Source organism: Onychomys torridus, chromosome X (assembly GCF_903995425.1).
Source record: "Onychomys torridus chromosome X, mOncTor1.1, whole genome shotgun sequence".
In the NCBI taxonomy this organism is placed as follows: domain Eukaryota; kingdom Metazoa; phylum Chordata; class Mammalia; order Rodentia; family Cricetidae; genus Onychomys; species Onychomys torridus.
Window position 1 is genome coordinate 41,459,509 of NC_050466.1, and position 72,089 is coordinate 41,531,597.

Genomic DNA, 72,089 nt, shown 5'->3' on the forward strand with positions numbered 1-72,089 from the left:
TTCATCATCTTCTATTCTATTAGTTATTAAACCATCCAAAAGTTCTATTAATTTTTACAATTTTATAAAGATGCAACTGAGCAATGCACATTATTACTTTTTAATAATTTTAAAGTTGCACATCTCTATCTCCCAGCAGTTTGTGAAAATTCAACAAATTGTTTATAGTAACATCTCTTTTAATGTATTTCTAAGCCCAGTTTCTTCCAATAACTTTATGCTTCCCAAGTCCAAATCTCTTCTTTGAGTTCCAGCATGATGCACACTGACTGGTGCCTTTGGGGTAGGTATGTGAATAAATATGACAGTATATAAGCAGGTTATACAAGAACATGGTTCACTGAATGTTTTCTCAATACTGACCACTGAAATACCACATTTGTTCCCATATCCATTGTCTATCTTGTCTCTTATTCAAGTGGGAAGGTATTTTGTACCTTGAACACATGAGGAAATTGTCATCAGCACTGAATAATACCGAGCTTTGTCCTTATGAGATTATTGGCTTCTTATGAACAAGAGTTTCATAAACTGCCTAACTGAGAAACAATTTTCCATTTTGCTTCAAGCTCTGGCAAGGTTGAAGATGATTCGTTACTTGGAATTATATTAACTCAAGAAAGAATTCTGTGAATAAAAATGTATTTATGGAGATGAAATTGGTTTATTTGGGCAAGTGTGACATCATTTCCTTAGATGATGCTAGGGTTACTTGGAAGCAGTAAGAGCAATAGTCTTCATAATTCACCTGAATCCAGGTCTTTCTGTGGAGACATATTTTCTCACTTGAGAAGTTCTAACCCAGTTTCTTGGAGGCACATTTGCTAGTCAAACTCCTTATGAAAGCCCATGCACTTCATTGTAATACAGTGGAACCACTCATCAGATGATCTAATTGCCTGTCCCTCTGAAGCTGTCAGCCATAGGAACTGAATTGCTGATTTTAAAGGGGAAAAGTAAGTGTTTGAAAGTGTTCCATTCTTAATGGATGGAGTGGAAATGTCATTAGTGACATTACTAAAAGTCATCACTGTGTGGAGAGCACAGAGTGCCCTACTTATAAATATAGAATTTCATTAGGGCATTCACCCACTGCTATCACACTTTCCTTTTCAAAAAGCTTTCTGCCGTTTATCATAATCAGACCTATAGGTATGATTTTAGCAAGCCCAAGCATTCTGCAGAGTAGATGAAGTTTAAGAAACAAAAAGTCAATCAAGACAACATCATAGTTTTATTAAAAGGCACATGTAAGATTACCTATTATAGCTCCTACATTTTGAATATTTGAATAATGACAGCCTACAATAACAATGATGTTCCCCACTGTTCCATGACAATGTCATGTCGATCTGATGACAAGAAACAGACAGTGAAGATGTATCCAAGAACAGGTTTGAACTAGACAAAATCAGATGAGGAAAACAAGTTATGAAATGTGTCATATGTAGAATTAGTAGATCTTGAAGTAGATTTTGGAGCATAGCCAAAACAGAGTCATTCTAGAATGACAGAGTAAGGACCACCAAAGTATATTTTTATCCTAAATTAACAAAAATACATTCAAAAGGAAGAAAAGAAGAAATATAACACATTAATAAAAGGTTTTCTAAAACCCAGGAAGAGATTACTGGCTTGAAAATCTCTACATGTCAATATAACAAGTGAACTTCAAAGTGGTTTCATTGTCACAGTGCCCTGAACAGTATTTCAACCACAATAGCTGTCCAAGCAAACTAGCAGGCTCTATAGGCTGAAGAACAATGTTTTGAATCCTCCAGAATGCTCCACCTCCAAACAATTGTCACTCTTTGATGAGCTAGCAAATCAGAAAAGAACTTTCTGTAAAAGAAATGAAATTTTTCCGATTCGATCTGATTCAGAGTTTTCTTAACCAAAATTCCTCAGATGGTTTGTCACAACATCCAACAGCAACATCATAAAGAACTAATTTCATTGGCAATAAATGACAGATTGGTCAAAAATAACACAAAAATCACTGAAAAATGACATGTCAAGAGTGAATTTTGAAAACTTCCATGATTTTATGTGTAGTAAGTAAGCAAGTCCTATATAATAGGGTGTGATATTGCCCCAAAATGTACCTGAATAGAATCAAAGCTTTAACTTCTAATTAACCTTGTAGTTTTACACTAGCAGAACATGAAAGCTAGGATACTGAAACCTGAAAGTCATGAGAATTAATAATATTTTGACATAATCACTCAAGGTGGCTTATGTTGCAATGGGATGGAGTTCTAATTTCTATGAATGTTATGTGTCTTTATGTATAGCACAATCTACAGAATAATCAGCACTGAAGGAACACTAGTTGCTCTTGTCATTTGCCAGATTCAGCTAGAGCTCCAATCATCTCAGGAGAGGTCATGGCAGTAAAAGCCATGGCCTCACATTAACAACTTAGTCTTATTTAAGGCCATATAGTTTATGAGTAATTTATTGTCTGTATTGAATCTTCATTCTATGCAAACATAGAAGTAATATATTAGAGCATCCTGTGAAGCATTTTCATGGGAATCCTGATTCTGTGAATGAGTTTGTCTCTGATTCTCGTGCCTGTTCTTGGAGCACTTTTCCTTCTGTGTGGTTGATTTATCCAGCCTCAATGTTGGTTTTTCTTTCATCTTATTATGTTTTATTTTGCCAATGAAAAAGAAATTGAAGAAATGATACTAACCACCCCTTAAACCCCCAGAAATAAAAGGGAAAAAATAAAATCATTTAGTATTCTAGACAGCATGGTCATTGATACCTAGGGATCCACCTGTCTCCAATTTTTCTACTTTGGTATTACAAGTGTACATCACTGCACTACCTTGTTCACATGGCTTCTGTGGATCAAACTCAAGTCCCGTTGCTTTTGTGGCATTAACTGTGTCACCAAGATATCTTCAAAGGTCATTTTTTCTCTTAATTCCAATTTAATAACCTAGAGAAGATTGAGAAGTATAAAATGAAGGACCCAATACATTCAGCTTTATAAAATAAGTGGAGAAAATTAATTTACTAGAAATTTCATGAAAGAATTCTTTTAATATGTAAGAAAAGGAAGAAAAATGTATTACTTGTATAAATTCCATTAAATTAAATCACTTACATTTACATTTTGCTTCTCTCTCTCTCTCTCTCTCTCTCTCTCTCTCTCTATATATATATATATATATATATATATATATATATATATATATATCTCACATATTAACTAAAAATTTAACACTATATAAGATTGGTAGAAAGTTATTTTATATAACAACAGTCTCCCTCTGGCTTATAAAATATTTTCACTAAATTCTATCCATTACCATTTTAATCAGGAGTTTCTAGTAGAGTCGTCTAAGTGTTTATATCACTTTCTCTAAAGTCATGGTATATCAGGATTTTCACAGATGACTGAATGGAGGTAAATGTCAGTACCCTGACTCAACAAGTACATGTGTTTGATCATGGGCCCAAAGGTAATTGAATTCTAGGTAAATAGAATCCTAAATTGAGCAATCTTTTTTTTTTCCCAAGTGGGTAATAGGAAAGCATGTATTTTCATTTCAAATAAGACACAGCAATATGAAGCATAAGAACTTCTGGTAGATGTGACTTAAATATTGTTCAGGAAATCAGAGTTGATTTATTAAACCATGGAAGAAAGAAAGTAAGTGAAATACAGATGTTTCAAGTGATCCTGGATTTCATTTCCACAATTATCCTGGATACTCTATGCACCACTGAAATTTCTGTATTTACACAAACCTTAGAGTCTATCCTCATTGTTTCAGGTACTTAGAATTAGATTAGATTTCTGTTACATGTATCTTAAAAATACTTGACTACCATGGAAGAATTTTAACCATAGACAAACTGAACAGAATAAAAAGAAAGCATTAAGGAAATTGGTCTTTAGAAAAAATGAAAATATGTGATGTGGATTTTAAGGGTATATAGACTATTACTTATCAGAGAAGTACAATATATTGAAGTCAGAAGGACATTAAGGTCCAGAACAGAAGTTAACTACCTGACAAAGGAAAGATGATTTGATGTCATGAATTTAAAAGATAATGAATAGGTTCTGCAGAGACAGCTCAACAATTATGATTACTTGCTGCTTGGGCAGAGGACCTGGATTTAGTTTTTATCACCCATATGGCACCTCACAACCACCAATAACTACACTTCCAGAGGGCCTGACTCCAACTTCTGTTATCAATGAGCACTAGGCATACATGCAAGTGGTATACATACATACATGCAGTGAAAAAAAAACAAAACAGTGTATACCTTGTTTTAAAAGTAAATAAATGCAAGTTAATAAATAAAATAAAATATGTATAGTCATTTAAACTATCAAAAGAGTACTGGAAAGACAACACAGTTAAAGGACAGGTTCTTCAACAAATGCTCTTGAGAAAGCTGCCAGAAAAGAAATTGGATCTCTACTTTATACCATGAACAAGACATAACCTAAGATGAATTGTAGGTGTATAGTACATTGAGGAGCAGCACATATAATGGATGAGGGAACTAAGGAGCTAAGAAGAAAAAAATTAAGTAGTGAGAAAAACAGAGTAAAATAATTTCAGAAGCCAAAAGGCAGGAAAGTATTAAATCTGTTTTGGTTTAGAAGATTAATATGACAAGTAAATGATTGACAGGCATCAAAAGGTTATTGTGTCACTCTAGGAAAAAGATAATAAGAATGTTGGCTGCATGTATAGGTTATACAAGAGACAAATAGGTAAATATTGAGATGGTAAAGTTGGAAGAACAGTCATACAGCTCATAACAGCATTTTAGTAAAGAATAGACTATATAATCAGTAGTAGCTCCATGAAAACATAACAGAGTTGAAAATTTACCACATAATGACATCATAGACCAACACATCACTCACATGTTTTTGATGATGCTGATGTAGACAAACCTAATTGTTTGGGAGACAGTGCACTGCTATGGGATGTTCTGTATATTAAATGTGTTGCTCTGATTGGTTAATAAATAAAACACTGATTGGCCAGTAGCCAGGCAGGTATAGGCAGGACAAGGAGAGAGGAGAATTCTGGGAAGTGGAAGGCTGAGTGAGAGAGATGCTGCCAGCCACAGCCATGACAAGCGAGATATAAGGTACCGGTAAGCCACAAGCCATGTGGCAACTTATATACTAATAGAAATGGGTTAATTTAAGATATTAGAACATCTAGCAAGAAGCCTGAGCCATTAGGCCAAACAGCTTAAATAATATAAGTGTCTGCGTGTTTATTGTGTAAGTGGGCTGTTCAGACTGCCAGGGCTTGGGAGGACCCAGAGAAAACCTCTAGCTACAGTGCACTGTATACATACTTGCTATGCTTACATGAAGACTTCAGTTCATATCCCTAGCACCCCCACAAAAATCAGGGTATAAGTGAGAGACAAAGATAAAGAAACAGCTGGAGCTCTCTGGCTACCAACCTAGCTACATGTTCAATGAGGGACCCTTTCTGAAAAGAATAAGTTGGTGGGTAATAGAACAGAACACTCAGTGCTGGCCAGTAGCCTCTGCAAGCAAATGTACATGTGAACAGGTACACAGACATGCACATGGACACACACACAAGCACACATTCACACACACACTCCACTGTACTAACAGTATATGCAGGCATAACACATATAATTATATAGTATTTAATGTGCGTTAACTATACAATGGCATATTTTTACAATTTATGCAGTGACTGAACTATATTGTGATAATTTTAGCATAGGTCTCATTATTAATATGTTTTTCATAAACCATAAATGCCATGTTATTAACAGTAGTATATATCTCTTACTTGCAAATACAGATTGCATTGTTTATCATTAAACTTTGTGTAACAGCATGTCGTTTTATTTACAATGACCTAAGGTAAAATAGGCCACATTATATATGGACATACCCTATAACCTAAGAGTGTAGTTGGATATAGTATCAAAGTCTGTACAAATATAATCTCTCATGTTTGTACAATAATGAGATCAGCCAGAAAAAAAAAAAAACATTTCTCAGGAAACAGTCTCATTATTAAGAAGCAGGTATATAGCCAAGCAGTGGTGGCACACACCTTTAATCTCAGCATTCAGGAGGCATAGCTGGGCGGATCTCTGTGAGTTTGAAGCCAACCTTGGCTACAGAGTAAGTTCCAGGAAAAGAACAAAGCTAACCATAGAAACCCAGTCTCAAAAAAACCAAAAAAAAAGAAAAGAAAAAAGAAAGAAAGAAAGAAACAGGTTTATATTTAGCAATTAATTGCATTGAAATTGTGTGCATACACACACACACACACACACACACATATATATATAAAGTATATGATGCAATACATATATGCATGTAACAACAATAATGTGTAAGACATTAACACACACACATTGCACTTATATAATTCAGTGTCTAAAATTTAACTAAAAAGACTAAATTATCCATTTAAAATGTGGTGAAAATACCATAACATCCATTTGTCAAAAGAATGCATAAGAAAGTTGAATAGTATATTAAAAAATGCTTACCATCACTAACCATCCCAGGAATAAACTATAGTATCAAGGAACTAAAAATAGAAATTATTCTGAATTAAAAGTGAGATGCTTTTTTTTATTAACTGTGGCTTGTTTTGCTTCTATGATCTTCCAGCATTCACCTCAATACCTCTCCTCAGGATAGATTTTATTAATAAGAACTTTATTATTATTATTATTATTATTATTATTATTATTATTATTATATTTGTGTTTTAATTTTACACATCAGCCATGGGTTCCCCTGTCCTCCCCCCCCCAGCACCCACCCCCACCTTCCCTCCAGCCCATCCTCTCCATTCCCATCTCCTCCAGGGACAAGACTCACCTGAGGATTCAGTTAAACCTGGTGGATTCAGTACAGGCAGGTCCATTCCCCTCCTTCCAGGCTTAGCAAAGTGTCCCTGTGTAAGCACAAGGTTCCAAACAGCCAGCTCATGCACTAAGGACAGGTACTGGTCCCACAGCCTGGATGCCTCCCAAAGAGTTCAAGCTATTCAATTGTCTCACTTAACCAGAGGAGCTGTTTCAGATGGGGGCTCCACTGCCTTTGGTTCATAATTCATGTGCTTCCATTCTTTTGACTATTTGTCCCTGTGCTTTTTGCAGTCTTGGTCTCAACAATTCATGCTCTTACAATCCCTCCTCTTTCTCGACAATTGGACACCTGGAGCTCCATCTGGGGGCTTGCTGAAGATCTCTGCATCCACTTCCATCAGTTATTGGATGAGAATTCCAGCTCAACTGGTAGGGTGTTTGGCCATCTGATCACCAGACTAGGTCAGATCAGGCTTTTTCTTGACCATTGCTAGCAGTCTACAGAGGATGTATCACTGTGGATTTCAGGAGACCTCTCCAGCACTCTGCCTATTAGTGTTCTCATGTAGTCTTCATTTATCATGGTCTGTTATTCCTTGTTCTCCCTTTCTGTTCTTGATCCAGCTGGGATCTCCTGCCCTCCTAAGCTTTCTTTCCCTCAAACCTTGCCCTTCATTACTCCCACTTTCGTCCAGGTTGTTCATGTAGATCTCATCCATTTCTCTGTCATTGGGTGATCGCTGTGTCTTTCCCAGGGTCCTGTTTTCTAGGTAGCCTCCCAGGAGTTGTGTGGCAGTATAGTCATCTTTGTTTTGCATCTAGTATCCTCCTATGAGTGAGTACATACCATGTTTGTCCTTCTGAGTCTGCGTTACCTCACTCAGGATGATTTTTTTCCAGATCCATCCATTTGCCTGCAAACCTCATGATGTCATTGTTTTTCTCTGCTGAGTATTGCTCCATTGTGTATATGTACCATATTTTCTTTATCCATTCTTCAGTTGAAGGGCATATAGGTTGTTTCCAGGTTCTGGTTATTATAAACAATGCTGATATGAACATAGCTGAGCAAATGCCCTTGTGGTATGATTGAACATTCCTTGGGAATGGAAAAAAGAAAGCATCTTCAACAAATGGTGCTGGCATAACTGGATGTCAATTTGTAGAAGGCTGCAAATAGATCCATATCTGTCACCATGCACAAAACTTAAGTCTAAGTGGATCAAAGACCTCAACAAAAATCCAGTTACTCTGAACCTGATAGAAGAGAAAGTAGGAAGTACTCTCAAACCCATTGGCACCAAAGATCACTTTCTAAATATAACACCAGTATCACAGACATTGAGAGAAACAATCAATCAATGGGACCTGTTGAAACTCAGACGATTTTGTAGAGCAAAGGACACGGTCAACAAGACAATGCAACAGCCTACAGAATGGGTAAAGGTCTTCCCCAACCCCACATCTGACAGAGGGCTGATATTCAGAATATATAAAGAACTCAAGAAATTAGACATCAAAATGCCCAACAGTACAATTAAGAAATAGGCTATAGAACCAAACAGAGAATTCTCCACAGAGGAAGTTCAAATGGCTGAAAGACATTTAAGGAATTGTTCAACATCCCTAATTATCCGGAAAATTCAAAACAAATGACTCTGAGATACCACCTTACACCTGTCAGAGTGGCTAAGATCAAAAACTCAGAAGACAGCTTATGCTGGAGAGAATGTGGAGCAAGGGGAATTCTCCTTCACTGCTGGTGGGAATACAAGCTTGTACAGCCACTTTGGAAATCAATATGGCACTTCCTTAGAAAATTGGGAATCCAACTCTCCCAAGACCTAGCTGTAGCACTCTTGGGCATATACCCAAGTGAGATGCTTTTAAGGACATGGGAAAAGAGTATCTTTATTTGTTGGTGAAGGTGTACATTAATTCAGCCATACAGTACAACAATATGGATTTTCCTCAAAAAGTCAATAAAAATCTACTTAGTTCACTTTCGTTACTGCATTATTTTGAAACATACATTGGCTTATACAGTGTCCTATTCATTCTCTCATCAACTATATGCACAAAATGATTGAGAATTATAGGAAATTCTCAGAAAATCATTACTTTACTGAACTTAGGTGTTTACTACTTTTCTGCCTATTCTAAGACATTATATATAATTAGTCACCAGGCTTGCATTTGAAGCTGCAAAGAGCTGCCATTCTGAATCCATTTTAAACATCTAATATTCTTAAAGCTCAGAATTTTTGAGCCTCCTTATTTGTTACATTACCAAAACTGTTGTGTTTGTTAATCATCCTGGATGATCATTACAGCTAAAGCCATATTGTCTATAATAAGTTGTCTTTCTAGTATAATATCTATGAAAGATGTAATGATTTACAAGTAGGATAAACAGTCTACAGTTTCAAAACCAACAGAAACTCATTCACCTAATCTTAGAATAGTCAAGTTTGTGGTGAAAGATATTGTACAAATGAGTGTAATTATATTTTCTAAGGGCAAAGAAAAGGTAAGAAAATTTATGAAGGACAGCATTCCACATGGTGTTTTGCTGACCATAGTTCAATACTATAACTATTTGAAATGAGGAAGTGAATAATTATTTAAATTATTTTTATGTAAAATATTTATTATCATTATATTATGGATTTCATGACAGAGAGCTTAGTACTCTGTGGGTAATATGAAGTTCTATAACACAGACATTTCCCCAAGTTCCACATACCTCATTAGTTCACTTTCAAAGGAGTAAACTATGGCTAACAACACCTAGAATCTGTGTATGATGTAATTTTCAAGAAGGAATAACCTTGTGTATAATTTTCTATTTGAAAAAATTGGGAAATTTTATAGGCATGCATACAAAACTTTGTGACCTTTATAAAAATGTATTTCTCTCAGTTATGCTAAAACATATAAAATACATTAAAATGAAACATAAAGTTGATGGAAATTATGAACATTTCCTTACAACAGATCACTTCAAAAGCCTGTAAAATGCTAGTAAAAATATTCCTTACTGATTTTTATAACATTTCATTTATTACTTCTTAAAACATTATCAGAGTGCCTACTGTGTTCACTATATTGCAGCTATAAATGAGTTTTTGCTATAGCTCTGAAGGAATTAGAAGTTCTAGTTGGATGGATAAGACTATCTTTTCTTCATTTAGCCAAAATTCTTTTTGCACAGAAGATACTGCTATGTATTGTTAGTGCACAAGGAAATATTGAAAAAAGAAATCAGTCCTAAATTGGGAAACTATGTATTGATAAGTTACTAGGTAAAGAGCAGAAGTGGTAGAAGAAAAAATTCAAACAAAAAAAAAAAAGAAACCAATTTTGGAATAAGAAATAGGCTCCAAAGAGCTTGAAGCTCTTTTTCTATTATGAACAGTTATCTCTCACAAGGAGGTTGATTTCATTTTCCTATTTTGAAATAATTATGGAGTCATAAGAACATGTAAAAACAGTACAGAAAGATCTATTCTCCTCTTCATCCAGTTTCTCTAAATCATATACATTATATAAATAAAATATCAGAACTAAAATTCAACAATGGTGCATTGTGTTAGTACAGTTCCCTCTTTTGAAAAACATGTGTATATCAGTATAACTGCTGCAATGGCAGAGATAGAGAACAATTCCATCATGATGTTATGTATTGTCTCCTGTTATGTATTGTCACAATCACTGTCCCCACTACCAAGACCATCTCTAAGCCTAGACAATTACTAATAAACATTCTGTTTCAGTGTCCTCCAATAAGGGCTTTATAATCCTACATTTGAGGATGGTATCCTTCTAATTATGCAGTGTATCTATGTCTTGACAAAACTTTTACAAACATGAAAGTCTCAACTATTTTCTGACTCTGAAGGAAGAAGCATGAGCTTTTGAGAAACAGTTACAATTCAGTAACAGCAGTGAAAGAAAACAGGCTTAGAGGTGACATACTAAGATGGTGGTGGTTCAGCTAACATGAGAAAATGAGTGATCTCATTTTCTTATATCCTCTTAGCTCTCCCTATTTCCTACAGCTACTTATTATAGTCTATATTGTACAGGAAGGATGAACATGGTCTCCTACTGTTCATTATTTTGCTTTCTCTCTCTCTCCCTTTCTTCCTTTCTCTTCTTTTCCCATATGAATTCCACTATTGTTATATCTTCCAATATCATCCAAGTCAAGAGATTGACCTGTTTACAGTGTCTGGGTACTTACCTCTAATTTCTTAACCTGGCATAAATCTACCCCATGTTTCCTTTGCCATGATTTTTCTCACTCTTAGGTGTGTCGTTCTCCTCTATTTCTATGCAAAACCTAGCACTTACCACTAGTCTCACTATGATTGCCTATCTCTTCTTTTTTCATGTCCTCTCCACTTAACCAATATATTAATATACACAGTACCATTGGGGTCTCTTTACTCCTGAATGTAATTGGTACTTACTGGGAGGCCTATTTGGGTGTGACTTGCTGTGCTATTATTAGAGTGGGCTAACTACTGGATATTGACAGTTGCTGCAAACAGTACTCAACTCACAGGGGCAGAGTGGAGGCAGAACCTAGTACCTGGAATATTGTACTATCAATATATCAGATGAAGCTCTCACCACATTTATACTACAGCATAGTTTCTCCCAGAATCTGTAGTATATTCACTGAAAGAAGAAAAACAACCTGAATTCTGAACTGAAATAACAACAACAGAACCTTAACCAAGGATTTAACCATATGTGGACAAATTTCGGTATAAGAACATAAATAATATGAAAAACTAAGACAACTAGCTTCCTCCAAAACTTATCATGCCACATGAATGATCTCCATCCAAACGACTTGAATGGAATTCCAGATGCAAAATTCAAAAACAAATATTATAAACATGATTAAAATGACTCAAAAAGAACACTAACATTTTCCAATAAAACATGGACATTTGAATTAAATAAGGAAGATAATTCATGATATAATAATATGCTTTAATTAAGATAGGAATACTGAATAAATCCCAAACCAAAATTATAACAGAAGGAAAAACACAATGCTTCAAATAAAAAGTCCAGTGGAAAGTCTTGCCAGTAGAATGGCTAGTGTAGGAGATAGATTATCAGAGTATGAAGATAAATTAGAAGAATTGGCCAATGATAAATTTATAAATGTATGAATGAAACATAAAAGAACTCAAGAACTCCATAAAAAGCTAAAACTTACAGGCATACAATATGAAGAAAAAATGTATGCAAAAGGTATAGATATTTTTTAAATGGTACAAGAAAATATTCCAACTCCGATGAAAAGAAAGCTTATCCATGCATAGGAGATACATAGCAACCCCAAAAGACAGGTGCACAAGAGTAGCTTTCCACATGATATTATCACTGAAACACTAAATATACAGGACAAAAAAAGTTAGGTCGAAAGCTACAAAAAGATGAGTCATATTATATACTAAATACAATCCAAATCATGAAAGCAAGTGTTTGTACTGATTTTTTTTTAATTCTAGAAGACTTCAATTGTCAATGTTTTCTAATATACCTAGGAAAAAACTATACATCATAACTGACACTAAAAGGAAAAAAAAAAAAGCTTTCCATGGTAAAAGCAAGCTAAAGGGTTTTCTGAGCACAAAAGTCATCCTAAAGAAGATACTTTGTGGTACATTTCTTAATCACAAAGATAACGTTCCAAGCAATTATAAAATAATAAAATCAATAAAATGACATGGATCAACAAACATCTTTCAGTAAAAATTTTGACTACCAATTTTTCATTACATGAAAAGTCACAGACTAGCAGATTGGATTAGAAATGATAATCTTTTATTTCTGCCACCAAGAAACATACCTTGACATGAAAAATAAACACTATCCTAAGAAGAAATTATGAAATATCCATTCCAATGGGATCAGTTATCTCAGTGTCAGAAATGAAAATCTGAAATATCTAGAAAAAAAAGGTAGGGACTACCCTTTAGGATATAAATATAGGTGAGAACTTTCTGAATAGGATTCCAGCTGCCCAAGAAATATACCAAAAATCACCAATAAAGACTTCAGGAATATAAAAGACTTCTGTACAACAAAGGAAACTGTTAATTGACTAACGAAGAAGCCTACAGAATGGGAAAAATCTTTGCCAATTATATATAACAGAGGGTTATTATCTACAATAATTAACTCAAAATAATAAATATCAAGAAAATAATTTTATGAAATTGAACAGAGTCCTTGGGATAAGAAACGCAAATGACTAAAATTATTATTGTTTTATGTGTATGTATGTTATGCACTACTACACAAATACCCATTGAGTACGTTTTTCTTTGTACATATTTTGTTTCAATGATGACCACTCTCTATTGGATAACCAATAAGGGGTCTCATCTTCATCACAGGTTAATTCTCCTTGCAGGAGTTCTTTGTGTAGGGGTGAGACCCTGCGAAAATTTTTTCCCTCCCACACTAACATGTTTATTGATGCTACCATTGTTCAGGGCTTGTTTATGCAGCCATTTCTAGGAGAGACTGTTTTCCAGCAGGCTTCCTGGTGTTCTGGCTCTTACAGTCTTCTTCTTATGCATGTTCCTTGAGTCATAAATGAAGGAACTGTACTATAGATGTATCTAACAGGGCTAAGCTTCCTGTGATCTGTTGATCTCTGCATTTTCCAGTTGTGGTTTTCTGTGATAGTCTCCATTTGCTATAAAGAGAAGCTTCTTTGATGAGGGGTGGTAGCTACACTTATCTGTAGGTATATAGTGATATTTTGTTTGTACTGAAATGTGATTTTATTTGTATGTTAATAAATAAAGTTGCCTGGGGGTCACAGCTAATAGCAAGCCATAGCAGAAGCTGGGCAGTGGTGGTGGTGCATGCCTTTAATCCCAGCACATGGAGGCAGAGCTAGGCAGATCTCTGTGTATTCAAGGATACAGCCAGCATGGAGACACACGCCTTTAATCTCAATACCAACCATAGAAGACCTGGAGGTCTGTACAGACAGGCAGTGATGAGTAAGTTATGTGGTTGGGTTTACAACCAATGAGAAGGCAGAACAGAAAGTCAATAAAAGGACAGACACACAGGAAGTAGGTCTCTTTCTGAGAAGAAGGATGACAGCAGCAGCTAAGGGTAAGAAAAGATGGTTTTAATTTTCACCTCTCAGCTACTGATCCGACCTCTTGGACTTTTAACTCTGCAATTAGCTCTGTGTTTCTTGTTTAATGAGACTTTTCATCTACGTAGTTATAAGGATAAGGTTTGGAATTTAACAAGGAATTATTCTAGTCTATCAAAGTGGTGCTAGTCGATTCTTTCCTAAGGTCCAAAACTTCACCATCCCTGGGAAGCTGGCTAGGTTTCTAGTGCCAGGCATGATTTCCCTCATGCTGAATGAACCCTAGGTCCATTTAGACAGTTTTTAGCTGTCATCAGCATGTGAGTGCTAATTATTGCACCTTCACTGGTATCTTCTCATGCTGGTTGTTGTGGTTCATAAGTAAACCCAGAATTGAAGAGAATACAGGCCATAGGGTTGTACCTACTAGTATTATTTTGTTAAATGGGAGTAGTATCAAACTGCCCTCTAAATTGGTATCTCTCTGCTCATTGATAATGTAGCTCTCACAGCTCATCAGAGAAGTTCCTTTGTGCAGTAGACAGTGGCTAGTGGAAAAAATTACAATAAGTGTTTGTGTGGTGTTCAGCTGCAAATTTATATTGTTTCTTCCCCAAAAGTTACAGAGATGCTTATGCAAATAGAGTAGAAAGATTATAAGAGCCTTGGGTTGAGAAGGACCATAGTGAAAGGGTATATTTTGGACATTATAGGACCACTGCACTGATGAACTCACAATGGCTAAGACTACATACAAAACATTTGAAAAAGATGAAGTCAGACAGTGTTATAGCATGAAAGGAGAATGAGGTCTTGGGGTCATATCACTACCTCAGGACCTATTGACTATTGACAATTGATGGCTTGTAGAGGAGGAAGACTAAATTTTATTTGATAATGTGACCCCTGGTAGGTTGACCATGTGCTATTGGTGAAATCATATGCATGATTATGTGGGTAACAAAAATTGGACTTAGTGGTTTGTTTTTAGAAATTGACACAAAGTTAGGAGGGACTGAGGAGGTATGGGGATCTATAAGGAGTTAGGGGAAGATGGGAGTGAATATGATCAAAATGTATTGTATGTATGTTGAATTATCAAAGAATTAATAAAATATTACATTAAAATGAATAAATTAAGTGGCCTTCATTAGTGTTTATTTTAGATATTCAAGATAACTTAATGTTATTAGTAAGACATTCAAATACTGAACTTATTTTTTAAAATAGTTGTGGAATGATTGAAATAGTATACATTATTGATGTTTTGGGAAAGGATTATTTAATCCTGACCATCCACAGTAATATTATATTACATTCTGTAAACCACTTTACTACTGTTTCCCACATCCATATTTCAATGTATGCTTACTTTGGACACAATATTCTCTATGGTCAGTGATCTATATTAAACTGAGTATACTATACATGCAACTTCCTCACAGAATTTCAGGAAGATAGAATGAAGTTCTGGCTATCTCTTAAAATAATATTGTTTAACTTTGAGGATACAGTTATCCTGGGAGAAACTATAGTCTTGCACATATGCTGAATAATTAATATAAGATTTTAGTACATGAAAAGTTGGTCTACAAAGGAAACCTATTTTCATACCAGAAAGAACACATGTTAAACAAAAAAATTATTATAAACCAAATTAAATAGATTTGTAGAGAATCTGTTACGGATGAGATTTGGTAACAGTTGCAAAATATTCAAACTCTAGTTTCTCAAGAATGATAAATGAACACCTGCTCATAATAGCAATAGCATATAATACTCATATCACTACTAAATATACTTATAACAACAGAAACCATGGGAACATAAGAAAGTATCCACTTGTGTACCAGCTAATATTGCACTAACTCTGCAATGATTATTTCTTCTATAACAAAAGTTTAAATACTAGCTGTATAATTTAATCACTATTAGGGCTTACTTAAAATACCAATACTTGTTTCACAACCCATGAAAAATGCACCAGAAAGTCTAGCAGGGATGTTATTCAATTAGTCATCAAGCTATTCTACCTTCCTATGTATGCCTGAAATAAACTTTCTCTAGGGCTTTACTACTACTGCCTTAGAAAGTCCCAGGCATATGAATTTGGGTGGTAATAATCAGTGTTCAGTCCTGTACTACGTTAAACTCTTCACTACTACTCTAAAATATATCAACACAATGTATATGTAGTAACTGTAGAATACAGATTCTTCTTTCCCACTTATATACAATACCACTTTAGAAACCCAAGTAAGAGAAATAACAGATGTGAAAATGTAGATAAGTTGTGGTAAAAGAATAAATGTGTCATATTAAGTACTTGAGTACTCCAGGAAATATTTCTCTACAGTATATGAGTGTATTTGTGCCATATTTTGATTAGTTCTTGACATCACTTTACTTAAAATACTTTACTTACACTGGTTACTAACACTTACTTTGTTTTAGATTCTATGCCCTTTATATAATTTCAGTATGACAACTTTGGGCAGGATGATTTGCCTGCATTCTACCCACGCTTACTCTCTTTCATCTATTTCATGTGCTTATATGCGTTGAGATTATAAGTTGCGCATCCATATGGCGTGATTCCCATGTCCAATGCTCTGACACATCTTGTTTCTTCTACAACTTCTCCAATTTCTATTCTTCATGTTTTCATTTCAGAAGCCCTTCTAAACTTCTGAGAAGTTACTTCCAGATGCTAGCCATTAGATATTTTAACCAATTCCTCCTTTGTGTTTCTCCTGTACTTTTTACACTTCTAGTATTAAACTTAAATGTTAATCTTAATTATTTATGCAACTATATACAGTTCTACTTTGTAGCTAGGTTGTTGTGTTGTTGGCTATATCCTTAAATATTTGTGGAAAATAGTACTTTCATATACACACAAATAAGCTGGGCAGTGTTGGCACACTTTAATCTCAGCACTCAGGAGGCAGAAGCAGGCAGATATCTGTGAGTTCCAGGCCAGCCTGGGCTACAGAGTGAGTTCCAGGAAAGGCACCAAAGAAGCCCTGTCTTGAAAAACCAAAAAAAAAATAAAAAAATAAAAAAATAAAATAAAATAAAATAAAACATATACACACAAAATATATTTATGTTCTGTCAGGTAGGTAGGTTATGTATTATTTGACTATTTTCTGACTTCTTAGTTATTGGGATAATTCTCCAATAATGTCTTAAACAAATTACAGCATGAAAAAGGACTTTGTGTCTAAGTATGTAAGCAACTGAATCTGGAAATTTTTAAGTAATCTTCCCATTTGATTCAAAATGAAAACAAACACTATTATGGGAAATTTAATAGTAGACCACTTAAAAGCACTATTGAAGGTTAAGAGCACTAGCCATTCTTCCAGAGGACCTGTGTTCAATCCCTAGTAAACACTTTACATAAAATTCAAGTTTTCAAAAATTTATTTCAATGCCTCTGTCATCTGATCATGCCTATTTATTGAACCTCATTATTTTGTCTTTGTCTGAAGCCACACATACTGTACTTTTGACCCCTTAATAATTTGAATAATTTTTTACTTTAAAATGTTGACTTATTCAGCTCTCCAACAACAGCTCTTCAGAAGCTTCCCTTAACTACTTACTGTAAGCAGTGACACAGGTACAGATATTATAACACTTTCTAGAGCATTTATCTCTATACGACAATTTTAACATTTTCATATTTTATTCATCTTAGTTTTCCCCACTGAAAATAGTTTCCATAAATATAGATTTTAAATGTCACGATGAATATATAGTGCTGAATTTTCAAAATGTATATGGTACATAATTCTTTTGCGGGGGTTCTTAAGTGTTTTATTTTCATTTTTCTTTATTGTTTTCTACTCACTCCACATACTAGCCACAGATCCCCCCTCCTCCCTCCTCCCATCCCCAGCCCTCTATCTCAAGCCACCCACATCCCCAAATCCCCCAAATTGAGGTCTCCCATGGGGAGTCAGCAGGGCCCAGCACACTGAGCCTAGGCTGTGTAAGGTGTCACACCACAGGCACAGGATTCCAGAAGCCTGCCCATAGACCAGGGACAGATCCTGATCCACCTGCCTGGGTGCCCCCACCCAAATAGTTCGAGCAAAACAACCTTATACAACATATAATTTGATACAAATATCTTTAAAAATATTGATACATAAGATAAAAGTTATTTTCTTGTTTCACTTTTATGACTTGATTTCCACCAAATCTAAGCATTTGTTTCCTCCATATTCTTAATAGCCACTTATAATAATGTATCCTCATGGAAAACTATCTATTTAATATCCTTCACATTTGCTTTTTTATGCCTACCAGTGTTTTGGTTTATAAAAGTCCTTAAATATTAAATACAATGTTTTTATTTCACTAGGTTTTTTTCAATTCATTTTGTCATTGACATTGATGAATGAAGTATTTAATATGCAAAATACTTCATCTTTGCTTGGTCATATACACTAGATATTTTCTTTTATTAGTTAATCTATTAACTTAGCTCCAAATTCCATAATATAGATAAAAATGCCAAAGACTTAGTCAATATTAACTAATACATTAATTTTTCTTAAAATATTTTGACTTTCTACATTGTTTTACTTAATGTTACTAAAATTTTTAGAAATCTATATTTGTATCTTAAATATTTTATTATTTATGAAATAGTAATTTTACCATATATTAATTGATAATATCCTAATCTTATAAACTTCATGCCCACACATGTATAGACATGTAGTGGTAGCAGTGGGGGTTATAGTACCGGTAATAATGATGTCATGAATTGATTCTACAGTAATTAAAATAATCTGATTTATAGGTCAACCATTTAACATCTGTGAGTGTTTGACCATGTTCTCTAAACACTTTGTACCTTATTTTCCTGTGAACAAAAATAGAAATAACAATAGCACTAGCCCATAATTTTATATTTTGTTGAAAAGATATACAGATATATCAAAACTTATTTTCTTGTTTTACCTATTAGACATGTATCTCTTTCTCTGGAATGAAAAAGTGGCTTCTGAATCATAGACATGAGCCATGTAGTTAACTACAGTTGTTTACTCTTCTGAGAATAACTGTAGGTTCTCGGACCTGATTTTGTGTGTGTGTGTGTGTGTGTGTGTGTGTGTGTGTGTGTGTGTGCTTTGCTATTGAAAACACATAGCTAATCCCTTCCTCAAAATGTCATCCAGTGTAAAGCAGCACCCACCTTGCCGCCCTTATTTCAAGCACCACTATATTATATATATTCTAGGATAAACTGTGAAGATACATCAGATTTTGTCCTTAGAATGCTATAAAGTTAATTAGAATAAGACAGTAAAAAAATTAACTTCAAGGCCCTACTGAATCCTAAGCAGAGTTCTTTATCATTATTCCAATGACACATTTGTATTGTTTAATATGACTGACTCATCAGGTATTACACAATTAGCTCAAAATTTCACAACATTAAAGGTGGCCCAAATTTGAACAACATGAATGAAACTTCCTCATATTTATACTCAAGGAGAAATAGGACAAAAATGCCAATGTCTCAAACTCAAAGTCAAAAATGGCAAAAGTAATGATGCTTCCTGTCTCTATTTCTTATTTCTAAAGGTCATTATTAGAAGAATATATTATGCAAGTAGAAAACTGGGTCTTCCATTTGTGAGATTGTTTTCTCTTGGAAATATATGAGTCCACTAGCACTTCATCTACATCTAAAATAATTAGACATATTATCTCTCATATGTCTTGCTTTTCCAAAGTATCATAGAACTACCCTCATACTCAGAAAACAAATAAAAATACAAAATAAACCTAAGTTATAAATCCAGCCACTTAAAAGTTATCTCAAGAACAGCCCAGATATCCTTTCATTTTTCCAAAGTACACTCTTGGCCATTTTAAGTAAGCTGAGAGGTAATTGTTCTTGGTCTCACCTGGATAAGCTGGCTCTTATCTCCTAAATGTCAACCTCATTCTCTTTGGGTTACCTAAACTGTGTACTTGTTCCTTGATGCTTGAATTAGAGTCCCCATGTAACTGTCAGCAATATCTTACAATATTTCCATGGCTGTACCTTACTAAAAATTCTGAAGTTCCTTCAGTAAAACCACCTTCAATGAATCAAGGAGACTATATCCTTTTAACTACTTCAAGAAGAAAGATTCTACAACCATGTTCCAGATCTATTGATTGATAACATTGTAGAAAGTATCTGACATTTTGTAGCAAAACACACAAGCCTCCTTTTGAATACTGAAATACTATTACTTTGTAAATTGTGGTAAAAAGAGGAACTTGAGAGAGGTAGTACAATTAGTCTTATTTATAGTATCTTCACAAATTTATATTGATCTCATCACATGTATACTAATAATTTACTTGTCCACAGTCTGGGTAAATGGCATTTAAATTGCTTTATCTTTTAAATACTGGATAAATGTCCTGTTACTTACACTCTTACATAAAATTTTGATAAACTAGTTGAAGAGTTAAGATAAAGTTATTGGATGGATATATATTATTTTCCACTAATATTCTGCTAATGTTTGGTTTTTCTAATATATATCCATTTAATGGTTATAAAATGACAATTACAACACTAGTTTAGACTAAAAATGTACATATAAATTTGGCCATTCCTTCAATCATTGGGCCATTTGGATTTTTTTTTTTTGGTAAAGTGTTATTGTTTGTCAGGCCATTCTACCCTCAAATGTCAAATATTTTGCTTATCAGGCTGTAGGAATTCTTTGTAATACAAAGTATTACAAACATTTGTTTTCACTCCTTTCATTGGCCTGTGAATTATGTGAGGGACTTACAATCACAATATTTAATTCTTACAAATATATTTCTCTTTTGTTGGATGGCCATTGGAATATTACGTGGATTAATTACATAAGCAATTATGGCAATGGAGCTCCATAACAAACACTTTCACCAAGAGTTTCCAGTTGTACTATTGAACTATTTATTAAACAATTATTTTCTGAGAAATAGTGAACTCTCTACCACTTAACTAAAACGTCAGATGCACTGATATAACTCTTAGTATCTAATACTTATCTATCTGGTCCTGACCCAAACCATAATTCTCCCAAAACCAGAGCTCTATATTGTGGACTGGTATCTACTCAAGCAGTGATTTCTATTTTTCTCAGATATTTTGGAGTATAAAAGTTTAAGGATATTTATTATGTTTTCCAAAGTAAATATTTGGGGACCTTAATTGCAACTGGACTAAATTTTCACATTAATTTCACAAATTAAAATTCAATGGCATTAAATATATAAGAAAAATACTAGCATATTGTATATTTGTTTTATTACTTATAAAAAAGAATGAACTAAATGTCTAGTTATTTACTGATCTAACTAGTTATACTTTAAACTGAATAATCCTACAAAATATAATATTTAAATTTACAAGATTTCTTCATGTAAAATTATATACCATTTAAAAAATATTTAAAAAAATAGGAAACATAGAACAATACTCTATCATTTATAAATTATTGCACATATAGTTAATGGAAAACATATGCATCATCCTAAATAAGGTCTTGCTTTAATATGGGACAAAATACTAGAGTAGTAAAGTTAAATACATATCTTAGTTTTGAAATAAATTTGTATAATATAGCAAGCAACTATACACATTTTGTTCAATATATTTTGAGAGCAAATAAGATGTCATTTCCCTCAATTTTGAAGTAAATTTGAAATATCCCATACTTCATAAATTCATTTTTTAATTTTATTTTCTTAGAAATTCATACACAAGTACTGCATTACATCACTTCCATATTTCCTCCCCCTCAATCTTCTGCTGTGTGCTTACTTCTCCCTCCCACATTCATGACATCTTCTTAATTTTTAATATTTGTTAATTAATAAATAATTATTTAGTTTCATAATAATACTAGGAGGATATAGAAAGAAAAAAGGAAGGAAGGTACTGTGGATATCTCTCTGTATAAATAAAATGCTCTTTGGCCAGTGGCCAGGCAAGAAGTATAAGCGGGACAAGAGAGAAGAGAATTCTGGGAGGTGGAAGGCTGAGGCGGGGAGACACAGCCAGCCACTGCCATGAGAAGAAAGAGATAAGGTACTGGTAAGCCACAATCCATGTGGCAAAGTATAGAAATGGGCTAAATTAAAAGTAAGAGCTGGACAATGGTAGGCCTGAGCTAATGGCCAAGTAGTTTAAATAATATAAATGTCTGTGTGTTTATTTTACAAATGGGTTGTTGGACTAACAGGGCTTGGTGATACCTGGAGAGAAGCTCTCCAACTACAGGAAGGAAAGAAGAAAGGAAGAAAAATGAAAGGAAGAAAGAAAAGTATCATGAACAAGAACAAGAAAGATAAGTGCTGTGAACTGAAGAACCTTTCCTATTGGCTTCCATCATACCACACCAGGTGCATATAATTTACTGAATATTTACTTAATGAATGAAACAAAATGATAAATTCATAAGTGAAATAAATTTTCTCTGAAGCTGAATACATTCATTTTCAGATTACAAACATCAGGCATGACTTTTATACTTTTCTTAACTTTAAAAACTATATTTTGTTTAAAACATTATGAAAGAATATAGAAATATTAGGAATTATTGGGAATCTGTCCACATTTCTCTAAATTCTTACATGAATCTATATAATTCCAAGTATAGAAAATTATAAATATAGGAATAATAATAATGTTAGGCATAAGGGCACATGACTTTAATCCTAGTCCCCTGGATGCAGAGGCAAGCATATCTTTATGAGATCAAGGCCATCCTGATCTGAAGTGTGAATAAAAAAGAATAATAATTTATCAGAATTGATCTCTTTCTCAGTGAACATAACACAGAAAAGATGAACACCAGAATCCTTTATGGCTTTTCACACTGTAGAAGTAGGGAGAGATAATTTGGACAGAGATATATCAAGGGCAGTTAAGTGTATCATGAAGAGTTTTCTCTAGATAGAACTTTTAGCACTCAGTAGGAATAAGTAGAAAGACTAGGATAGCAAACTTAAGGTAGACACATTCTAGTGACTATGGCTATTATGACTAATACAAGTTGTAATTATATGTGAGGCAATTTTATTTCAGAACTATGAGTAATAACTAATATTAATTTGGAGTAACAAAGTGACTAGAAAATTAAATCAATATTTAGTTGAGTGGTCTAATAATGATAAAATCCCATTGTTAGAAGGTAATTTGTGTACCAAATATTACATCAAATACCTTTTTTTCATTTTGCCTTAGGTTATTTAACCATCTCATTTATCCTATGAGACAAATAGTATTATCAGTGCCGATTTTGCAAATGAGGATAGTGAGACAAAGTGTTCAATTACTAATCAAATACAAGTCTCAAAAATGTGTACTCTTAATATTTACATTATATATACTCCATTCATTAGACCCCAGTCAATCACACTAGGAAAATAATGTGGCTCATAATAATGATTGGCTAGATATATGTAAGCAGTGATACTAATTTAAAAGAATCTTCTCCTAAACCAAGTAGGAAGGAAGTTGCCAGCAATTAAAGACTAACATCCTTAAAAGCCAATTAGAGACCATAAGAGGGTCAGATATGTGTAACATTTTTTTTAATTTAGTGGCAAACATGACTGAAGATGCAACTATGTCAGGACTGTCAAAGGCATTTCTCATTCCATATTGTTAACTCAACCACAAATTGCTCTCAGCTTTCTTAAAGAAAATACTTGATATGTGCTTAAGCTTTCACCAAAACTAAACTGTGATTCATCAAAGGAAGTGAAGCATGACTAGTAGGGAGCAGAGGTAAATTGGAAGAAATGTGTGCACCATTTTCAATGGTTTAGTAGTGAGGACAGAGGGATATTTGTATAGGAAATGAAATTATGCCCTTGTCACCTAAGTTTGTATGATGATTTAAAGGAACATGCAGAAATGGTAGTTTGAATGACAGAAGCTACACAAATCGCAGGGTTCACCATCTTGAATTATTTGGAATCTGCCCAAGTGCCAGAATCAAATATCCAATTGAGCTTTGCAAAAATTTTTTATAAAAATAAATAGGAAGATCTAAGTGTTCTCAACAACCTTAACTGCAATGTTTGCCAGACAAACTGAACAGAATTCAATTGATTCATTTTTCCTCATGGATGCATATGTAAATAGCACTTCAGAAATATAACCTCCATAGAAATAAAAAGGAAAAGAATGCCTATCCTCACCTGTTCTTCATTGTGATTTAATGTCTTAATAAGTGGTAATAATAATAATATAAGGATTTGTGTATAAAATACTATTAATATGCTTCACTGCTTATTTTATAGAAAATTTATAGTGTTCAAACAGTAGTCATCTAATATGCACAGATGTAAAACTAATAATTCAATATTTGTTTCCATTTTCAGCCAAGTACTAAAGATAATAAGTCATAGTCCATTTATGTTTTCATTCACTTAATTAATCATTTTGGATATCCTACTATGATTAGGGATATACCATTAGGAAAACAGACATAAAAAACTCTTCCTAGGCAACACAACAAGAATTGTCTTTGAGGAAACTCATATCTTGTCTTTATTAGTAAGCTATATTTCCATAATAGCTTCCTCAGAACTCTATTGTTAATTAGCCTTAACTAACATTTATGATGTAAAAATACATAGTTAATATTTCCTGTTTTGATGTTCCCATGCTTTCTGATGAAATCATTTAGCTTTGTCTTGATATCATGAAAATATCTATAAGTAATGTGTGTGTGGATGATCATAGCCATGTCCTCACATAATTATTTACAAAATTATATAGTAAACCAGATTTGATGATTGTGCACCAGTGTTTTGACTTGAAATTGTATTAATTTTCAGTATAAAATAAAGAAAAAATATCATGCTTGTTCAAAGTAAATTTTCAAAGGAAGTAAACTATTTTTATTGTTAAATTGTATACAAATGCTTGGGGTAAATATTAAGATAGAATTTGCTTGAAATATATGTATATATCAGTCATTGGTGCAGTACATAACTGCTCTCAGAAAGATGTTGAATGGAATGGCCAAGAAAAAAAACAAAAAATCTATCTCAACATGAAGGTCATTTTGACAGTCACTTGTCCCTTCAAAGTGGTATAAATATTGCCTCCAATTACCAAATGCAGAGAACTCTGGTTACACAGAGAACAATGAAATCATTAAAAGTACAATTATTAGGCATAATAATCTGTCTTAAAATACATAGCTTCAGAATTGTGAGATAAGACAGAATTCTATCTTTTGTATAAGTGATAACAACAAAGTATAAAAAACATCCTAAGTCTATATAATCAACAGAAAGACTTAGAATAGGATCTAGCAAACACATTACTATGGAAGCAGTGGGGTAGACAGAATAGGCCCCATATGAAACTAGAATGCCTCTGTTGCATTTAATAGCTAAGCGTTATAAGTCATTCTTTACTGAGGAAAAACTAAAACAAAAAAACAAAAATAAGTGATTAGAATAAGAATCACCCTACATCACATGCTGGTTATTCCAGAATATGCCATTAGCCATTCTAAAGGAATGTTTTTGTTATTCCCATAAACCTTGAGTAAAAATGTCATTTTATATGTAGTTAAGCACGCTAATTTAAGACTTTCAAATACTATTTGACTATTAAAGTTAAGGTTCTGGTATCATAGAAACCAGCATTAATTGGAACAAAGTAATGATCACCAAACTAAAACCAATTGTTAAAACCAATAGATTAAATATTGATTGGAAATTCAAAATGAAGTGTTCAGGCTAATAAATGTGAAGGTATTGATCAACCCAGGTATCACAAGAAATGACACAATGAGATACTAAATATCTCATGATTTATTATTTTAAAAAAATACACAAAAACAAACCTGAAAAATTCTTACCCAAAATGCAAATCATCTTTCCATATCTAACATGTAATTTTCAGGAAATCCATGGTGAAGACAAAACAGTGGGTATAAGTAAAATTCAAGATATGAGCCTTTCTGAGACAACTAAAGAACTCAACATGAGTTGAGTTTGAGATGACATTAAATGGTTACTACTTTTGAAATGTGAACATGATACAGTGAATGTGTTTGAAAACATCTTCATAAGTTAGAGATGTATACAGAAGTATTGATTAGTTAAAATTATGAAGAGTGGAGTTAGCTTAAAATGTCTCAATAAAAAAAGAAATAAATGAAATCAGAGATAACTAACCTCCATAATTTTTTTATTCTGGAAACTAGATATACAAGAATTATTTAGAGTAATATATATCTGTATTTGTGTATATGCAATAGTTTTCAAGACAAAGTGATAAAAGATTCTAATGTCCAGACTATGAAGTACATTACATTTGACACAGGAAAGCAATGTAACAAAATTAACTCAGAAATACATGAGACTATATACTTGATAGTCATACAAACAAAGTATGCTAATTTTTACTTGAAATTACACAGTACTTTGGTTCATTTTATCATTGTTAATTACTAGTCAATAATCAAGTCTTTTACATCATGAAGCTATTTCTTACCTCCTCAGGAAATGCATTTCAATATGTGGGTAGACATTATGTTAATAAAATTAGCAATTATCTGTTACAAATTCAAATACTAATATCAGATAAAGGCAAAGATATGTTTGATTACCAAGAAGTCATAGACAGGTCAATGAGTTTAAGAGAGTTTTCCTGCAGACATAAAGTCAGTCACACATTCATTACTAAAATTAAATATTTAAGAAATGTTAATGGTATTTGTAGATAGTGGCGACTAAGAAAGAACATAGTGACAATATGGAGCCCAAGCCAAGAGAGACATTATTCAATAGACGAGAATATACATCAAATTTCAGAGCAGTATCTCTTCACAGAATGAAATTTACCTGTAGTAAGAAAATAGAAATACTTTACTTTCTCTGATTTCCTTTTTACTCTAAATTTTCATTTATATAGGTATCATTTGTGAATGTGTAATTAAACATAACACAAAAATTATAGTATATATATTATATGACACTGGTGCAGTATGGATTGAATGAAAAGAGTTGTCATATAAATGAAATGCAAATAAAAAGTGAATAATTCAGAAAAAAATTATAACCACTGGCAACTTCTGGAATGAGTTTATTTTGACTTACAGTTCTAGATAGGAAATCTATGAAGGGAAAGTGTTGTGGGAGGTGATCCCAATAGAAATGTGACTCATCACATCAGGAAGCATAGAGTATCCAGAAATGAGGTAAAAATAGAAACTCCCAAAATCCCCCTCCCAATCTACTTCCTCATGCTAGGCCAAGTCTCCTAATGATTCCAAGCATTCCCTAAATAACACTAGTAACAGAGGACCAAATGTTCAAATACCTGAGCCTATGGAAACATTTCTTATTTGAACTACCACACTCAGCTTTTTAAAGGATTTATTCTTAAGAAATATTAAAGATTACATATATGCAGCTATAGCCTATCTTTATAGAAGTAATGAAAAATAGTTTTGGTTGTGATCAAATTCTAAACCAGAAAATTTGCAAAGTACATGAAAGTATAGACTTTATCCTATTTTTAACAGGTGCACCCTTATTACTTAAATGACTATCTAATGTATATTGGCACTTAGGAATTTGTTGAATGAACAACTCAAAAAACATTTACTCAATCTTTCAAAGTAATTCTTTGAAATATGCACTGATAGCTGAATCATAGACAGATTAAATAACTCTGTTAAGAATCATTTGGCCAGAAGAGGCTGGAGCCACTAGTATCTCACTCTAAAATATCATTATCTATCCATACAAAATTGTTCAAATTGTTTCTGGTAATATTGTGCAGATTTTTCTGTTAGTAAAATCATTATATTTCTATAGGTATCGAGGGAAGCAGCTAATCTATAATGTAATAAGTAATTATTATAAAATACCAATTATGCCTTGAAAATTTCAATATGTCACAAATGTATGTGAAGTTGGAGATTGAGAACACTAATTGTAACCATAAACAGAGAAGACACGACAAAAATCTAGGAACAAAAACTGTGTATCAGTAGATATTGTAGATATGCTTAATTTTTGTGTTGTAAATTTAAGAATTTATAAAACTTAACTTCAGAGAGGTGAAAAGAGGTTGAAGTATACAAGAACTACTAAAGTATAAGGGAAGAATTCCTTATGAGGAGAAGCATTTGAATAAATTCATGAAGGCTGAAAAGGACAAGCAAGGTATGAGGTAGCATAGGGAAATCTTGCTTTCTTTTGGACTAGTTTCTTACATTGAAAGGATGTTTATATTAGTTAGTTCAATAGACACAAAATTATCTGAAGACATTTACCTTAATCTTCTTGCCTGAAAATGGTGTCTTACACTCCATCATTAAACAGCTCTCTCCAAGATACTTAGTTGCTGACACAGCAAGTATTTCCCCAAAACAATCTCATCTTCTTTGTCAGAAATTTTGACAAATGTAAGCATATTTGCACACACTGCAAACATATCCTCCATGAATTAGGTATAGAACCATGAAAATTTTGACTCTTTATGTGGATTATCAAAAAGAAAAAGGAAAGGAAAGCAATATTAACATCTCCCAAATGTGCAAAACAGAATGAACTGCAGGGCAGTCTATAGAAAGGAAAAGAAATTAAGGAGACACACACAGAACAAACACTAGAAAGAAAGAAAAAAGGTACCCTTTTTCCAAAGATGTTTCAAAAATTACCAAAATAAGCATTTTCTCTTTTTGTTAGCTATAAAATTAACATAGTTATCTATAACTAAAGTCCTATATACTAAAGGTAGAACTTTATTTTTCACTTTCCTATGTCATATTTTACTGCCTATTTCTTAAACGGTCTGTACCTAACACTGATCAAGTGTAGTTAGAATATAAATATTATGACAGGTTTTGCTATTGTCCTCCTTGATACATGGTGTATCTAAGATAGTGTGTAGATCACAGTGAATGCTCAATATATGTTTTATGAAGATAAACACATATAGGAGATAAGTGGGCAATGTACTTCCAAATGTTCCAGAAACCATATTCTAAATAAATAGAGAAGGATCCCTGAATATCAATGTTACCTAGAAGGAAGTAGCAGCTCATGCTGAGCTATCAATGTAACCAAAGTCAGGGTTAAAAGAAATTTTCAAAGGATTCTTATTGATTTTGCGATAAGTAGAAAAATCCTTGAAATTCACTGTAAAAGCCAGTTTGACCTGGCACCTCACTAAATTATCCACTAATCTCCCAGCAAGCTCCCCATCAAGTCAATGCTTAAGCCACTCAAGTTATCTTTCATAAAAATTCTAAACTTCAAAGTGATCTACATGTTCTTCCCTGTTATTAGACCAAGATTCTTCTTCAAACTCTTGACTATCTCCTACTTAATTTTTAGATTTATAGCTTGTTTATCACTCCTTCTGAAATATTCCCCTTGACGTAATCAATATTGAAATTGTAGAAGGTGTTCATACAAATTCTTTAAAAAGAGGCAACAATCTTTCCAAATGGACTGTATAAAGAAAGAGCTCGGTGGATTTTCATATACTGAGGTGCCCTTAGGAAAACTACCCAATTCAGAGGGATTGCTAAGTCAAAATTTTTGAATAAATAAGAGTAAATAAGTCAACCCAATTCTAACAGTCATATCCAATATTACAGAATGGCCCATAGGATGATGGTGAAAGGTAAGATATATAAAACTCTGTTAGGATATTTTGGTTGGTTTCTTTCTTTGTTTATACCGAGAAAAATGTACATACAGAAAGTTCTGTTTAGTTTTTGTCAACTTGACACAACCGAGACATAACTGAGAAAAGGGAATCTCAGTTAAGAAATTGCCTTTATCAGATTGACCTATAGATAAGTTTGTGGGATATTTCCTTGATTAATGATTGATGTGGGAGGGAGCAGCCTAATAGTTTGGTGTTACACTGGGCAGGTAGTCCTTGAAGGTATAAGAAATCAAGTTTATAAAGCTATGGAGAGCAAACCAATAAATAAACAGTACTCCTTCATAGTCTCTTTTTCAGTTCCTGCCTCTAGGTTCCTGCTTTGAATTCTTACCCTGGCTTTCCCCAGTGATGAACTACAACTGTAAGATCCCCACATTGCTTATAGTCTTTGTGTTTATTTATCACAGCAGTAGAAAGCAAACAAGAGTATGGAAACACATGTCCTATTGTAGAATTCTCTATTGTGTATCTCTATGTCCATTTCTCATCACTTTTTCCCAGCCTTTTCTTGATCAGGCAGAACTGTATAGATTATATACATAGGGACTTATGGCTTCTGTGTTCTAGTTGTGTTTGATCAATGAGGATCCCTGGCAGACGAGTAGGTGTCTAACAGTGAGATATGTAGGGAGTATCTCCCTATTCTCTCTTCTTGAGGATTCTTTTCACCTGCTGCATTCCTCCACTTAAGAAATATCCCTAGAGGAACCTGATATATGTAATTTGCTCTCCTTCAGATCCTGATAGCTTTCCTTTTTCTCACTGTTTTGACAGCTAAGTTTAGGTTCCTGCATTTTTCCTTGTGATTAGACAATGTTATGGTTTGAACATGTCCTTCCAAACCCTACATTTAAAAATAAGTATCATTCTTGTAGGATTAAAGGAGGAGTTGAGAAGAAATTAAGTCAAGAGTGTTCTGCCCTTGTGAAAAAGATTACAAAAAAGGTTGAAGAAAGATACCTTGTTCTTTCAACAATGTCCAGATGGTAGCAATATAATGCCATTTGAAATAATCCTTTTTAGATTCTGAACCTACCAACAACATGATATTGAGCTTTCTAGTCTCCAGAGCTTTAAGTAGTAAAGTTCTGCTGTGTATAAATTATCCAGTTTATGATATTGTTGTTCTAACAGTGCAAATAGATTGAGAGACCTTTCACTACCCTGTTATTTTTCAATTACTGCTTTATGAATAGACCATTTCTTCATCCTAATTTTGGTGGAAAATCATATCGTATGGGGATTCCATTGATCGGTGAAAAGAAAAAAAAAAAAGACTGAGCTCAAATTATTTATGGGTGGAGGGTTTGAGTAGAAGAATTTCCAGATACAAGACAAAGATGAAAAAAATGTCAAGTTCAATTACATAAAAGAATTGTGTTATCACTGAAGGAAACAGGGCCTCCAAATAGAGTCCAGTTTATAGAAAATGTAATAATGGGTACAAGAGTCCATTGAGTACTTAGAGAGAAAACATCAAGGTTTACTGTGAATACTGGGTGGCTTAGTCTATTCAAATGACATTGAATACATAGTTCATTCAGGTTAAATATATTATAGCTTTTTGCTAGAATTATAAAAGCTGGAAGTCCAAGCTTAGGTGCCAGTGCCAACATGGTCAGTGGCTTGTTTTTCAGATGCTGCCTTCTTCCCCTGGTGGTGAGAAATGAGAAGGGGGAAAATGGAGAGAGAGAGAGAAAGAGAGAGAGAGAGAGAGAGAGAGAGAGAGAGAGAGAGAGAGAGAGAGAGAGTATGCTTATATAGCTATCAGCATTGTTGGATTAGAACTCCACTCTTAAGATATTATCTAAACCTGACCCAAAAGCCTCATTTCCAAACGTTCACATTAAGCATTAAGGATTTGTGTGTGAATTTTCAGTGAGAACCACAATGTATTTCACAGCAATCATTCTTCCCCAGTACTCATGAATCCACATTATTTCAGGAAGACACATTTCTTCTACTACAATACTTAGGGTATCTTAACTGATTCCGTAAAACATTTTAAAATATAAAGCTCATGAAAAGGTCTGATGGTCTGATAGAAACAACTGATACCTGTAAGTAGGTTACATTGATGCTTGAAGAAATACCTGAAATGTAAATGCCGCTCTCTAATTTATGAGACCATTGATAATTGTGAGCTGGCAGTGGGTAACAGGATTCAAGGGTATACTAGGACATATAGACAATATGTGAAGGGATCCATAAAAACACCAATATGTAATAAATATACACAGAAAGAGGGTAACTAAGAAGCTTTTGAGACATAACCTCAAATTTATTATTAAATAAATAATCCCGGGCAGATCTTCCATAGATACTGACAAAAAAGTTGTAGTAAAACTAAGTACCTTCTCTTGTATTAAGGCTGAGCCTCCCATCCCAGTATTAGGAGTAGGTTCCCAAAATCCAGCCAAAGAGAGACAGCCACTGCTCCCAGTGGTAGGAGTCCCACAAAAAGACCAATCTACACAACTGTAATATACATTCAGAGGGACTAGATCAGTCACTCACAGGCTCTCTGGTTGTCAGTTCAAACTCAGTGAGCTCCTATCAGCCCAAATTGGTTGATTCTGTGGGTTTTCTTGTGATGTCCTTGATCCATCTGGCTCCTACAATCCTTCCTCTCTCTTCAGCAGGATTCCCAGAGATGAGCCTAATGTTAGAATCTAGGTGCCTGAATCTTTTTCCAACAGTTGTTGGATGAAGCCTCTCTGATGAATAGTGGGCTAAGCACCAATCTTTGAATATAACAGAATATCATTAGGCATCAATACATTGATATTTTTTTCTACAGTCATGTTTGGCTCTCTACTAGTTCTCTGAGCCTTCCAGACCCTGAGACCTGGAGCTCCAGGTAGTGTCAAAGTTGGCCTCACTCTCACAACATGGGTCTCAGGCTAGACCAGCCATTGGTTGGCCACTCCCACAATCTCTGTGTCACCTTTACCAGAGCACCCATAGACAGGACCGACAGATCAAAGGTTATGTGGCTGTGTTGGTGCCTGAATCCCTCTACTGGCAGTCTTGTTTGGTCACAGGAGATGGACAATTCAGGCTATATATCCCCTTTGGCTGGGAGCCTTAGCTGAAGTCATCCTTGTAGATTCCTTATAGTTCCCCTTGCACCAGGATTCTACTGGAATCTAACATGTCCACCTTTCCAGTCAGCTCTTTCAGTACTCCCCTCCTACCCTACCTCCACCTGATCTCTCATGTTCCCAACCCACTTGAACCCAGTACACCCATGAAATTTCTTCTATTTTGTCTTCCCATGGAAATCTGAGTGTCCCCCTTGATCTGTTTTTACCTAGCCCAACTATGTCTGTGGAATGTAGTATGGTTATCCTGTAATTGACAGCTAATATCCACTTGTAAGAGGGTACTTACCATGTTTGTCTTTCTAGGTCTGGGTCACCTTACTCAGGATGATTTTTTTTCTAATCCCATCCACTCACTTGCAAATTTCATGATGTCATTGTTTTTAACAATGAGTAATATTCCATTGTGTAAATGTACCTTATTTTCTTTATCCATTCTTCGGTTGAGAGATATCTAGGTTTTTTTCCAGATTCTGGATATTATGAATACAGGTGCTATGAACATAATTGAGCAAGTGTCCGTTGGTATGATTGAGCATCTTTTGGGTATTTGCACAAGAGTGTTATCACTGGGTCTTGAGGTAAATGGATTCCCAGTTTCTGAGAAACCAACGTGTTTATTTCCAAAGTGGCTGTACAAGTTTTTACTCCCACCAGAAACAAAGGAGATGTTCCCTTTGCTCAACATCCTCTCCAGCATGAGCTGTCAATTGTATTTTTTATCTTAGCCATTCTGACAGGTATAAGGTAGAATCTCGGAGTCATTTCATTTGTATTTCCCTGGTTTCTAAGGATGTTGAACATTTCTTTAAGTGTTTCTCAGCTATTTGAGATTCTTCTGTTTAGATTTGTAGCCTGTTGGATTAATAGTTGGATTATTTGATTTTTTGATGTCTAGTTTCTTGAGTTCTTTATATATTTTGGAGATTAGCCCTCTGTTAGATGTAGGAATGGTGAAGATATTTTCCCATTTGGTAGGCTGCCATTTTGTTCTATTGATCATGTCCTTTGACTTACAGAAGCTTTTCAGCTTTATGAAGTCCCATTCATTAATTGTCAATTTCAGTGTCTGTGCTATTGATGTTATATTTGGGAAGTGGTTTCCCGTGCCCATGCATTCAAGGGTACTTCCCACTTTCTCTTCTATCAGGTTTAGTGTAGCTGGGTTTATGTTGAGGTCAAAACCTCACTTGTACTTGAGTTTTGTGCAAAGAGATAGATATGGATATATTTGCATTCTTCTACATGCCAACATCCAGCTATACCAGCACCACTTGTTGAAGATGATTTCATTTTTCCACTGAATAATTGTGGCTTCTTGGTCAAAAATTGGGTTTGCATAGGTATGTAGATTTATGTCTGAGTCTTCTACTTGATTCCATTGATGCACCTGTCTGTTTTGATATCAATACAATGTGATTTTTATTGCTATAGCCCTGTAGTAAAGCTTGAAATCTAGGATGGTGGTATCTCCAGAACTTCTTTTATTGTACAGGATTATTTTAGCTATCTTGGGTTTCTGTTTTTCCATATGAATTTGAGTATTGTCCTTTCAAGGCCTATAAAGAATTGTGTTGGGATTTTAATAAGTATTGCATTGAATCTGTAATTTCTTTTTGCTAAAATGATCATTTTTACTATGTTAATCCTACTGATCCATGAGCACAGGAGATTGTTTCACCTTCTGATATCTTCACCAATTTCTCCCTTCAAAGACTTGAAGTTCTTGTTATAAGGTGTAGTGGGTAGCCATTCCAGCCTTGGCCTAGAAGTTTCAACCCCCATTGAGGCTTCAATAATGGTCATGCCCACAAGGTGGAGCTGAGAGAGGATGCTGAAGACTCAAGATCAAGAGGAGAGGCTTCTCTTGGTTCCGGGACCCTGGATGCTGGAGGTAGACCAAGTAGAGTTCTCCAGAGAACACTGCCAGACGGCACCATACCTTTTCCAGACCCTGCAACCTATCCCTTCATTTGTAAGTTACCCCACAAAATAAACATCCCTTTTAACTAAGCCTTAATAATTTCAACAATAATAAGGTTTTTTCCCTTGTAGGACAGAGTTACATCAAGATATTTTATATTATTATATTATTTATGGCTATTATAAAGAGTGTTGTTTCTCTGATTTCTTTCCAATCTGTTTGTCATTTGTATATAGGAAGGCTACTGATTTTTTTCTAGTAAATCTTGTATCCAATAACTTTACCAAAGGTGTTTATCAGCTGTAAGAGTTCCTGGGTTGCTGGGCGGTGGTGACACACAACTTTAATCCCAGCACTCAGGAGGCAGAGGCATGTGAATCTTTGTGAATTCAAGGCCAACCTGGGCTACAGAGTGAGTTCCAGGAAAGATGCAAAGCTACACAGAGAAACCTTGTCTTGAAAAACAAAACTAAAAAACAAAACAACAAAAAACAAACAAACAAAAAGGGTTCCCAGGTAGATTTTTTTTGAGTTGCTTTTGTATACTATCCTCTATGTCATATGTGAATAATGATACTTTGACTTATTCCTTCCCAATTTGTATCCTCTTGATCTCCTTTACTTGTCCATTGATCTAGTTAGCACTTCAAGTACTATATTGACTACATATGGAGAAAGTGGACAGTATTGTCTTGTTCCTGACTTTAGTGGAATTCCTTTGAGTTTCTCTCCATTTAATTTGATGTTGGCTGTTGGCTTGCTGTATATTGCTTTTTAATCTGATTAGATGTAGCCCCAATTGCTAAATGGACTTATTAATATAAAACCTAGAGCCAGATGTTGGAGTAAAAGCTGAAAGATCAGAGAAGCAGAGCAAGCCAGCCACAACTTCTTGCCTCTATGAAATCCTCAGTCTAAAGAGAGTGAGTTCCTGTTTCCTCATATCTTACATACCTTTCTGTATCCTGCTTTATTACTTACTGGGATTAAAGGTGTGTGTCACCACTGTCTGATTCTATTTCTCTCACAGGGCCCAGTGTGTCCTTGAACTTACAGAGATTCAGAAAGACATTTGCCTCCCAAGTGAAGGGATTAAAGATGTATGCCAACACTGCCTGACTTCTACATCTAATTTAGTGGCTGGCTCTGTCCTCTGATACCCAGGGAAGCTTTATTAGGGTACACAATATATCACCACATTTCCCCTTTTTTGTCTAAAATAATAAAATAATGTTGTAACTAATATAAGAAAAACTATATACAATAAATACAATTACTATACATAATATATACAGGCAACAAATACATCAACAATGTCTCATCCATTTGTATTTGGCAAATTCTGAGAAAATATTCCAGTATCTATCTTATTTTGGTGTATCCAAACAATTGTATCTAATTGACCTTCTAACCTAATTTGCATTACCAACCCAAAACTAACTTTTGATGTCTTTCAAACTTATAAACTTTATACCTCTTAAGTGAGTTTCTTTTCTGAATTTGTTAATAAGGAAAATTGTAACTATCTAATTTTCAAATCCCTCAGAGACCTGAGAAGGAAAAAAAATATTAACTGAGTAAGCAGGAAGGGCAAACAAGTGACTTCCAAAAAATGTGAGAAATGATAGAAACAGCTGGCTGCCTGGACAGTCACCCAAGATTCCTCTGCAATGTTCAGGCATCCATCTTTGGCCTATAGGCCTAGCATATCTAACAGACTTTTCTGTGAAGCAGGATTTTCTGAAGTGCTGTCCTGCTTTGTCTTGGCAAGATGCAGCAGTCCTTTCTTTTGTGCCCTGCTTTTACATTTTGGACAGCATACTGTCAGCAGTAGATATAAGGACACGTTCTTGCCCAGTGGCTAACTTTTGCCACAAAGAAAGTAAACTCCATATGGAGACTCTTCAATGCTGATCATCTTCTCTGAAGTAGATTGGTGCTGCCAGGAGCAGACATGTCTCATAGTCATAAAAAATGATAAATCTATATTATTAAAATACCTTAAATGGCATATTCTGTAGATCTCTGAAGTGTTTGAAGATGACCTGTCTATCTAAAATATATCTCTGATTGACCATGAAACCATACCTAACATGACTGCAAGTTTGATTGTAATGACTAGTTACTAACTTTTATTTCTTTATATCCTAATTAGTTGGTAATAATAACTTTCAAGACTAGCAATTTACATTACATTGTTGTTTTTTACATTACATTGTTAAATTAACTGTATAGGTACAATATCTTAAACAAGATTAGAAATATATGTACAGTATTTTCTCACAAAGCCAATCTCTGAGCATGTGCCCTTGTGGTATGATTGAGCATTTCTTGGTTATATGCCCAAGAGTGCTATAACTGTTTCTTGGGGGATATTGATTCCCAATTTTCTAAGAAAGAACCATCTTAATTTTCAAAGGGGCTGTACAAGCTTGTATTCCCATGAACAGTGGAGGAGAATTCCCCTTGCTCCACATCCTCTCCAGCATAAACTGTCTTCAGTGTTTTTGATCTTAGCCATTCTGACTGGTGTAAGGTGGTATGGTTGAAAGAAAGCCCAAACTGACATACTCTGGTGATCTGGATTGCCAAACACCCTAATGCCGTGCTAGAACTCTCATCCATTGACTGATGGAAACAGATGCAGACCTCCACAGCCAGACCCCAGGTGGAGCTCCAGGAGTCTAATAGTGAGAAAGAGGATGGATTGTATGATAGAGAATTGTTGAGACCATGATTGTAAAAAGCACAGGAACAAATAGCCAAACTAATGGAAACACATGAACTATGAACCAATAGTTGAGGAGCCCCCAAATGGATCAGGCCCTCAGGATAATTGAGACAGTTGATTAGCTTGAATTGTTTGGGAGGCACCCAGGCAGTGGGACTTGGACCTGTCCTTAGTGCATGAGCTGGCTGTTCAGAACCTTGGCCTTACACAGGGACACTTTGCTCAGCCTGGGGGGAAGGGACTGGACCTACCTGGACTGAATCTACCAGGTTGAGCTGAATCCCCAGTGGAGTCCTTGTCCTGGAGGAGATGGGAATGGGGATGGGCTGGGGAGAGTGTGTGGGTATGGGAGGAGGGAGGACAGGGGAATCCATGGCTGATATGTAAAATTAAATTAAATTATAAAATTAAAAAATACAATAAATTAAAAAAAACCAGATTCAGAAAAAAAACAAAGCCAATCTCAAATTTGTATCAATATACATAATTTATATCTAATATATAAAAATCAATCCGATGTGAAATATATAAATTTAGTAATTGCTTTCTAAAAGTAGATTCAATAATCTATCTTTTTACCTTATCATATTTATAGCCTCCTCGTTTTTTCTCTTAAGTATAGTTTCAATAATCTACCTCTTACCTATATCCTATTGTTTCTCTTTTTTTTTTTTCAAACAAAACCCCCGAATCTAACCTCCTTGTTTAGCTTTTTTTTCTGACCATTATCAATTAACAACTTGTAACCAGTGATCCTAAACAATGACAATTATCCAAAACCTATTGAATAACCCAAAACCACCTACCCTACCTTTTGGGAATATGAGAATTATGTGCATAAAATTACTTCTTGCTGTTTGGAGCAAAGGCATCTTTAGGGGATCTGGAAAAGACAAATAATGGGTTAATTGCCAAGTCCTAGGAGAGGTAGTTGTATCATTTTTTGTCCAGTCTCTGCATAATGCAAAAGTGTGGGGCAACTATCAAGTCCTCGCTTGAGTAATCTGTGAGGCTGGATCATCTCAGCTAACCATCTCTAAATCATCCTGAGCAGTTTGTAGCTGATCTTGGGTGGCATGTGTCACCGTAGTGATATTATTATTGTCCTGAAGAAATGGTTTTTGTGGGGCCCCATCATCTTTTTAAAGACTTTAAAGTCACTGTTAGGCATGGTCATGGTTCCCTATAGAAAACTGATAGAAACTCAAACCTAATATTATGTAAAGAAAGCTAGGTGAAGCCTTTTTCTAGGATTAGTTACTCCTCTATGACCATTAATATCATTACAAAATTGTAAATACATACATATATATATATATATATATATATATATATACATACATACATAATACATACATAAATGTTACCAATTTTGATGTAAAATTCATACCTTAAGAAAGTTTTAAAGGGTCAAAATAAAACCAAAGAATTATGAGATTAGTGGTAATAGAATAGTCCCTTAATTTCATTTTTTCTTCTGTCTCAAATCAGGTGGATCTTCTGACATGATACAGAGATTTTGTATTTTTCTTTTCATAAGCATGCTTGGGTTCAGAGAAGGAGAGAGCCATGTTCCAACTCCAAAGTCAGTTTAATTTTTAATTGAACTGGGACTACATAAAGACCATTTGCATTATGTGTGTGTATAGAGAACAACAGAAACAAACATTTAGGAAGACTTACATTTTTTTTTCCTGTTAGACATGTGATATATCAATAGGCAAATTTAATTTTCTACTTGGAACAGTTTTTTCTGGATGATTTGTTCTTTTTCTTCAGATGTCTCATTTGTTCAGTGTTCTTCAGATTTCATAGCCTTCATTCTCCTGAAAGGAAAAAACAAAAAAAACAACAACAACAAAAAAACCTTCTCTAACTCTATTTTTGGGGATGTTTTGGGGATGTTTCTTTTTGGCAAGTTATATGTAATCAAATAAAAAGCATTTGGTAGTGGTATGTATAAGTTAGTTTAAATTGAATGGACATGCTTATTATATCTATATCAGGTTGATGAACTATCAGAGAGGTCACTTTTCTTCAGTTTGAACCTTTATTAATTTTAATGGTAAACATAGCTTTTCTTCTTATGTAGAAACAAAAGCAAAGTGTCATCCCCAACATAACATATATCCTGGTTTCCATTCTGAGGTTGGTATATCTTTAATGTATACAGGCTGATTTAATCCTGTAGTTTTTTTTGTTTGTTTGTTTGTTTGGTTTTTTTTGTATTGTTCAATGTCTCTCTGCAGCTGTTTATCCTTTTACATTAGCACCGAGAAAACACAAAGTTAATAAAGCACAATTTAATCTATTTCTGGGGGGGGGGTTGTTACCCATTTCTGTTTATTTAACATATCCTTTAGAGTTCAATTTGATCTTTCTATTACTGCTTGGACTGTAGGATTGTGGAGCATACCTGTAATATGCTTTATACAGAGACATATACTGTATCACTGTTAGTTTTAATTTTTACAGGTATACCCATATAGCCAGAACTTCTAGCAAATGTGTGATTATAGAATAAGCCTGTTCAGAACTCAGAGCAATTTCCATTGGAATTCTGAATAGGTATCAACAGTGTAGTTTACATAATTCAATTTTCCAAATTCTACAAAAATGAAACACATCCATCTGCCAGATTTCATTCATCTAAGTATCCTTTGGGTTACATACTGCTGATAGTCAAGTTTGGTTGTAAATAGAACATTTCCTTATAATTTCCTTGGCTTGTTGCCAGGTTATGGAAAAATCCTTTTTTAATCCTTTACTATTGACATGATGTTTTTTATGAAACTCTGATGCCTCCAGGACATTTTCTACCAATAGTTGATCAATCTTGTTATTACCTTGTGCTATAGGACCAGGCAGACCTGTATGGGATTGGATGTGAGTTATATATAAGGGATGATTCCTATTTCTGTTTATTTCTTGTAACTAATTTTGACTCATCAGGGATACATTCTGCAGTTTCAACAGGTAAGATCACTTTTTTGGCATACTGAGTGTCAGTAACTATGTTGAGAGGTTCTGAAAAATCCATTAATACCATCAGAATGGCATATAATTCTGATTTGGGGGCAGAATTATAGCGACTTTGAACTACTTTACAATTTTCTGATTTGTAACCTGCCTTTCCTTATTTATTTACATCTGTATAAAATTTAGGGGCTCCAGATATTGGCGTTTCTCATACAATTTGAGGCAGGATCCAGTTAGCTCTCTTTATAAGTTTAATTCTATCAATTTTGAGATATTTGTTGTTAATATCTCCCCAAAATTTACTGCAGGCTCATTGCCAAGGTTCACTTAATGCCCATAATTTGTTAATTTCATCATTAGTTAAAGATACTACAATTTCTGCTGGGTCTATTCCTGCTAGTTGGTGAAGTCCCAATTGTCCTTTTAATATCAACTTAGAAATCTTTTCCAAATAAATTTTTAATATTTTACTTTGTTTATTTGGTAGAATTATCCATTGCAATGTAATATCTTCCCACTGCATTAAGTTTACTATAGGAGAAGAATGATTACAGGGTAAAATAACCAAAATACAGTCAAGCTTTAGATTTTTACATGATCCACATGTGCATCCAGTATTTTCTTTTCCAACAAAGCCAATTTTTTCTCAGCTTCAGTTCCTTGTCACCCTCTAAGGTTTTGAACAGATTACTCAGTTCATCATTTTTCACTCCAATAGCAGTCTGTAGATTGGAAATGTCTCTGAATAATCTTTGAAAGTCTTTAAGAGTTCATAATCAATCTCTCCTAGTACCCTTTGGGTCTAATTTTTTGTAGACCAATTTTATATCCCAAATAATTAATGGAATATCTTCTTTGTATCTTTCTTACAGGTCTTTCATTGTAACTGGGGACCAGCCTCTAAGACCACTGTAACCAAATCTTTCCAATTTTGATAGATAATTCTATTACAAGTTGAACAGGTGTTTAACATTTGCTTCACAAATGGAGAATGCATACCATATGACATTATAGCTTCTTTGAGTCTCCTCAAATATAACATTTTCACAGGAGTCCAATCAGCTCATACAAAGTATTAAGCATTTGGAAGTTCCTGTCTGGTTACTGGATAGATTTACGTTAGCTATTTGAAAGCCTTAGGCTCTTTCTTTGTAACTATATAATGCAATGCTGAAATTGGTTTACCTTTAAATTCCTTAGTCTGGGTCTGAATTTCTCTATGATATATTTTAACAAGTTGTTTTTTTTTAATCTAGGCACTCATATTAACCAACATTTTTAATGAGAAAAAAATGATCAAACAAATAATATTTATAATTGACATTACATCTATTCCATCAACATTAAGTATCCTCTCATTTAGTTGTTCCATTCTCAGACTGCCTAATATGTAATCAAACAGAGATCAAACATCCTCCATTGTAAAAATGTTTCCTTTTCCTTTTTTTTAATGTGGGAAAAAATTCTCTCTTAACTAATTTGTCCCTTTAAGAAATCTTAATTGTTCATGTAGATTTCATCCATTTCTCTGTCATTGGGTGATCCCTGTGTTTTTCCTAGGGTCCCATTTTCTAGGTAGCCTCCCTGGAGTTGTGTAGCAGTCTAGTCATCTTTGTTTTACATCTAGTATCCTCTTATGAGTGAGTACATACCCTGTTTGTCCTTCTGAGTCTGGGTTACCGCACTCAGGATGATTTTTTCTAGATCCATCCATTTGCCTGAAAACCTCATGATGTCATTATTTTTCTCTGCTGAGTAGTCAATCCATTGTGTATATGTACCATATTTTATTTATCCATTCTTCAGCTGAAGGGCATCTAGGTTGTTTCCAGGTTCTGGCTATTACAAACAATGCTGATATGAACATAGATGAGCAAATGCCCTTGTGGTATGATTGAGCATTCCTTGGGTATATGCCCAAGAATGCTACAGCTGGGTCTTGGGGGAGATGGATTCCCAATTTTCTAAGGAAGCACCATATTGATTTCCAAAGTGGCTGTACAAGCTTACATTCCCACCAGCAGTGGACGGGAGTTCCCCTTGCTCCACATTCTCTCCAGCATAAGCTGTCTTCTGTGTTTTTGATCTTAGCCACTTTGACAGGTGTAAGGTGGTATCTCAGAGTCATTTTGATTTGCATTTCCTGGATAATTAGGGATGTTGAGCAATTCCTTACATGTCTTTCAGCCATTTGAACTTCCTCTGTTGAGAATTCTCTGTTTAGTTCTATAGCCCATTTCTTAGTTTGACTGTTGGGCATTTTGATGTCTAATTTCTTGAGTTCTTTATATGTTCTGGATATCAGCCATTTGTCAGATGTGGGGTTGGTGAAGACCTTTACCCATTCTGTAGGCTGTCCCTTTGTCTTGTTGACTGTGTCCTTTGCTCTACAAAAGCTTCTCAGTTTCAACAGGTCCCATTGATTTCTCTCAGTCTCTGTGCTACTGGTGTTATATTTAGAAAGTGATCTCTGGTGCCAATGCGTTCAAGAGTACTTCCTACTTTCTCTTCTATCAGGTTCAGAGTAACTGGATTTATGTGGACGACAGTGGGAGTAATGAAGGACAAGATTTGAGGGAAAGAAAGCTTAGGGGAGCAAGAGATCCCAGCTGGATCAAGAACAGAAAGGGAGAACAAGGAATAACAGACCATGAAAAATGAAGACCATATGAAAACAGGAATAGGCAGAGTGCTGGAGAGGTTCCCTGAAGTCCACAATGATACATCCTCTGTAGACTGCTGGTAATGGTCGAGAGAAAGCCTGTTCTGACCTAGTCTGGTGATCAGATGGCCAAACACCCTAACAGTCGAGCTGGAACTCTCATCCAATAACTGATGGAAGTGGATACAGAGATCCTCAGCTAGGCCCCAGGTGGAGCTCGAGGTGTCCAAATGTTCAGAAAGAGGAGGGACTGTAAGAGCGTGAGTTGTTGAGCCCAAGATTGGAAAAATCACAGGAACAAATAGCCAAACTAATGGAAGCACATGAATTATGAACCAAAGGCTGTGGAGCCCCCAGCTGGAACAGGCCAGCTGGATAAGTGAGACAATTGAATAGCTTGAACTGTTCGGGAGGCATCCAGGCTGTGGGACCAGGACCTGTCCTTAGTGCATGAGCTGGCTGTTCGGAACCTTGGGCTTACACAGGGACACTTTGCTCAGCCTGGAAGGAGGGGACTGAACCTGCCTGTACTGAATCCACCAGGTTTAAATGAATCCCCAGGGGAGTCTTGGCCCTGGAGGAGATGGGAATGGAGGGGAGGGAATGGGGGGAATGTAGGTGTGGGGGCAGGAGTGGGGAGGACAGGGGAACCCATGGGTGATGTGTAATATTAAAACACAACTATAATAATAATAATAATAATAATAATAATAATAATAATAATAATTTAAAAAAAAGAAATCTTAATTGACTTATCAACATTGCTGAATGTGTAGTACAGCAGAAGCCCAATCAGAGTTCAAGGCAGTTACCTACTGTGGTAGCAGCCTGAGATGGGCATCCAGGAAGAGGTCACAACCCACCAGAAGAGAAGTGGACACAACTTTCTCTGTCCATCTGGTTAGGTTCTCCAGCCCAATTGGTGTGGAGATTCTGACAGTGTGAAGCTTAGGACTGAACTGGGGCTTCAAGGCCATAGGCAAGTGACTGTTTCATGAATTTGTGCCATGAACACTGGACGCCAGATGTAACACAAATCTTAAATATTCTTTTAATAAAAAATCCAGAGCCAGATATTGAGGTGAAAGCTGAAAGATCAGAGAAGGAGAGCAAGCTAGCCATAATTTCTTACCTCTATGAAATCCCTAGTCTAAAGAGAGTGAGTTCCTGTTTCCTTGTGCCTTATATACTTTTCTGTGTCCTGCCATATTACATTCTGGTATTAAAAGTATGTGTCACCACTGCTTGGTTCTGTTTCCTTTATGTATCCCAGTGTGGCCTTGAACTCACAGAGCTCCAGATGGATCTCTGCCTCCTGTGTGATAGGATTAAAGTTGTGTGCCACCACCTCCTGACCTCTATGTCTAATTTAGTGGCTGGCCCTGTTCTCTGATCCCCAGGGAAGCTTTATTGTTGTACACAATATATCATCACATTTAGATATGTCTTTTTTTTATCACTCTTCAAAACTTTTAACATGAAGTGGTGTTGCATTTTGTCAGAGACCTTTTCAGAATCTAATGAGATTGTCATTTTTTTTCTTTCTTTCAGTTTGTTTATATGGTGGATTTGACAGATTTTCATTTATTGAGCCATCTGTGCATCTCTGGGATGAAGCCCACTTAATCATGATGAATGATCATTTTGATTTGTTCTTAGATTTGTTTTGCCAGTATTTTATTGAGTGTTTTTACATCTATATTCATGAGAGAAATTGGTCTCTAATGCTCCTTTTTTGTTGAGACATTGTGTGGTTTGTGTATCTGGGTGACTATGGCTTCATAAAATGAATTTGGCAATGTTCTTTCTGTTTGTATTGTGTGGAACAATTTGAAGAGTACTGGTATTAGCTCTTCTTTGAAATTCTGGTAGAATTCTGTGCTGAAACAATCTGGCCTTGAGCGTTTTTTGGTTGGGAGACTTTTAACAACTGCTTCTATTTCATTGGGAATTATAGGTCTATTTAAATTGCATATTTGATCTTGATTTAATTTGGTGAGTGGTACCTATCCAGAAAATTTTCCATTTATTTCAGATTTTCAAATTTTGTGAAGTGCAGATTTTTGAAGTGTGACCTAATGTTTCTTTGAAATTCCTCAGTGTCTGTTCTTATATTTCCCTTTCCATTTCTTATTTTGATAATTTGGATATTCTCTCTCTGCTATTTAGTTTGGATAAGGCTTTGTCTATCTTGCTGATTTTCTTGAAGATTCAACTCTTTATTTCCTTGACTCTTTTTATTCTTGTGTTTGTTTCTATTTTATTGATTTCAGCCCTCTGTTTGATTATTTCCTGCCATTTACATCTGTTGAGTGTTTATGCTTCTTTTTTTCTAGATCTTTCAGGTATGCCCTTAAGTCACTGGTATGAGAATTCTCTTCATTAAGATCTAGGAAATCTTTAATTTCTTTCTCTTTCTTCCTTGACCCAGTGGTAATTCAGTAGAGATTTGTTCAGTTTCCATGAATCTGTAGTCTTTCTGTTTCTGTTTAAATATGGCTTTAATTCATGATGGTCTGATATAATACAGGGGGTTATTTCAATTTTTTGCATCTGTTGAGACTTGCTTTGTGACAGAGTACATGGTCAACTTTAGTTAAGGTTCTATGAGGTACTGAGAAAAGGGAATATTCTTTTGTGTTTGGGTTAAATGTTCAGAAGATATCTGTTATGTTCATTTGTATCACACTGTCTATTAGTTCCATTATTTCTCTGTTTAGCTTCTATCTGAATTAACTGTACATTGGTCAGAGTGGGGTACTGAAATATCCCACTATTAATGTGCGGGGTTGGATGTATGATTTAAGTTTTAGTGATGTTTCTTTAATAAATGTGGATGTCCTTACATTTGGGGCATAAATGCTAAGATTTGAGGCATTGACCTGAAGAATTTTCCTATAATGAGAATGCAATGTCCTTCTCGATCTCTTTTAATTTTGGTTTAAAATATATTTTTGTTATATATTAGGATAGCTATACCCTTGCTGGTTAGGTCCAATCCTTTAATCTGAGGTAATATTTATCTTTTATGTTAAAATGACTTTCTTTTGTGCAGCAGAAGGTAGGTCCTATTTTCCTATCCATTAGGGCAGCCAGTGTCTTTATATTAGGAAACTGAATCTACTGATATTGAGATATATTAATGATCATTGGCTGTTGTTTCTGTTCCTATTATTATGTGGTTGTTGTTGTTGTTGCTGGTAGTAGTGTGTGTGTGTGTGTGTGTGTGTGTGTGTGTTTCTCTGGATTTCGCTGGTGTGTGATTAATTCCCATGTTTTCATGGGTGCAGCTAATTGTAGTGGGTAGCTGTTCTTGCCATGCCCTGAAGTACTGCCCCTAGTGAGGTAACAGGTAACTGTTACACCTGCCTATGACCTTGAAATACATGCCCCTGGGGCATAGGATGCACATATGTAGCTCTCTCTTCACTACTTTGTGGTTTGAGATGCTGGGACAGAAAATGGCAGATCTTGCCAGAGAACAGCATTTCTCACCCTTCTAGGACCATATGACAAATTGTTTTGTTTTGTCTTGTGAGTTTTCTTTCACAAATAAAATCCTTTGCCCATTAACCATACTCCGTGGATTGCTAGAAATATGATCCCATTAGCTAAACTTCCTTGGGTTGGAGTTTTCCTTCTAGTACTTTCCGTACTATTGGATTTGTAGATAGATGTTGTTTGAATTTGACTTTGTTATGCAATGTCTTGTTTTATCTGTCTATGGTGGTTGAAAGTTTTGTTGGTTATTGTAGTCTGAGAAGATATCTGTGGTCTCTTAGATTCTGCAAGAATCCAGGCTCTTCTGAATCCAGGCCTATTTTTTATAGGTCTCTCTTTATATGTTTTAGCCTATTCAGCTTGAAGCTTTTAATATTCATGCTTTGTTCTATACATTTAATGTTTTGATTATTGTGTGATATGGGACATTTCTTTTCTGGTCCATTCTGTTCATTTCTCTGTAAACTTCTTGTACCTTTATGGGCATCTCCTTCTTTAGGTTAGGGAAACTTTTTCCTATGATTTTCTTAAATATCTTTTCTGAGTTTGGAGGCTAGTATTCCTCTCCTTCTATTCTATTATTCCTAGGCTTGGTCTTTTCATGGCATCCCAGATTTCCTGTGTTGGGAGTTTTTTAGATCGACCATTTTCTTGGACTGATGAATCTATTTGACTGATGAATCTATTTCTTCTATTTAATCTTCAACACCTGAGATTCTCTCTTTCATCTCATGAATTCTATTGGAGATGCCTGCATGTGTAGCTCTTGTTCCCTTACCCAGATTTATCCATTTCTCGAATTCCCTCAGTTTGTATTCTCTTTATTGTTTCTATTTCCATTTCCAGGTCTTAACAGTTTTCTTCACATGTTTGTTTGTTTGTTTGTTTGTTTGTTTGTTTGTTTGTTTTTCTTGGCTGTTTTGACATTCTTTCAGGAATTTGTTGTTTTCTTCCAATTTTTTTTTTTTGGTTGTCTTTTCTTCAATTTCTTTTAGAGAGTTTTTCATTTTCTCTTTAAGGGCCTCTGTCAATACCATAAGTCTGGTAAGCTTATGCTGTGTTGGAATATTCATGGCTTACTGTAGTGAGATGGTTGGGCTCTGGTGGTAACATATTGAATTCACATTTCAATGGTAAAGATGTAGGGAATGTTTTCAAACAAATGATGAGTATAGCAGGTTTGAGTTAATAATAGGAAATACAAAAGTTCCAAAATGAGTTTAAGTGCCAACACGGTCCAGCATAAAGTGAGAAACAACTTAATGCCTGATGTTGATGCAGAAAGGGCTACTCTTCTAAGAACAGAGAAACTAGGACATTTAAGTGGTAAGAAGGAGTCCATGGAGGTAGAATATACCCCATCAAAATGACTGGGACTATCCACTCCAGCTCTGACTAGGACTGGTAATTGTGAGGCACAGCACACTGGGACAACATTACAGAAGCAATTGCAAATATCCACTACTTTCCACCAATCTATTGAATTATTACCTTCCTTTCTATCCTGAACATCTGAATGATCTCCCTTTCCTGCTTCATAAGAAATAGAAATATAATTTTCAAAGTATGAAAGTATAGTTTTTTAACTATAACATCCCAGGCAGAGATAAGAAAGGGTCAGCTACAAAATCACTCTAAATGTATATGCCGATGAAGTCAGTGGCATGTTTAACAAGGAAAGCTGGAAACACAAACACAGGATTGGTTTAGCACCATATTTCTCCAGTTGGCCATCATTGAAATTCTTTCTATCCAGAGTGCATTTAATCTGTGAGTTACTGACTTTAACTGAGATGCAGATGTATAATAAGCCATTGTGTCAACTCTAGGAAAATAGTGATTTTCAAACTCTTGTAGCAGCCAAGGTCTAAAGATATCCTAAATGAGAGGATTAGGGAAGTCAGAAATTTCTGTTATAATCACCAAGGATCCTTGAAAGTCAGTGACTTTATTCTAAGTTAAAGCACTTTGTTTTAACACAGTTTCAAAATTAACTATTACTGTTGTTCCCCAGAAATTAGACATTAAAAAGTTTAACTTTGTTAAAAGTTAAAGTGTCCTGTTTGTTTATCTGTGAGTCTTTGTGTGTGTGTGTGTGTGTGTGTGTGTGTGTGTGTGTGTGTGTGTGTGTGTGTGAGAGAGAGAGAGAGGGAGAGAGAGAGAGAGAGAGAGAGAGAGAGAGAGAGAGAGAGAGAGAAACAGACTTAGCTCCTTTTCGCATTAAAGCTGAACCTTTTACTCTTTTGCCTGTGGAAGAAAAATGTCTACAATCACCAGGCAACGGTGGTAGATACCTTTAATCCTAGCACTTGGGAGGCAAAGGTAAGTGGATCTCTGTGAGTTCAAAGACAGCTTGCTCTACAAAAGTGGGTTCCAGGACAGCCAGAGCTGTTACAAAGAGAAACCTTGTCTCAAAAAAAAAAAAAATTCCCAAAACAACAACAAAAAAATACCATTATTTTTACCACCTCTCCTTCTTGAGGGTCCTATATGAAACAAAGAAAAAGCAACAAGACAATGTGCTTGCCATTATTAGACAATATATAAGAAACACACACACACACACACACACACACACACACACACACACACACACACACACATATGTCTTAGTCACTGTTCTATTGCTGTGAAAAGACACCATTACCAAGGCAACTCATAAAATCACAAAAGAAATTATTTAATTGGGGGCTTGCTGACAGTTTCAGAGTGTCAGTTCATTATCATCATGGCAGGAAATCATTGCAGGAAGCATGACAATAAGCATGACACTAGAACAATAGCTGAGAACTATATCCAGATCTGCAAGCAGAAGGATAATGGGCTTGGCATGGGCTTTTGAAATCTCAAAGACCACCCCCAGTGACACATACTTCCTAATCCTTCTAATCCTATCAAATAGAGCTACTTCCTGATGACTGCATTCAAATATATGAGCTTATGAGGACCATTCTTATTCAAATGGCCCCTATGTAACACAGAACTCAAGTAAGAACCTTCTTCCTTGCTTGCTAACATTCGCAGCCTAGGAAGGTGCAAGCTATTGGGAAAGAAAAGTCATCATTGATTTTCCCCAAGTTTGGACCCTGTGTGCTACAATACCAACCTCACAGACAGTAAATTGCACTGTTGCAATAGTAGAATGACTGTGTTAGAGGGGTAACCAACCACTTTTTTTTTTTTTACACATCAGCCATGAGTTCCCCTGTCCTCCCCCCTCCTGCCCCTACCCTCACATTCCCCCCATCCCCTCAATTCCCATCTCCTCCAGGGACAAGACTCCCCTGGGGATTCATTTAAACCTGGTGGATTCAGTACAGGCAGCTCCAGTCCCTTCCATCCAGGCTGAGCAAAGTGTCCCTGTGCAAGCCCACTGCCGGTCCGGGTCCCACTGCCTGGGTGCCTCCCAAGCAGATCAAGCTATTCAATTGTCTCACTTATCCAGAGGTCCTGATCCAGCTGGGGGCTCCACAGCCTTTGGTTCATAATTCATGTGCTTCTATTATTTCCCCAGAAATCCAACCACTTCTTGATTGGATCTGGAGCTTATATAACAGGAGGGAGGTCACAGGTAGTACAGGGAAACATTTCTAATATTTTGTTAAAATTACATATAGTTAAACTGCCTTATAAATATTTATGTTTATACCCACAGGCTAGTACAGTTCTCAGCCTCTAACAGGAAAAACATTATTTATACTGTTTGTGCCCAGACATATAACTTTTCAAAGTATAGGGAAGAAATGAATGACAAATGCTCACTCTGAAATGTGATATCTATATCACTCATTTAAAGGCTCAGGTAATATCATAGAAGAAGGAACTGAAGGAATGTGGGTGCTGAAGGATAGGAAAGTGGACTCTGAAATGTTATGTTTTGGACAGAGCGTGATCATTGTAATTATGAACACACAGTGATTGTGATCACCTTCACAAGATCTGCACACACATAAAAGACACAAAAGTAGGAGCACAATAGGTTGTGAAAAAGAAAGGGCCATTGGGAGTTGAGGATAGAAGAGAGGATAATAAAGATGAATATGATCACAATAGACTATGTAAGTATGAATTTGTCTATTAAAAATCACCAATATGTTAAGAAATAGACTAATGTGTCTTAACCAAGCTGTACTCTGCTCTCCTTATCTGGAAAGCAGGCTTTCGGCAATCACAGAGTCACAGAGTGCTATGGGAGGCTAGGTATTCATGTCCTTTACAAAGATCTCTAAAGCCAATTGAGAAAAGCCACTACTTTTCTCATTCGCATACAGTCAGGTGCATGTGCTAGCTTTGTCCAAAAAATTTGCCTGAGGCTACATTGATATGGAGAGAATTTAATCAACTAAGGAATTATTCTATAACAAAATTGAAAGAATTCCCCCAATAACTTTTCTGACTAATCAGGTCCAATCACTGCCTAGACCTCAATCGCAACTTTAGAAAATTATTACTTGAAGCAGATAAATCTTGTTATACACTAATTAAGTCAAATAAAAGCTATGTATTAATAACCATGCTGCTTCTATTTATTACCATTTTCAGTGATGTTAATCACTTCATTGGTATTATCAAAATATTAGTTGAGTTACAATTGCAAAATAAAATATCATTTAGTAGACAATTAAGACAGATTTAGTGAACTAACTAAAATACTTTGTATGGTGTTAAAATTATGTGATTGAGGCTTATATAGCAAAAAATGTATGTGAAAATATAGTCACAAACCCGTCATCCTCCCCCTGGCCAAACACACCCTGCAAAATCAGAAGCTCCTAGAGGAACAAGCACCTCCTGCAACACTTTGAACAAGAGATGAGGGTCTAATCTCCCAGTTAAACTGCCCCAAAGTTTAAGGCATATCCCATGCCCCTTCCCCTCCCATTATACCCCAGCAGCCACTCAGCAGGTAAGAGTCCAACAGGCAGGCCGCTATACCAACCATAGCCACCCATTGGACCCTATAACTTACAAGACCCACTTCACTCCCTTAAACCTACCAAACGCATCATAGTCCCCTGATCAACTATCCCCTGCAAAATCAGCAATCCCTACAGACACCACCATCACATGTACCAACTGGAAGAAGAACATCTAGAGGCACAAGTACTACCTGTGCCAATTGGAAGAAGAGCCCCTAGAGGCACAAGTACCACCTGCACAATTTGGAAGAAGAGCCCCAAGATGCACAAGCACCATCTCTACCATTTGGGAAGAAGAGCAGCCTCCCCATGAATAGCCCTTTCCTGCAACATCTGCAGATCTTATAGGCAAAAGCTCTACCCACAACAGTTGGAAGAGGCACAGGCAAAACCTATACCAGTTGGAAGAACAGCCTCCACAGGCAAAAGTAAAGCCCACATTAGTCTGAAGAACTGGAAAATATGCTACATCTGGGAACCCAACGTGTTGCAAACCTCAACTGAGAAAACCCTCCTTCACCTGACAACCATCCAAACACCAGAACCCTTGGCAACTCAGGAGAAAAAAAATTAAACAGAAAATAAAGGAACAAAAGACTCATCTAACAAAGATATCACAAGGATCAACACCTGTTCCAATAATTATCCCAGATGGGTAAACAGAAGTGTAACACAATTAACAACACAAAGAGCAATATGGCACCAGCAGAACCTAGTGATTCTGCGACATCAAGACATGAATATCCAAACAAAGATGAAACAGAAGAAAAAGACCTTAAAAATAACTTTATGAAGATGATAGAGGCCCTTTAAGAGGAAATGAAAAATTCCCTTGTTGTTGGTTGTTTTTGCTGTTTTGGTTGGCCTGCCACATAGCTCCTAAATAAATTCCACTCCAAGGATTATTCTTACTTATAAATGCCTGAGCCTTAGCCTGGCTTTTTTCTAGCCAGATTTTCTTAACTGTAATTATTCCATCTATCTTTTGCCTCTGGGCTTTTCCTTTTCTTACTTCTGTAATCTTACTTTCACACTTACAATATGGCTGGCTGTGGGCTGGGTGGATGGCCCCTAGCATCCTCCACTCCTTGTTCTCTTGTTCTTTCTTCTTCTCCTCCCAGATTTCTCCTTCTATTTATTCTCTCTGATTACCAGCCCTGCCTATCCTTTCCTCTGCCTTTCTGTTGACCATTCAGCTCTTTATTATACCATCAGGTATTTTAGACCGGCAAAGTAACACAGAGTTAAACAAATGCAACATAAAATAATGCAACATATCTTTGCATCGTTAAACAGATGTTCCACTCTTGTTTTTTCCTAATGGCTCGCTCAGGGGAGGGAGTGAGAAGGTGCAGTGTCAATGAGAGACTCCAGGAGTCAGGTGAAAGCAAACAGCAGATTTCTTTATTCATTAACAGGGAAAGCCTTATATACCCTTTTCCAAGCACCTAGGCTGTGTCCTGATGTTCTGACATTTTGTAGTCATCCCTCATTGGCTAGGCATGGTCAGGAGCTCTGAAAGCAATCTGGTGACATTGTGTATTTGCCTCTCATTAGCTAGTCATGATCATGACCTCTGACAGCACCTATTACTAGGCCCTCAGACAGACTCCAGTTTGTCTCATAAGGAAGTATGTTATGTATATGTCTTGGCAACATGTTTGAGCCAATTTCCTTGACTCTATGAGCCTGTCCTACTTGTTTTATTATATGGGCACTTAGTGGGAGTTGGAGTTTTTCGCTGTGGCTTTGTTGACCCTGTGCCTGTATTAGGCTGGCTTGCCAATCAAGCTCTCAACCATCATTGACTATCAGCCCTTGAAGAGCATCCATCCCTGGGACATCACCACTGGTGGGGAAGATCAGCAGTAGCCTTTAGAAATTCAGAAATCCAGGCATGCATAATCTCCTGTGGAGGGCTGTGAGTTGGATATCTCAGAGCTATAAACAGCTGAAGGTTCACCTTACTGGCCACCCATTGTTGCTGGATGTGCTGTAGGAGACACTTAAAATGAAGAAAGTTTAAAGCACTACCCCCCAATCAAAACATAAGTAAGAATCCAGGAGAGATCAAATGGCCTTTTTGTATCATGCCAAACTTTTTCAAAAAATAAAGAATCAAAAGCCATAACCTCAGCCCTTGTCTGATTTAATTGGAAATTTTCATGTATTAGCTGTAATGAATAATATAGAAACTTGGCTGACCTTGGGCCCTTAATATATTTAGCTGGTTCCTGGCCTGCTAAACTAATGTTCCTCATCTCAAAATGTGTCATACAAAATGATGAAAAGTGAGGATCTACAAGTCTTCAGCTTTTAGAGGGGCAATGAGAGCAAGAAAGGGGAGTATATACATTACCCACCCTGGGCTATTTCCTCCTTGCTGGATGCAGGCTGATTCGTGGCCAGGCACAAATCTCTTGCTGAGACCCAAATTGGCATAGTGGCACTCTGAGAAAAAACACAAACATACCTTTTCCCAGGGGACAGCAGAGAGGCTGGAGGTTGCTATTGGAGGGAGATAAATTCTCTTCATCTCACCAGGGGTAAGGGTGTGTTCCTTGGCAGAGATGCCCAGTGCTTATAGGCCAGGCTGACAAAACTGAGATCTTAGCAGTCATCAAAACTGAGAAAGTTGATGTGGAAAAGGACCTCTGTTAAAGCCAGATGGGGATCTCTTCTAGCCTCTGGCAAGATAGTCCCTGCCAACAGCTCCTTAAGAGCTCTATTGGTCCTCTCCACAATGACTTGTCCTTGTGGATTGTAGGGGATACCAGGTCTATGGGAAATCTTTCACAATCCCAAAAAGTCATTGAATTGTTGAGAGTCATAGGCTGGGCCATTGTCAGTCTTAAGTGCCCAAGGTACCCCATAACTACCATGGCTGACTTAAGAGCCTTAGTAGCATTGACAGCCTCCACCCCAGAAAGGGCAAGGGCATAAACAAAGGAGGAATAGGTAGGTATCTATTATAGCATGAACATTTTAAGCTTGCCAAAGGGGAAACAATGTGTGACATCCATCTGCCAGATGGCTTTAAGCAACAAGCCCTGGGAACTAACCCCTATGCATTGAAGTGGTCCTAAGGACAAATGTTTATATTGGAAAACTGGCAATTCTGGGAGAAGTCTATGAAAATTCTGTTGAGACAGATGAAACTGCTGGTGGAGAGCTCTGATTGCTCTAAGAGATGCATACTAGCTGTTAATATGACGGTGTCTGTGATCTCATTTCCTTGCGCCAATATTCCAGGTAATTTGGAGTGAGTTCTAATATGTGACAGGTTTCAATGCTTAGTCCTCTGATTTAGGACATCTTGTATGAGCAGCATGGTGCTAGCAATGGGGATCAGTGAGTCTTTGACTCGAGAAAAGGCCAGCACATGAACTGCCTATACAGCATACTGGCTGTCACAAAAAATATTAACAAGCCCAGTCTGTCACTCCACTAGAACCTTTAGGCGGAACAATAGGTCACCAAATTGAGTAGAACCACGGTTAGGGACAACATATAAAACATCTTTGGAGCCAGGACGCTGGATAAAAACACCATATCTGTTTTTATTGGAATCTGAAAAGGCCAGGCTGGTGTGAAGGATAGAAGTGGAGGAGGTGTAGCAGGAATCTTAAAGAGTCTCATTAATAAAATCAAACTCAGAGCCAGGTATTGGGGTGAATGCTGGAAGATCAGAGAAGCAGAACAAGCCACAGCTTCCTCAAATCAGCAGTTCCTCAACTTTTTCTGTTTCCTCTGCCTGGATGCCTCTGAGTCCTCATCCAGAATGAATCTCAGCTGAACTGTGCTGCTCCAAAGCCTAAAAGCTTAACCCACCAAATGCTTAATCAGCCAAATGCTTCTAGTTCCTGGTTTTCACACCTTATATACCTTTCTGCCTTCTGACATCACTTCCTGGGATTAAAGGCTCACTTCTTGGGATTAAAGGCATGAGTCACCATGCCTGGCTGTTTCCAATGTGTCCTTGAACTCATAGAGATCCAGAGGAATTTTTGCCTCTGGAATGCTAGGATTAAAGGTATGTGCTACCACTGCCTATTCTCTAAATTTAATACTGTGGCTGTCCTGTTCTCTGAACCCTAATAAGTTTATTAGCATTCACAATATTTCAGGGAACACAATATCAACACATTTCCCCATTTTTTGTCTAAAATTTAAAAAAAAAACTTGTAACTAATACAAGAAAAACTATCCAATAATTATATAAAATATATACAGTCAAGAATTATATTAACAATATCTAGTCTGCTAACATTTGACACATTCAGACAAAAAACTCCATTATACATATATTTACAATGTCCAGTCCGGTAACATTTGATAAACTCAGACAAAAAATATTCATTACTTATTCTATGTAAAACAAGTAGTTCATTTTTAAATGTAGATTCAATAACTGACCTTTTTTAATCTTATCATATCCATATTCTCTCTTTTTTCTTTTCATAATATATTCAGTAATCTACTGTTTGTCATTTTTATATCATCCCCTTTTTCTTTTTAGAGTAGATTCAGTGACGTACCCATTTATCCTATTATTTCTTTGTCTTTTTTCTCAGAGCAGATTCAGTGATCTACCTCATATCTATATTATCCTTTTTCTTTTTTAAACAAAGACTCTGAATCTAATCTCCTTGTTCAGCTTTTTTCCTGACCATTAACAATTAACAACTTGTAACCAACCATCATACACAATAACAATATCCAAAACTCATTAAACGACCAAAAACCTCCCATCAGACCTCTTGGGAATGTGGGCATCATTTTCTTAAAATTACTTCCTATTTTCTGATGAAGCCATCTTTAGGGGATTCTGAAAAGAAAAATTTTGGATTAATTGTCATGTCTTGTATTAATTGTCCAGTCTCTGCATAATGGGAAAAGTGCAGGGTTTGTCTCAAGTCCTTGTTCAAGTAGTCTGTCAGGCTGTATCATCTCAGCTAGCCACCTTGTAATTGTCCTGAGTAGTTAGTAGTCCAAAGTCGATCTTTCTGTGGTATTAACCAGATTAATTGCTTTACTATAGTCCATGTGGAAACATCTTTGTGGGGTCCTATCTTCCTTTTGAATATTTCAAAGTTGCTGTTAGGCGTGGTCATGCTTCCTTGTGGATTTTATTTATTTATTTATTTATTTATTTATTTATTTATTTATTTTTGCCTGCTCTGTGGTTTGGAGCAATAACAGTCTGATAAATGTCTGTCTCTTGGAACCATGAACATTCTTCCCTAAAAGAGAATATGTTCACAGCAATTTCTCACCACCATTTGTCTGGCCAAACTTTTCCAAATTGACCTTTGCCAATGCTTTCTTGTAACACAATGGTACAGGCAATTCTTCTCTGAACAAGAAAGTGTAAACCTTTTGTCCCAGGTAGCAGCATCATCAACACAAGGAGAAGCAGCCAGAATCTTGGAGCAGCAGCCACTGCCTCCATGGTCCCACTGCCACCATTTGTGACTGGGCTGCAGCTTCTCCTTAGCAAGCCTCCTAGGCTGCCCTCAAACTCAGGATCCTCCTGCCTCTGCCTCCTACTGGAATGCATCACCACAACTAGCAATGTGTAGCTTGGGTCTGAGCTGAGGCCTGCAAGGCCACAGACAAGTGGCTTTTTCAAGAATTTGTAGCACAAATGTTAGGCGTCAGATGTAGAAGGACTCTTAAGTAGGCTTATTAATAAAAAACAAACCTGGAGCCAGGTATTGGGGTGAATGCTGGAAGATCAGAGAAGCAGAACAAGCCACAGCTTCCTCAAATCAGCAGTTCCTCAGCTTTTCCTGTTTCCTCTGTCTGGATGCCTCTGAGTCCTCATCCAGAATGAATCTCAGCTGAACTGTGCTGCTCCAAAGCCTAAAAGCTTAACCCACCAAATGCTTAATCAGCCAAATGCTTCTAGTTCCTGGTTTTCACACCTTATATACCTTTCTGCCTTCTGACATCACTTCCTGGGATTAAAGGCTCAATTCTTGGGATTAAAGGCATGAGTCACCATGCCTGGCTGTTTCCAATGTGTCCTTGAACTCATAGAGATCCAGAGGGATTTCTGCCTCTGAATTAAGGGTGTGTGCTACCACTGCCTATCCTCTATGTTTAATGCTGTGGCTGTTCTGTTCTCTGACCCCAGATAAGTTTATTAGCATGCACAATATTTTGGGGAACACAATACCACCACAAGGAGGAGACTGCATGAAGCTGTATCTTTGTTGGAAGTGTGGGGAGTTCTGATAAGATCTTGGTTTTTGGCAAATTATTGTTAATATTTCCTGTGAACCCTGCAACCATTTCCTAAAATGATATAGAATCTGCCCAGAGCAATTGGGTATTCTTTAAAGAAAAGGGGAAGACAAGCTTATCTGCCTCTACTGGTTCATATGTTCTCAATGCCAGCATGTGTTCCTTAAGACTGAGTTGAAAGGACTGATAAAACTTAGAGATTATCCTGTGCAGGTCAGAATGTACTTGGTGTATCCATAGAATGGGCCAAGATTACCATAATACTCCCCCAAATCCCCTGGGTGTAAGGGTCTTTGGCAATCATGGTATTGAAGACTGGAGGTGGCTAGAATGGCCAAAACCTTTTCTAGCAACTCTAGCTTCTTGGGTAAACCTAACTTTAGTGGAAGGACAAGTGTGGCCCTCCAACAACAAAAAGAGGTGTCTCATCTCTTCATCATGGACTGGTAAGAAAGGTTTAACCCAGTTAACCATGCCACATAATTGTTACAATTCTGACAATTCCTTCATTTATAATTTAAAGGAAAGTGGTGGACCTGCTTAGCAAAGGGTGGTACTGCTTTGACCTTATCTGGGGCGACCATCAGATGTAACTATGTGAGATCTTCTAATACTCTCTTGGCAGTCTTTTACAGGTAGGCTGCATCTAGGTATGCCAGGAGTAGATAATCCATGTACTGTATCAAAAGAACATACCTGGGGACATTGACCAAAGCTTGAGAAACATATAACTTGAAAATAGTGGAGTTTTCTTCATTCCTTGGGGTAAAACAGTTCGTTGATATCTCTTGGCTGGTTTATACATATTAGCTTCCCATATAGTAAAGGCAAAATTATCTCAATTCTTGGCACCAGAGGAATTTGAAAAAAGCAATTGTTAATTTCTAAAACTAATATATAATAAGATAGAGGACTAGTACTAGGGGAGGGGAGGCCTGGCTGTGTAGACTCCAGTTTTTCCATTTGACCATTAATTACATGAAGATCCTGTAGGAGATGGTAGAATCCCAATATCTTGTGGATAACAATTATGGGAGTATTATGTTTACTTGCAGATGGTTCTATGTGTCCTATGTTTAGCTGTTCTGTAACAAATTCCTTTAGGGTTGACAGCTTAGGTTCAATTATAGGCCACTATTCTACCCACATTCCTTGATGAGAAAGCAACATCAGTGGAATGGGGGTAGGGGTTTTGATCACAGTGGATCTTATGGGAATAGTAGCCCTTAGATTTGTGGGTACAGTTCTCATGCAGGGTTGTGGACCACAAGACTCATCTTTTAATGTACCTCTATGTCATCAAAAAAGGCCCTGTCATCTGTAGTTAGGACAATATCCATATCTTCCAAAATATCTCTGCCCTACAGGTTTCTAGGTACAGTGAAAATGATTTGGTGAATGGTTCCCTGATTGCCATCAAGGTCCTTCCAATGGACTGGGCAGGTGATCATCTTAGAATCTTGTTGTCCTCCACACCACTAATGGTGGTGTGTGTGTCAGGTTTAAATTTCTAATGAGGGAAGCAAAGTGCTTCATTCTTGGTTAAAATGTTGGCATCCACATTCATGTCAACCAAGCCTTTGACAGCTTGTCCATCAAGATAGATGGTCAACACTGGGAAGTGGGAAAAATGAGCATTATCCAATAGATTTTTGCATTACCAGAGTTTCCTCTTATTGGTGGGGCTGAGGAGCACCCTTCCTAGAGTTTATAAGGGCTGGTGTTTTGGCAGGCTGTGACCTACAGTCAGTCCTTTGTCCAATGAAATCCCTTATTGCATCTAGGGCATTGGGTCCTAGTTTTTTTCCAGGGGCAATCATGCTGCAAATGGCCTGATTTTTCACATCCTTAGCAAGCTCTATCTACCTGGGAGCCCTTGGGGGTGTCATTATCATACTGACTGTCAGTGAGGAGAGCATCCAGGAAGGCGTAAAAGCAGAGCAGCAATGGGACTGGTGCTGGGGTTGAGATCTCTGGTAGCCTGCACCCATTTATATATGTCCTCATTGCCCCCAGATGCAACTGCATTATGGGTTTGGGCTGTGAGCCCCTTCTGAGCCAGCTGTTTAGTCAACATATCTCTAGTGGAGCCTGCATCTACTCTGCACTCTTCAGTCTCATTGACCAAGTCCAGGAAGTTGGTGATGAACTCCCCTGCTGTTGGATAAGATTTTGAAAGTAAACTGAAGCATCCTGTGGGGTACATGACTTAAGAGCCTTGAAGACCAGGTAAGAGACCTGTTGGTAGCAGACTTGATGGCCAATCTTTGCGTGATGGATGGAATGAACAAAGTTAACTTGTCCAGCGAGCATGTGAAGGGTCACTAGAACATTAATTAAGAGGTTTGTTTGTGCTTGAGCTCCTGGTTGATCATCATAAGTCAATTTCCAGCTAAGAAAGGCAACCAGCTTCAGAGAAGTTTTGAGCAGACTATGCCAATCAAAGTATGTCTGTAGTTGCATTGCCCACTGGGTGAGAACCTGTTTCAAGTAAGGTGAGTCTAGTCCTGTAGCTAGAGTTTTCTTGCCTGGCCCACAGTCAGGACAAATCTCTCTCACCTACCAGGCCCATAGATGTTCAGACCCAACCAAGTAAACACACAGAAACTTATATTGTTTACAAACTGTATGGCCATGGCAGGCTTTTTGTTATCTACTTCTTCTATCTTAAATTAACCCATTTCTGTTAGTCTATAAGTTGCCACATGGCTTGTAGCTTTCCAGTACTTCACATCTTGCCTGTCATGGTGGCAGCTGGCAGTATCTCCCCTCCCCAGCCTTCACTTCCCAGAATTCTCTTCTCTGCTTGTCCCACCTATACTTCCTGCCTGGCTACTGGCCAATCAGCATTTTATTTATACAGAGCAATATCCACAGCATAGGCCCAACTCATTAGCCAACTTCTGGATGAGGGAGAGTTCAGCTATGTAGGTGGGAATCAAGGGCTGGGCAGTAGCATTTGGACCCAGGTCCACTGGATAAGACTCCACAGATCTCTGGTTACAAATGAGGCTGGCTGTGTGCAGTGAAGGGTATATAGTGGAGCAGGGGAGTAATCAGCCTATGAGACAGGTAGGTCCTGGGGCAGATTGCCTCTGGAATACACTAGTGGGGGTGTTCATACCCATGGTGGAAGTGGGGCTGAGAGGAGAGTAGTGCATGGGGTCTAAAAGGTGACTGCTTTCTCCTTGACAGAATTCAAGGGCTTGAACGGTCTGCTTCTTCATTATCAGATGCTGTAGAGAGGTCAGACATGGAAGGTGAGGAGATGATGAGGTGGTTACCCATCTTATAGAAAGAGAAAGCAGGCAAACAACAGAGAGAAGATGACAATCAAAAAAGGTGGAAATTTGTATCAGCCCCTTATGTCTTGTGCATAGTGGGGGACTTCCATGGCTTTTAGTTTAGGCCATTTCTCTATGCCCACATGGTGTCTCCAGAAAAGGATGGCTTTTGGGAACTAGCAGGTCATACCTTTTGCATAGGTGCTGGGCAAACTGAAACAGAAAAAAAAAAAATGTGCCTTCTTATGGGGCAGGCAGACAAACATGACAGAATACAAAAGAAGAAAAGAAAAGGGGAATCCTGATATTTACCTGCCAAATGGACTAAAAGCACACAACATGGAGGGGCCTTCTCACCAAAACACACCAACTTGGGAGTGCTGTCCAGTACCACAAATGAAGAGAGAGTGACAATCAGAACCAGCATGGGAAAGCAAAGGTCATAGAAGCCCCACAATCAAGTTCCAGATGTTGGTAGGTCCTAATGGCTTCCTCAGGAGAGGGAATGAGAAGGTGAATTGTCAAGGACATTGTCACCAGGAGTCATGTGGAGGCAAATGGCAGACTCATTTATTCAGTAATGGGGATGGCCTAATATACCCTCCTCCTAGCACCCAAGCTGTGTTCTGATTTGGTGACATTGCATGGATATCATTGATTGGCTGGGTATGATCAGGAGCTCTAACAGTGCTCTGGTGACATTACATGGTCACCCGTCTTTAGCTCAGCATAACAGCTCATGTTGCTAGGCCCTAAGGCAGACTTCAGGGTGGCTCATAAGGAAGTGCATTATGTGCATTCCTTGGCAATGGATTTGAATCATTTTCCTCAACCCTATGGGCCTGTTATACTACATTCCACAGCATAAACAAGTGCAACACACCTTAAAATAATATTCTACAACAATCCCTTAAAGACACTTATAAAGATGTAGGTGGATGATTTCTCCAGTCCTTCCTGAGCCCTAAAGTTGTGATGAATCTTTCCCACCCATGTCATGCAGCCCACATTAAAAATAGTCACTCAGAAGCTTACATTAATTATAAATGCTTGGACATCAGCTCAGGCTTATTACTGAATAGCTCTTACACTTAAATTAACCCATAATTCTTGTACATGTTTACCATGTGGCATGGCAACTTTTCTCAGTTTTGTCTTGTCATTGTGATTTCTCTGTGTCTGGCTGGCAACTCCTCACTCAGCCCTTCCTCTTCTCAGAATTCTCCTCATCTTCTTACCCTGCCTATACTTCCTGCCTGGCTACTGGCCAATCAGCATTTCATTTATCAACCAAATCAGAGCAACACATATTCATAGCATACAGAATGATATCCCACAGCACCTCCCCTATTCTGTCTAATAAAAAAGGAAGATTTTTAACTCTAACATAGTAAAATTACATATAATAGAACAGTTAGCAAGTAAGAATTACAGTTACAATATCCAGTCTATTTGTATTTTGCAAATTCAAAAAATATCCTATCTATCCTATATTTGTGAGTCTAAAGTTTCATATCTACTTTATCTCTTATCATAACTAAGGAAAGTTGTAATTGTAACTATTCTTCAGCTATCTCAAAGACACCAGAAGGATATAATATTATCTTGGTAAACAGGAAGAGCATTGTAAGTAACTTCCAAAAATCTAGAATGACAGAGACAGCTGCCTGCCTGGACAGTCATCAAAAGTTCCTCTGTAATGTTGGGGCATGCATACTCAGCCTATGAGGTTACAGTCTCTCAGTCATTTCTCTCTGTGTCCTGTAGAATGTTGGCAGTCTCCTCTGCAAAGTAGAAACCTGAAGGACCATCTCATCTTGCAAAGTTCATTGGTGACCTTCCTATGGTGTATGTCCTGTGTGTCCAGTTTATATGGCATATTGTCAAGCAGTTGACACAAGGGCACTTTTTTGCCCAGTGGCTACCTTTTTCCACAAAGAAAGCAAACTCCATAATGAGTTTCTTCAATGCCCATTATCTTCTATAAAGTTGATTGGTGCTGCCAGGAGCAGACATGTCTCAATGTCCATAAAGTCAAAGTTCTTAAAACATTTCGAATGCTATATTCTGTAGGTCTTTGAAGCATTTTAACTAATAGAAAGATATCTATGTATACCTAGAAAACTTAACTGATTATAAGTTTGATTATTTTAGATGACTAATTATTAATCTGTGTTTCTCAACTACACTACAATTTCTTTCTTTCTTTCTTTCTTTCTTCCTTTCTTTCATTCTTTTCTTCCTTCCTTCCTTCCATCCTTCCTTCCTTCCTTCCTTCCTCCTTCCTTCCTTTCTTTTTTGGTTTTTGGAGACAGGGTTTCTCTGTGTAGCTTTGTGCCTTTCCTGGAACTTGCTTTGGAGACCAGGCTGGTCTTGAACTCACAGAGATCCACCTTCCTCTTTTTTTTTTCAAGACAGGCTTTCTCTGTGTAGCTTTGCATCATTCCTGGAACTCACTTTGAAGACCAGGCTGTCCTCAAACTCACAGGGATCCACCAGCCCCTTTTTTTTGTTTTTTGTTTTTGTTTTGTTTGTTTTTTGTTTTGTTTTTGTTTTTTGTTTTGTTTTTGTTTTTGTTTTGTTTTGTTTCAAGACATGGTTACTCTATGTAGCTTTGTGCTTTTCCTGGAACTCACTTTGGAGACCAAGTTGACCTTGAACTCACAGAGATCTGCCTGCCTCTGCCTCCCAATTGCTGGGATTAAAGGCATGCACTGCAACCTCCCGGCTACAATTTCAAGTGAGTTGCACAAACAAAATACTTTAAACAAGAGTAGAAGTATACACACAGTATAACAAAATTAACTTTAAAATAGTATCAATAAACTAAAATCTATAGCAATGTAAAACATTTTAAACAAGTTTTTGTTCTTTAAAAGCAGGTTCAATAATATACCCTTTCATCCTATCATATCTGTGTCCCCTTTTCCTCTTTAGAAAGAGATTGCATTCATAATCAACCATCTTTAAGTAAAAGTAAACATTTATAAACAATATTTTGGGAATTGGGGCATAGCTTCTCATACTAATTCCTGCTGATAGGGGGTGCTGGCAATCTTATGGGGATTGTGAGAAAATTAAGAATTGTGGTGAAGTCCAGACCGGAATAGTCTATGTCACTGTATTCTCTGAGCCAGTTGCTTTGACGCTGTTCTGGGTGTTGGATCATCTAGAGATCTCTCAGGGGGTCTTACTTGATTAAACCATATTAGCCTGGAAGCAATCCACAGGTTCTCATCTGTGGAAACAAAAGCAGAACCTCTTTTCCAAAGCAACATATCCTTAGACATAGATTTTGAAATCTAAATGTCTTCAAAATAGACATATTGATTTAACACAACAACTTTTACAATCAAATGTCTCTCTGTTTTTAAACATTCCCTAAAACAATATAATCCAGACTCTCTATATGCTATCCAACTTTATGTGACTTATTTAAAGAGACAGTAAAGACATTATTTTTTAAATTGTTTCTCTATATAAATATCTATATTCATTTTCTTCTCTCTTCCAAGACTGTGTACATTTTTACACACACTATAAACTATTTAGAGTTTATCCCATCTGAATCAGTCTTATTGTGAATCTATTACTTTAAATTACAGTATTACTAGGACTGAAATGGCAGGTTTGGCTCCTGACTCCTCCTCTGCTTTCCAACGTGGCCTAACTACATTTACTGCCAGCTCTGGGTGAACCATGATCATCATTGACTCTGTAAGGCAGTGAATCTCTGCTTCCATCAGGCAGCATGTAGCCCCCAGACAACAACTTCTTCTTCTTCTTCTTCTTCTTCTTCTTCTTCTTCTTCTTCTTCTTCTTCTTCTTCTTCTTCTTCTTGTTCTTCCTCCTCCTCCTCCTCCTCCTCCTGCTCCTCATCCTCCTCCTCTTCTTCTTCTTCTTTTTATACTAGAAAAAGATAAATCCACCACACACAATGCTGTGAGACATGCATATGCCACTGTGTACCATGGCAGGAATCTGCCATGCTTCACTCAAGCCCATACATATTCCATTAACCTGCCATACTGTAGCTCAAGTATACATGCCACAGCATCTCTGTACCTTGGCATCTCTATATCTTGACATACATGACACATGAAGTAGAAAACTGTTTTAGACTCATTTATTGTGTGTTTAGAAGCCATTTTCAAACTCTTTTAGGCTTATGGAAATTTGAGAGCCCCACATCGGTAAGCCAAATGTAGCTGGAAGTTTTCATGTGTCCTGCCCTGTCCTGCAGCTGCTCAGTCTCAAGTAAACATACAGAGGCTTATATTATTTTATAACTGCTTGGTCACTATCTCAGGCTTATTACTGAATATCTCCTACACTTAAATTAACTCATAATTCTTATCTATGTTTAGCCACGTGTTTTGGTACCTTTTCAGTTTTGCCTTGTCATCTCGCTGTGTCTATGTCTGGCTGGTGACTCCTCACTCAGCCCTTCTTCTTCCCAGAATTCTCCTTGTCTGCTAACCTTGCCTATACTTCCTGCCTGGCTACTAGCTAATCAGCATTTTATTTATCAAGCAAATTAGAGCAACACATATTCACAGCATATAGAATGATATCCCACACTAGAAAAACAAACAAAAAATTGGAAGAAATCAATAAATCACTTAAATAAAGTCAAGAAAATAAAGAAAAAACAACCAAACAGGTGGAGGAAACAGTTAAAGACTTAGAAATTGAAATAGAAGCAAGCATGAAAAAAAAAAACCTAGGGAATTTTGGAAATGCAAAATTATAGTAATATTTTATTTGTATTGAAATGTGATTTTATTTGTATGTTAATAAAGTTGCCTTGAGGTCAGAGCAAGCCAGAGCAGAAGCTGGGCTATAGTGGTACATGCCTTTAATCCCAGCACTTGGGAGACAGAGCTAGGTAGATCTCTGTGTGTTCAAGGACACAGCCAGCATGGCAGACACATGCCTTTAATCTCAATACCAACCACAGAAGACCTGAGGTCTGTACAAACAGGCAGTGACGAGGAGGTCATGTGGCTGGGTTTACAACCAATGAGAAAACAGAACAGAAAATCTATAAAAAAAGATAGGACACACAGAGGTAGCTCTCTTGCAGAGAGGAAGAACAGCAGAAGCAGTGAAGGGTAAGGTTTTCCGCTCTTGCTCTGACCTCGTGGTGTTTAACTCTGCAATTGGTTCTGTGTTTCTTATTTAACAAGCCAGTTACATCTATATTTGGTGCCCAACGTGGCAAGAATTCACTAAAACACCGCTTGCCTTGACAGTGGGTCTGGCTTCCCGCCTGGGTGGGCCCTGGCTCCCTAGCTCCAGAGCTCCAGCCTAGCCCCAGCCTAACCCAGGCCTAGCTCAGCTTAGGACTCAGGCCCAACCTACCTTAGCTACAAGTGGTTACCACCGCAGCTGGAGTTAATTGCTTAAAAAGCCAGTGCTATGAACAACTAAGGCCTGCGGGAGCTACCACTAATTGCTGCTTTTTGCTGAAACACCAGAGCACGTGGTCAGTTGGAGCTTAAGGAAGCCAGAGCCCAGGCTCCACTCCGCTCAGAAGGGAACATTGAAGCGGTTGGATTCAAGCTTTTAGCCAATACGTGGCTATGCTTTCTAGTTTTCTTGCTCTCTCTCTCGATCTCTCTCTCTCTGGATTCCCACCTCGGACACTAGGTAGCTGTTTTGAAATTCCCTCAAATTTCTACTGTTCTACACAGAATTGGCAAGTCATTTATATCAGATATTTTAAAGGAAACTATTTAAAAGAGATTTTTTTCCACATTTAAAAAAATGTGTTTTACGTGTACGTTGGAAGAAAATTGGGCTTTGTTTGAAATTTTAGGCAGTCTGATAATGGAACAACTATATGAAAAGATTAATGTTGATCGAATTATGTACATTATTAATCTTCTTATCCTTATTTTACTATTTAAAAAGATGGTCAATTTAAGTGCCAGGATAAAAATTTCAGAAAAACCTGTTAAACCTGTTAAAATGAATTATAGAGAAATTCAGATTCAGACAGGAGAAATTAACAGTGGAGTTGTTTCAGGATTGGATTATAAGGTTACAGAAAGAAAGCCTGTTTTCACACAATCACCCTTAATTTATCCGGTAACCATACAACTGTAACCTGGTCAAGTGAATACACAAAATATTTGGACTCCAGTTGAAATGTTAGACTTACAAAGGTTTAAGGAAGCTATAGTATCTTATGGCATGCATTGTCCATATGTAAAGCAAATGTTAAACTCCTGGTCAACTTATAATAGGATTATACCACAGGACTGGTGGGAGCTGGCACAGGCAGTTCTGGAACCCAGACAGCAGCTCCAGTGGCAAATGTGGTTCAAAGAAGAAGCTAAAAACATAGCAAAACAATGTAGGGATAGAGGTATACAAATCTTCCATGATCAGCTTGTTGGAGAAGGCCAATAAGCTGCAGTACAAACACAATGTTTATATGATACCCAAACTCTAATTCTATGTCGAATGGCAGCTTTGAATGCATGGGACAGAGTTGAGGAACCAGGAAAGAAAACTGAGTCATTTACAAAGGTTATACAGGGCCCAAAAGAATCTTTCACAGGTGTCTTACAAAGACTGACTTCAGCAGTAAAGAGAATGGTCCCAAATTCAGAAGCTAGCCAGATAATAATTGAATCTTTGGTTAACAGACAAGCCTGTATGGATTCATTAATGGCCTTAAACAAGAGAGAAACTCCAGGCTTTAGAAGAGCTGGTAGAAGAACAGTTAGATGCTCACCATATTGAAAAATCTACCAGCCCTTGGAATTCTCCTGTATTTGTTATTAAAAAGAAATCTGGTAAATGGAGAATGGTAACAGACCTTAGAGCAATTAACAAAGTAATTCAGCCAATGGGCTCTCTACAATCTGGAATTCCTTTGCCTACTCTGTTACCTAAAGGATGGCCTCTCATAGTTATCGATTTAAAAGACTGTTTCTTTTCAATACCCTTACAAGAAAAAGACAGAGAAAGATTTGCTTTCACTGTGCCTACTTACAATAATTCTCAACCAGTTAGAAGATTTCAATGGAGAGTCCTCCCACAGGGAATGTTGAATAGTCAAACCCTGTGCCAATATTTTGTACAACAGCCTTTGGAAGTGATACGTAAAAAATTTCCTAAATCTATAATTTATCATTTTATGGATGATATTTTACTAGCTGACTCAAATCCAGATACTTTAGAAAGAATGTTTGAAGAAGTAAAGTAAATATTGCCTTGCTGGGGATTACAAATTGCTCCTGAAAATATACAAAGAGGAGATTCTATTAATTATTTAGGATATAAAATAGAGCTACAAAAAATTAGACCTCAAAAGGTACAAATTAGGAGAGATCGCTTACAGACTCTTAATGACTTTCAAAGATTATTTGGGGATATTTCTCATCTACGAACTATTGTTGGTGTAAAAAAATGATGAACTGAATAATTTGTTCAAAACCTTAGAAGGTGACAAGGACTTAAACAGTCCAAGAGAATTATCACCTGAAGCTGAGAAAGAATTGGCCTTGGTAGAAAAAAAAGTACATGAAGGACATGTGGATTGCATTTTGGTTATTTTACCTTCTAGGCATTCTCCTACAGGAATATTAATGCAGACAGAAGATATTATATTGGAATGGATATTTTTACCAAATAAACCAAATAAGAAATTAAAAACTTATGCGGAAAAAATCTCTGACTTAATTTTGAAAAGAAAATTGAGACTTCGTCAATTAGCAGGAATAGACCCAGCAGAAATTGTTGTACCTTTAACTAAAGAGGACATTGAAAAATTATGGACAGAAAGTGAACCTTGGCAAAGAGCTTGCAGTAATTTTTTGGGAGAAATGTATAGCAAATATCCTAAAAGCAATAGAATTGATCTTATAAAAAGAGCTGATTGGATCTTGCCTTGAATTGTACGTGAAAAACTGATATCTGGAGTTAGCACATTTTATATAGATGCCAACAAACAAGGAAAGGCAGGTTACAAATCAGAAAATTTAAGTAAAGTGGTTCAAAGTCCTTATAATTCAGTTCAAAAATCAGAATTGTATGCTATTCGGTTGGTATTAATGGATTTTTCAGAACCTCTCAACATAGTTACTGATTCTCAGTATGCTGAAAGAGTGGTATTAAATATTGAGACTGCAGAATTTATCCCTGATGCTTCAGAATTAACTTCACTATTTTATTCAATTACAAGATACAATCAGGGAAAGGAATCAACCTTTATCTATAACTCACATCTGATCCCATACTTGTCTGCCAGGCCCTCTAGCACAATGTAATGATGAGATTGATAAATTATTGATAGGAAATGTGCTGGAGGCCTCAGTATTTCATAAGAAACATCATGTCAATAGTAAAGGTTTAAAAAGGGATTTTTCCATAACCTGGCAACAAGCCAAGGAAATTGTAAAGAAATGTCCTACTTGTTCCTTCTACAATCAGACACCATTACCAGCAGGATGTAACCCAAAGGGTACTCAGAGGAATGAAATCTGGCAGATGGATGTGTTTCACTTTGCAGAATTTGGAAAATTGAAATATGTACACCATAGTATCGATACTTATTCAGGATTTCAATGGGCGACTGCTTTGAGTTCTGAAAAAGCTGATTCTATAATCACTCATTTGCTAGAAGTTATGGCCATCATGGTTATACCTGCACAAATTAAAACTGACAGTGCTCCAGCATATGTCTCTATTAAAATGAAACAGTTTTTTGCTTATTATAATATAAAACATATTACAGGTATACCACATAATCCTACAGGCCAAGCAGTTATAGAAAGATCCGACAGAACTCTAAAGGACATGATAAATAAACAGAAAGGAGTAACAAAAAACCCCAGAAATAGACTGCACAATGCTCTATTAACTTTGAGTTTTCTCAATGCTAATGAGAAAGGAACAATAGCTGCAGAGAGACAATAGTTAATAGGAAAAACTACAGAATTAAATCAGCCTATATACTTCAAGGATGTGCTGACCTCAGAATGGAAACCAGGGTTTGTGTTACTACACTGGGTAGGAGGTTTTGCTTTTGTTTCTGCAGGAGAAGATAAGCTGCGGGTACCATCAAAATTGATAAAGGTCCGATTTGAATTAGAGGAGGTGATAGTTCATCAACCAACATGACTATCCAGTTTAAACTCACTTATAGCATTAATACATTCCTTTTCCTTTAATCAGATGTAACTTGCCAAAAGGGAACCTCCCCAAAATTAGTCTTGGGGTAGGGTTTTTGTTTTTGTCTTTTAGGAGAATGAATGCTAAGGAATCTGAAGAACACTGGAAAAATGAGACAACTGAAGAAAAAGGACAAATCATCTATCCCAGGAAAAAGAGTAAAATGGCCTATTGGTATATCATCTACAAAATTTCATAAATATTTCTAAATGTTTGTTTCTGCTCTTCTCTAAAAAATTAATACTACTTGTCTTCTTGTAGTCCCAGTTCAATTAAAGTTTAAAGCTGACTTTGGAGTTGGAGAATGGCTTTCTCCTCCTTTAAACTCAAGCATGTTGTTAAAAGGAAAATGCTAACTCCCTGTATCATACCAGAAGAAAGAGCCATCTTCTGACATGGGCCAGGAGAAAAACCAAATTAATTAAGGGACTATTCTATTACTAATCTCAATTCTTTGATTCTATTCTGATTCTTTAAACTTTTCTTAAAATATGAATTTTATATCAAAATTTACTATATATATATAAAACTTTGTTAAGATAATAATGGTCATATGAGTACTAATTAATTTAGAGAAAAGGCTTCGATTAGCTGCCTATACATGTCTTTGTGTTTGAGTCTCTTTTCAGTTTTCTGCAGGAAATCTCGGCCAGGCCTAAAATCAACTGAAATCTCCAGGAAGAAGATGGGGCCCCACAATGACAATTCCACGTGGAAAATAATATCACTAAGCTGACAAACATCATCTAAAGATCAGCTTTGGACTACAAAGTGCTTAGAGCAATTCTGAGATGGCTAGCTGAAATGATCCAGTTTCAAAGACTACTTGAATAAGGACTTGAGATAAACCCTGAACTTTGGCATTATGGATAACAAAGAATATAGTTATCTTTCCTAGAATTTGTCAATTAACTCAAAATTTTTCTTTTCAGAATAAAGACAACTTCGCCCATACCCAGCAGGAAGCAATTTTAAGAATATGACACCCACATTCCCAAAGGGGTGGTGTGGGGTGGGTGGTTTTTTGGTCTTTTTATGGGTATTGGGTCTGGGATAGTTTTCATTGTTTATGAGGGTTGGTTACAAGTTGTTGTTAAGGGTTAGGAAAAGGGCTAGGCAAAAGGTACTTGTTTAAAAAAAAAGAAAGGAAGAAAAAGAAAAAAAGAAAAAGACAATTACTAGTTTTAAATACTTTACATTGAATTGGATTGTTTTATATTGTATACAAATTATTATTATTATTGAGATTGATATTGTTAGAATATGCCATATACATATTTCTATTCTTGCTCAAGATATTGTATTTATACCATTCATTTAACAATGTAATGCAATTTGCTAATCCTTGAATAGTAGTATTACCAACTATTAGGATATATAGAAGTGAAAGTTAGTGATTAGATATTACAATTGAACTTGTAGTCATATTAGGTTTGTTTTCAAGATAAAACAGATATATTTTAGATAGACAGGTCATCTTCAAACCCTTCAGAGATCTACAGAATATGGCATTTAAAATGTTTTAATAACTTAGGAATTTTTCTTTTTTGCTATGACTATGAGACATGTCGGCTCCTGGCAGTACTAATCTACTTCAGAGAAAATATGGGCATTGAAGAACCTGCATATGGAGTTAACTTTCATTATGGCAAAAGTTAGCCACTGGACAACAAAGTATCCTCGAATCAACTGCTGACAAACAGGACAGACAGGACATGAAACAAAGGACTACCAATTCCTGCCAAAACAAGTGTGGTTATGGCTTTAACAATAGGCATCTTCTGAAGCCAGGAC